Genomic DNA, 72,089 nt, shown 5'->3' with positions numbered 1-72,089 from the left:
CAAGGTGATGAAGAGGTGGCCTCCAAGAAATCTTTGGTGCTCCCTTGAAGAGTTGTAGCTTGATAAAGCTTGCTCCCAAAGTTGGAGAAGAAGAAGAAGAATGAGAATGAAAGAAGAAGAAGAAGGAAATGAAGGAAGAGAGCTAAAAACTCTAAGTTTTCAAGTGAAAATGCACTAGAGCTTCTCCAAAGGCTAGCTCATTCCCAAAAGGGAGGATAATGGGGGTTTTTATAGAGAGTTTTGGAGCCAAAACTCAAAATTCAAATTTTTTTGAATTTCATAACATTTTCATACGAATTTCAAATAATCTTGAATTATTTTCATTTTTTTAAAGAAATAGGTTTGAAATGAGCATGATTGGCCATTAGACCTGCAAATTCATTTTTGAGGTTTAGGCAGGGATAACGCTCCTTAATGATTGATTTTGAAGAAAAAATGGGGTTTGACAACACATGCAGTGCATTTCTGCGCTTGAGGGCATGTGTTATAAAAAGTGTATAAAATTGGTTTTTTTCGGTATAAAAGAGTGGTTGGCTTCGTTTCAAGCTTCAAAAACATATTTTGGTGCGAGGACGAAGCGTAAAACAAGGGAGAGGTCTATGCATGCTCACGGCGACACTTATAGCACCAAACTTTGTTATTTTGAACTCGATTTTGGATTTTGAGTTTTAAATGCTTGATTTGGATCTGAACTTGGGTTTTGGATCTAATTTGTTTTGAAAATTGGGTTTTGTGTTTTGGTAAAAGAGCATAGCATTTTGGAAAAAATTAGGGTGATTATAAGAATGCTAGTTGTGGTAAAGCAAATATAAAATAGATTTCATTGACAAAACCAAATCTCTTAGGAGAGATTCCTACCTAAGGCTTATCGTTTGGTCATAAATTAGAAAGATAGTTCTCCTTTTCTACTACAGGCCCTTACTAATAAGGGCTTTATGTTCATGGTTGGCTGTCAAACATATAGATACCTAATTGCTAGCCTTTTTAACATGCATAGTTACATGTAAAACACGTAGTTTTCCACCTCCCCATTAATAAATATCATACATTTCTCTGTCTTTTCTTTAATTTCATCTTCTTTCCTTTTTCTTGTTTAGTCTTTTTGCCTGTTGGGCATTTTCACAAACACTTAAAATTGCTCTTCCCTTGTTTGCTTTGCTTGCAACTTTCTCTGAGTGCAGACAAGAAGGAGGCGACTGTAGATGGCTATTGTTACAGGGATGGTTCACATGGCCATTACCCCCGCCGCTGCAGATTCTTTTGTGACTGCCAGTGCTGCTCGAAGGCAGAGTTTGCTACATACTTTAATCGGATAAATGTTTAAAAAAGAATACAAAATCCTAAAGAAACCAACAAAAGAAGAAGGCCCCCAATCTGCAAAATAGAGAGGTTAACATATGACAACAAAAATGGTTATACCATTGACAGAAATCCCACTTTGATCGGATAAAGTTTTGAATGAAAGGGGGGAAAATCAATAAATTTTTCATGATTTGTCATTTGAGCACCCAAACAAACGCGGTTGTCATCCAATAGAGAAAAAAGCAAGAGATTACTAGAAGGAAAAAAACACTCTTTACTACCAGGACGAGAAAGAGAGTTGCTCTGAAGGATCTTCTTTCAAAAAATGGCAGCCCTCACTTGACGGTTTTTTAGCCCTTGCAACAAGGGGACGATATGTTTCCCATGGCGACTCAAGCAGCTCCACCGAGCCAGCTGCAAGTTGGTGTTATGGCAGGGAAAGCAGAGTCAACAGATCAGCAGCAAGAGAGAGAGAGTATTACGAGAGTGAGACGACGAGTGCACAGGGGAGTGAGACAGCGAGCAACGATAAAGGGTTTTCAATGTGAGGGCATATAGCAAAAGAGTGTGAGGGTTTCGAGCGAAAACGGTTTCGACAAAAAGGATCACCTTGTTTGTGGAAAGGGAGGGCATATGACATAAGAACACAAAGATTTGTTCTCAAAGGATAGAAGGAGAACTATGTGTCCCCCATGGTTTTCTGTCTGGTGTTTGGTGGTGTCACACCTTTTTATTTTTAAGGACATTGTGTGTTTGGAACATAGTGTTACTCAAAGCAAACGCCCTCTAAGAGGTCATTTGATTGTTGTCCATCGGAACAAAACAAACAGGACATTCTGTTCATCACACTATTGTCATGTCCTTATGGACAATGATGTTTCTTGTCTACCGTTTGATGATTTTAAGAATATAACACTATGTTTCTCTTGTTCGACATTTGTTTCGCATATGTCTGCTCTATCTTTTCTGTCCATCCTGTTTGACATTTGTTTTCGTCCTGTCCGATCTATCTGTTCTGTCCAATGTTTTTGTCTTCCATGGTCAGTTCTGTCTGTCCTATCTAGTGTTTGTTTATGTTTTGTTCGAACTGTCTGTTCTATCTGGTGTTTGTGCCTTCTATAATCAATTTTGGCTATTATATTTGTTCTATCCGCTATATGATATCTTATTTTTTGAACATGTTATCTCCAAACAAGTATAAAATTCATAACAACATGTTATATGCAAATCAATACATTCAATTACATGATCCATAATATTATAGCACAATTAACTCTTGCAATAGATTCATATATATAACAAAAACAACACTACTGTAAAATGTTCAAACATTTATCAAACATCTATATAGTCATCAGTATCAAGTAAAACTACAAAATACAGATAGTCTAAAATGTTCAACTGTTGTAAGCCATATGTTGGAGTACATTGACATAAAAATATGGTTCCTATATAGTCATCTTCTATCCTTCACACTACTCTTTCCGTCAAAACCATGTAATACTTGAGAAGAGGTATCATCGTTTGGTTCCTACATTTCAGAAATGAAAAAGAAAACAAATAATTAGATTATCACCATAAAGTATTAAAATAATCAAGTATAACTAAAACAATGACATATAATATAATGAGAATGTTAGACAATGAGTATCTTACTTGAAACATAATCATTCCACATTGTTGAAGTACTCACAAAGTTCATTGTTGTTGTCACTTATTTGCGTTTGTTCATTATTTTCATCATCATTTATAATTTCACTTACTTCACTATCATTTATATCATCAAAATGAAATTATTTAGCATTTGGATTGTAGTTGATTATAAAATTATGAATAACACATGCTGCTTGTATAATTTTAACTTGAGTGGATATCGGATATGACACATGATTCTTCAAAATCCGAAACCTTGTCTTAGCAAACCAAACACTCTCTTCACAGTAGTGTGCAAAGATGAGTGTCTATAGTTGTACAATTCTTCTTTTGTCTCAATTTGCCTAGATCCAAACACATTAAATTGATAGATGGTACTGATATATTCTATACGGAGTTAATAATTCAACAATATTTGGGTAACCAACATCAGCAAGATAATATGTACCTATTTCATAATCAACAATACGTGTTTTGTCAGTCAAACAATTAAATTGATGATAGTAAATTTAAACCATTGATATTTATTTTCTTACCATGTGGAATTTCTAATAGATGAAGATTTTCTTCTAGTACACTATACAATACTGGAATGTGTATACCATCCATTGCTCCCAAAAAATCCTATTGATATGTAATATGTGTTAGTATTCTAAATGTTTTCAAAAAATAAAAATATTGACTATATCTATTGTGCATTGTGGTTGTTTACCTTAAAGTATGGAAAGAAACATAGATTTCCCCTAACTTGAGCTGGTGTAGTATCATCTCTATGTCTCACGTATTCATGTGCAACACAGAGAATCGCTTTCAAAACTAAGTTGAAGTATTTACAAATTGTTTGTCCTATGTGCTGAAAATCATATTGAGTTCGTCGATTTCGTTGATCATGTCCCAAAGTAACGAAAAACATCACTACTTGTTCTTCAATTTCGATTTCTCTTGCATCACACAATAACTCCCTACTTTTTAACAAACTGCATAATAATGCATATGTTCGTTGATCCACCCTCAATAGATCTAAACAATTTCTAGGGTGTCCATGCATATAGTCATGCACAAATTGGGCCTTTGCTAGTCAATTAGTGTGTACTAAATTTCTAGTAGGTCTACCTTGAGTTTTCAAGCGTTCCATCATCAATCATATAATAAAAATAACTGTGGATATTTCATCCATCCTAATAATAAATACACAAATTCATGAGAATAAATACTATTTAATTGTAAAAAATTGTGGAATAAAAAACAATTTCATGCATGAATTCATAACTATTTACAATATATAACAAATTATAAACAATAAAAAATACACTATTACAAATAATTATAATATATCACAAATTACAAATAGTTGCACACATCAAAGTAATGCATAATTACAAACCTCCATAACGATACTCAGTTACAAACATTACTTATCGTTTAGCCAATCTATATGTGCAACCAAGTAACCTGCAACTCACGTGGCATCATAAGAAAAGTGTTTGTTTTATCAAAACTAAAAAGTAAATCGACTTATCTGAAAAACAAATGATTAAGTATTTCTCCTTTTGCATGCATATCTCTTAAAATTGCTCCAGTCTTCAGCAAAATAGCTATAGGTTGGGTTTCCACAAGTTGTGATATGTACTGACAAATGGTTTCAAAAATATCATCATTCATGGTTGTGAAAGTTCTCGCTCTTTTGTTTCCCCTTGTACTGTTAGAGGTTTCTCCCTGAGTATGAGCATTACTATTTCTTGGTGAAGTAGGTAACTGAAAATCATTCACATCTTGTTCATCCACATTTATTTGTACATCATCTAGTGTCCTACTATCTATGTCACTCCTATTATCACCCAATGCAGTGGAAGATTTCCAAATTTCCATTGCATGCTCATAATACTTCCATGTTGTTGGCTATATATATTTTTTTCTATTTGGGTATTTTTGTATATACTCTTTTCACAAGTTATCATCTGCTTGTATAATTTTTTTATCTGGGTCCTACCCAAATCCTGAAGCAGTAAGCATCTCTTTCATCACTTGCAAGTCAGGTTTTGCTCTTTTCAGCTTGTTTCAAATTTTCTCTAATATAAACATTGGTCCATATGCTTCCATCATTTTTTGTTCAACGACCTTCATAACTGTTTTTTTTTAGTCCACAAGATGTGCACATTCTAGGAATCTTAGCTTGCTCTAACATCATGTCAAATAAAAACCACACTTGATCTTCATCTCACTGTAGTTTTCATGGTGGCTACTCATCTAAGTTTAACAAGTAGAAATACAAGAAGATCAAGTAATTTAGTTACATGAAATAAGTTTAAACAATTGACTTGTGGGAATAAAAAAATATACAACAACAGTATAAAAAGTGAAAGCAGAACATAACTCTTTATATATTGTAATAGATGATAAAGAACATGGAGGAAGACCGAATGATGAAATATTTGCAAGCAGTACAAACTACAATATAATTTTGTAGCTCAGGCTCAATTCAGGGTTGTTGATTGATTTTGTATGCATGGAAAATGGAATAAAAGTCATTAGCTGAAAGCTATGAACAATTCAGGTGCAGTCGAATCTTGTGTTAGATCCAGCCTTTACTGCACTTGAATTAATCAGATTCTATGTAATTTTACTTCATATTGGATTTAGATTCCATACCCGATCTATTTATATTACTAGAAATAATTTTGAAAAATTCTTGAACTATATCACGTCCTTCTAGGTGCCAACTCAAGTGAAACCCCATTTCCTTATCCAAGGGACCCACTCCATCTAGTGGATGCTCACTGGTGTCATCTTTGTCCCCACCATGAAAGAGAAAGTCAAGTTATTGGCAGATCAGCTTTATGTAAAGGTTGTTTTTACCCCCTTTTTTTTCCAGGTGGGTGTTCTTCTTTTGGTCCATTTTTCAATAACTTGTTTAACTAGCAAGCAGAGCTGTAGAACACAACATCAAATGCTTAACTAAAGATTATGTTATTATGAGCCAAGTCAAAGAATGGGATTATGATTTCTTCATAAATAAAAATCAATATGCTGTCAATAATTTTTTCAAGATGACAATCAGAAATCCATAAACAGCACGTAAAAATGCTTTTCTTTGTCACTCACATGCCTGCAGTAAAGCATGAAGAACACCTGAATAAAAGTTCTCTAACAAGAGATACTATAAATAAAAGAATCAATTCCCCACTGTACATCAGATTATCACATGTTAAAATGTTAATATAAGCTGCATATGCCAAAACTAATGCTTGAAATCCACATAACCTCCAAAAAAAAAAACCATTGGCTTTTGTTTAATGATTCTAAGAATAGATATTCCAATAAGACCAGGAAGCACTTGTCCTTCATGATTTTTTTCTTAACTTGAAGAACCATTTAGTTGTATTAGAGCAAATTTAGCAAATCGGTTCTCAGGCTTATCTACAGTGACTAAATAGACATTTTCATCAGATTTTGGAATATAAAACAAGGGTTTCAAATGTAAGATAGACAAGTTCTCAAGTATAAGCAAAAAAGAACAAAGCATAAAATTCTTGCCAGCAACTTATTTGCCAAGGCATCAAGGACCCATTTGTCTTGTCCAGCTTTTTCTGAGTCCAACTTAAAATTTCTTATAATCATATGTAATAAATCTATCGAGCAATATCAAAAGGCCTTTCATCTTCGCATGCATTTGGTTGTCTGACTCTTAAACCAATCTCCAAGGTAAGTATTCAAGTCATAGATTACAGGTTTCTATCTTAATGGAAAACTGTTTGCTTTCTATTAAAATGTTAAGATATCAACCAAAGTACAAAACAAAATTATTTTCCTAAGTACCAAGACAGACATTGCTTGCCTGTTAAATCAGTTGAAGTAAAAGAGCTAATGCTGCCAAAATTTGTTATACCGTCAAAGAACACCACAGAGATTGCCTACTCTAGCAAAATGTGAGAGTAGGACACAGCAAGAGCATTCCAATCTAACTATTTGCTTCTTGTAAGGTCATAATAGGATAAAAGAATATAGTTGAGGAGAACCAAAACTATAAAATATTTACATCAGAGATTCACAAGAAGCTAGAGACAATTGAAGGACAACAGACAATGCTCTTATTCTTTTTAGAAAGATAGGAGTGGATTTGTCCAATGCGAAGACAATTCACGTGGATGATAAACAACCAGTAAGTTATGGATGAAAGTTTTTGGCTCTCCAGAGCACACTAAGCATGTAATAGCAGATAGATTTTATCTACAAAGTAACATAGTCAAACACAAAATATTGCAGACATTCAGCAAAGGTTTATATGACAAAAAAGGACTTCCATGGTCAGATAAGCATGAAAACAAGTCCTGCCATCAAATGCGCCTAAAATTTATACACGGAAAAAATATGAAAACTTTCAGAAAATCTACAAAGCTAAATCTCTTTATTTGTCACTGTTCTTAATGTTCTATTGGTTCGATTTCAATTTTTTGCCTTGTCATAACCCAAGTAGTTCTGCCAAGTTTCTATTTCATTAGGTCAAGCATATCCCTAATAGACTGGCACCAAATTGTCTGTTCTCGACAAGCTTCATAATGGCCTTCTCTTCTGCTTCAGTGAACTCCCCATGTTTCAGGTCCGAGCACTGGTAGTTGGTTCAATAGAGTCTACAACTCTTTCCTAGACCTTTCTTGGAAAATGAAAAATGGCTAATTAGTATAAATAGCCATAACCCTTTATCATAAGGGATTGTAGCCATTCATGTAAACCCAAATTGTCGTTTCTCAATGCATGTCAACAACGTGTTTAGATTCATTTCTATTCATACATGAGCTAAATTTCTTGTAATTGAATTTTATATGACCATTTGGAGATCCGATCTTTCGAAGTCAATTTCAGCCAATCCAACAATGTTATATACCCAAGAAGGTAATTGCTCGCCCATGAATGTGTTTTTCTGCAGAAACGACATTTCTCAGGGATCTATCTCCTAGAGCACATCTGTTGGCAACAAGGACCTAACCTAAAACCATCCAAGCTCTATTGGTCAGCACACATTGAGCACCTCTAACCTTATCCATGCCAAAAACTTGCCTCCCTCTAACGTCCTGAACTTTGTGCAAACCTTTCATGACCATAAACAATTTACTGATGGGGAGGGCTCTGCCATCAGCACTAGACATGATGATCACTATCATGTCTGGTGCCAACTCTATTCCCTCCCTAGTTGGCTAATGAAAAATTTAGATAGGACTTTCGACACTGAGAAAATTTTTTGAGAATGAGAGTAGATGTGACTGTCATGGAAGCCTGCATAATCTGGCTCAAAACAACAGAGACGAAGCTCGAGCAGAGTGACAAGTACCAACTACAGTTTCAAGAGAAAGAGGGAGAGAAAGAGAAGGGATTACTCACTTCACTGCCACTACCAAAATCTTCAATCTCTCAGAAAGAGAAAGCTCCACGTCTTTCTTCCTTCTTCCAACTGAAGAGGCCGATGAACGGGAAAGACCAATGGGGGCAGATAAGTCCCTCAATGACTCCAGCGGGCCTGAAACCACAAGAAAGACATTGAAATCCCAAAAAGAGGAGTCGAAATAAGTCATCCTTGTCTTCGCTTTCACAGGACCTTTCTTTAATTTCAAGAGAAAAAGGAAAAGAGAAAGAGAAGGCAGAAAATGAGACAGGTTTGAACTTTGAAGAGGAAAAAGGGATCATTTCGGAGGTGGGGTTGCGTTTCGAAGTACGGGTAGGGAGAGGTGTCATTTCGCTTCCGGTTGTCCCCATCTGAATCTTTCATGCTCACATGAAAATGAAACTCCACCCCTTCTTTCCTGAATAAGGATAGCGAGCAGGAGAGGCCAAAACTAGATTAGCAGAAGTGGAAGTGTGAGGATGAAGAGAAAGGGGAGAAGGTGGAGATGCGGAAGAAGAGGAAGAAGCAGAGGAGCGATATTTTTCAGCAGACGGGAACAAAAGCATCTGACGGTCGCCCTCCCATGGAGACAAAGGAGAATGAGAGAAACAGAAAGGGCTAGGGCAGCTCGAGGGTGGAGAAGGAGAGAAAGACAACAGGGATGGGGGTGGAGATGGAGGAGAATGGCAGCTCGAGAGTGGAGACGGAGGAGAAGGAGAGAAAGACAACGGGGTTGGGGGCTCGGGGTCAGGGGTGGGAGACGTTGTTCTGTCTGTTCCAAGAGTTAGCTCGGAACAGAATGGAACAAAAATATAATCTATACTCTTGTCCAATCGTCCGTCGTGTCCAGCCTGTCCTATGGACAGTGTTTGATGAAAAAATCAACTAAACAGGACATGTGCATTCTATTCTACGTGTCATGTGGCCATTAAACGACCTCTAAGTGTCTAACTACAACTCCAACCTAACCAAAAGTTGTAAAAATTGCTACGATGTTCCTTTTGCGATAGATTCCCCTTTTTGAAGCCTTCATATAATGAAAGTGAAAGCCAATCAATCTTCTTACCACAATAAAGTTGAATTTCTATTATTTACTTGTCGATATATAATATGCATTTTTACTTCTCTAAACTTCACATTCTTAAAAGTCAGGCTCTTAAATGTGCATAATTGTGTATTCTCTTCTTTGGAAATTGAATCAAAGGATCAGTTCACCACAAAACGGCACCAGAAGCTCCCTACCTATCGCCACACCAGTTTTGACCTTATTATGTCCATGGAAGGTCGATGAAGGTTGGAATTTAGTTGTTCTTTTACTAAAAATTTTAACTTAATCTGTGACACTGAAACTATGTTGCTGAAGCTCGATCTTAGCGTTGAAAGTTTATATGTTTTTAAAGTTGTTGTTATGCTAAAACCATGTCTTTAACACAAGCTTATGATATGGTCTATGTATGTTTGATTTAGCATTATATATCTTCTTAATTTAGTCAAATTGGATTCTTGACACTGACTCCAAGTATATAAAATTGATAAAGGTGTTGGGTTCAATAATATGAGCAAGTTTAATATGATAGCCAAAACCATTGTTTTGTTTTTGTTTTTTTTCTTGGACATCTAAGAAGAGATCCACTTGTGCTGGCCAAAAGGGGATGGAAAGTGTGGGCTTGAACATTGATTGCTAGTCAACGGGTCCTAGGGCAGGAGATGAAAATCACTGTGGACCAAACAGTCTTACTTTGGGTTTGCCCATCAATCTCTAGAATGGATACTCGTATCAGTCCATGGCCAAAAGCATCAATGGAGTTTTTGTGGCACCGAACCAGTGCACAACAAATAGGGATAAGTTAGGTTTCACGAGGATTCAACTTGAAGTCCCTGTGATGTTCCACCCACGGCCATCAATCAAATTGGACTTGGGGGAAGGATGAGTCATTAAACAAGAAGTCGTTTACCAATCTCGGATCATCTACTGTGTAAGATGTGGTGCCCTTGCGCACCTTGTTGCTAATTGTAGACAGAAGGTAGAATGTAATGATAGTGCCTGCCCTGTGTAGTCTCCCTAGGACAAAGTAACCGTAAGGGTGAAACAAAGAGTTCCTACCAAAGGCAGATGGGGGGATGACATCTCTTCACATGCCCATAAAATAGTTCATGCCATGGGTAGGGGGCACAAGCAGCCAGTGGCGATCTCTCCCCAAGCCTCTAGCCAGATCAAAGGAATTGCTCAATGCAGGGCATTATAGAGTGACGAAACTGTGGTTGAACTAGGCAAGAAGAAACCTCTGCAAAAGAATCTTGTAGCTCAAGATTGGAAGTCCTACCCCCTCTCGGTTCCCAACCATCGCACCTCAGGTACTAACCCGATACCTCTGGCTACTAATCCTTTTCATAAGATCAGTGTTGTAAATGACAAGGAATGGATGCATGGTGTAGATTTTCCTCCAACCTTTTCATTTCTAGCAGGGGCTGAGAGGAACAGAGGAGTGTCGGTATGTGTGGAAAATACTTACCAGTCTCCAAATAGCCAGAACCAGGCTACGAGGGGGCAAGGGTGGCCACCTAACAAATCAAAGAACCCCTTGGTAATGAAAGGTGGAAGTCAACGAAAACTAGGGGTGGACAAAAGCCCATCAGTGGAGGAGCATGAAGGTTGGACACTGATTCGCCAGAAGAAAAGAAAGACAAAGGTAGGAAATGGAGATGAGACTCTGAATAGGGGGAAGGAGAAAGGGAACAAAGGGCTGGTGAATGTGGGAGTAAAGATGAAGGAAGCAGAGGGTCCCCAAGAGGGGGCAAGTTTGCAATGAAAATTGTGGTCTGGAATGTGCCGGAGGCTGCAAGGGCAGCGGCTCAGAGAGACATCATCTCCCTGCTCAATTATGTGAAGCCTAACGTCGTTTTTCTCCTTGACACTCTTGTTAAGGAGTCGATCATTGAAAGTATTGCTTTGCACACACGTTTTGAGGGTGTTGCCTCTAACCAACAGCAAGCTGATGGGATAGCCAGGATCGCTTGTTTCTAGCGTATAAGCAGACTATCTGCATTTTAGTGCCAAGCCTCTCGATGGTGGATCACTTTATCCTTCAAAATGAGGGGTTATAATAGATCGATGAAGGTATTTGGGGTTTATCTTTCAAACAATCCTACACTGAAAAGCAATTGCTATTGTCTCCTAAAGGAGGAAATAAACAAGAACTTGTGTCCTGTTATCATGATGGGAGACTGTAATGCAATGAGATCGCAGGGTGACAAAACTGGTAGGGCTCTGCATCCTCAATATTGTAGACTCTTCAATAAATTCATATATGATAGTAATTTGCAAGAGATAAAGACCTTGCCGAATGCCTTCACATGGTCTAATTGAAGACAAGGAGATGCGTGTATTCTTTGTAAAATTGATTGGTGTTTCATCAAGCACTACGGTGCCAATGACCTTCCGGTGGCATGTTTCCTTGAACATAGAGCTTGCCCACGATGATCACAAGGCTATGGTTATGGAGTTGAGAGATAGAAGATTTCAAGAGAGAAGGGAAAAAAGATTCAGATTTTTTAAGCCATGGCTCAACGATAGTAGGGGAGAGAGATTACCAATGAAGCTTGGGCCACGGTCCATTATGGATGCCCCATGCTAAGAGTTGTGGGTAAGTTGACAGCAGTCAAGAAGAGGCTCAATAGATGGAACAAAGAGGAGTTTGGCAGGATAGATGATATGGTGAAGTTCTTGTATGCCCAACTCGGGCAGGCCCAACTAGCTATCGATCAAAGCAACATGTCTGCCACAATGGAGGAATCTGTCCCTCCAAGAGCTAAACTGTGTCCTACTCTTAGAAGAAATTATGTGGAGAAATAAGTCTGATCCAAGCAGTTGTCAACAACCATATTAAGAAGAATAAGATTGAAATTATGGAAGTCAATGGACACAAGTATGAAACCATGGAAGAGATTATGGAGGGAGCAATCACTTTTTTTTATGCTTTCATGAACGAAGATGGTGCCACTGGGGATATTATGGAGGGTATTGCAGACAGTGAGATGGTTTCAGATGAGCAGAATGCTACCCTTCTTGCTCCAGTCACCATTGAAGAAGTCAAATAGGTAGTCTTTGGTTTAGATGAGGATAGCGCTGCAGGTCCTGATGGCTTTGTGAATGATTTTTATCGAATCATGTGGCCTACTATCCAGTACCACATCCACCAAGCTATTAGTAATTCTTTCTAATGTGGGAAGATAGTCAAAAGCATCAATCATACCAACTCAATGCTCATTCCCAAGTTTTGCGGGGCATCTTGAATTGAGGATTTCCACCCTATTGCTCTTTGTAACAGCCTCTACAAAATCATCTCTAAAGTAATGGTTAATTGTATGCAGAGTATCTTGAACCACATTGCTAGCCTCAACAAAAGAGCTTTTCTTAAGGGGAGAATAATTCATGATCAGGTGGCCTTGGCGAATGACTTGGTCGACTTTCTTCACAAACGGAAGAGTGAAGCGATTATGCTCAAGATGGACCTCTCAAAAGCCTATGATCGAGTTTCATGGAAATTCCTCAAGAATAGCATGCTAATGCTTGGTTTTCACCCTACATGGGTGACTCGTATCATGACATGTGCGTTGATGGTGACCTTCTCAATCCTACTTAATGGGGAAGAAGGTAGAATCTTTGAGTGGAGGAAGGGCCTTCGATAGAGAGGTCCTCTCTCCCCCTACCTATTCATAATAGTCATGGAATTTTTTTGCCGTGGCTTCCAAAATCGCACAAATAGGGGAATCATTAGGCTCCACAAAAAGTCATATTCCTTGCCTAATATTCACTCTCTTCTTTTTGCAGATGACGTTTTGCTTTTATGCAGAGCTCTACTTGCAGATCCCTATCTAGGACTGCCTCCTTCCTTGGCCAGCTAGAGAGTTGCGCAGACCTAAAGATCAATGGGAGGAAATCATCCATCTTCATGTTTGGAGTCAGCGATAGTAAAGCCAACGTACTGTCCTCTAACTTGGAATGGAAAATTGATAAGCTTCCTTTCAAGTATCTTGGTTTGCCTTTTTTTGTTGGCCAAATGAAGGAGGATCACTATGCTGATCTTATAGGTAGACTTGAAAGGAAAATGGTGGCGTGGCAAACTAACTTTCTCTCCTTTGCAGGGCGTTTGAGCCTAGTCAAACACAACCTTACGACTTCGGGTGTCTACTGGATGAAAGGGTTTAGAATGCCAAAAAAAAACTCTGATCACTATAAAAAGGAAAATGGCGCACTTTCTTTGGGCTTACAATAGCTCCTCTAGGGCCACCCATCTAGTTGCTTGGAAAGATTTTGTGTAAGCCTAAGGAGGAGGGTGGTGTTGGACTCTAGGCCCTTGTGGAGTGGAACGCAGCACTTATGGCAACTACATGCTGCAAAATTCTAGAGGGCCACTCCTTATCATCTTTGTGATTCGAATGTGGTATCTCAGAAATATCAGGAGCTTTTGGTCTACTAAGAAGCCATGGAAAGGCTCATGGGCATGGATCAGCCTTTTTTGGGGACGGATGCTGATAGAAAATCTCGTTTTTTGGAAAGCTGGCATTGAGAAAAAGATCAGATTTTGGGTGGATGATTGGAGTCATGGTATCCTTATACAAAGAGTTCAAGGAGAACTCTATGAGTAGGTTAGGCATGACTATCACCTCTCACTGATCTATAGAATTGAAGAGGCTTCACTTTCCTCCTTACTGAATGATATTAGGAATACCCATCTCTCAGACAGGGAAGACAAAATTGGTGTTTAAGATTAATGCTAACCATGAAATCACTAGCTCACTTGTTTGGAACATGGTGAGAAGCAAAGGTAATAAGGAGACTTGGAAGAAGCTGGTTTGGGATGCAAATGCCCCGGCGCGCGCCAACTGGTTTGTTTACCTAGCCTTCAAACATTGGCTCCTGACTACTGACCACTTGAAGCATCTGGGTCTGCCCTTAGTTAACAGATGCTTCCTTTATAAATCCGAGGAAGAGAGCAACCACCATATCTTAATTTCCTGTCAAGTGGCAAGAAATGTGTGGAGTTGGATAGTAAACAAGTTCAACCGAAGGAGATTTCCTTGGCGGAACATTAATGAGGAGCTCAAAAACTGGTACGAGATTAAGTTTCCACATAGATGGATAAGTAAATATTGGCATGTAATGTTCCATATTGTAGTATGGCAACTCTGGTGGACACGCAACCAAGCTGCCCATGATAATTGGCATCACCCATCCATTGCTAGCGTTAGGAATCAGATTTGGAAGATAGGACAAAGGGTGGCTGAGGCGATCTTTTGGCATGAGGAAGACTGGAAACTGACTCAAATATGGTGGTTCACTGATCTTTTCTGTAATAAGAGAGGAGAAATACATAAGGACGATCATACTCTTCAAGTTGTACACAGAAGATTCAATTTAAGGTTAATGGTGGCTGCAGTCTGGTGGGACAAGGATGCTGGAACTTACAAATCGGAAAGTAGAATGACTCACAGTGGGGGGGATGCTGCTGAAATGCAGCTGTTGGAGCTTTGGCTAGGTAAGATGATGAACAGTTCAAGAAGCCTCACGATCATATCTTCTAACAACTGCTGGAAACATAAATTATGAGCCATGATTGAAGGGTGCAGAGCCATTCCAGCCAAATGGGTCCTATTCAGAAAATGTTATGAAAGAATTAGTGTGGACAATCACCTCCCTTCAGTGGATGCAGGTCAGCAGCTCTTGTATTATGGTCAGCAAGATGGATGCGACGATGGCCCGGTAAATATTGCCTGTTTTGTTTGCCTAATGGCATTTGCATCTTATATATCCAATTCATTGTTGATTCTAGGTGCTTTTGAAAGTTGGTGTTGGGTGTACTTCTATCTGACTATGCAAAGAAATGCACCAAGAGACCTGCCCTAACTAGTATTAGGGATGTCTAGTGATTTGAGGTACGTTCTCCCACAACTGTTTTGTTTAATAGATTGGAAAGTTATGCATTAACATTTAAATTAAAAACCAGGACATATCTAAATCCAATTTTTAAGACTAGAAATCATGAAATCTAATCCCATAACAATCTTGGAATGAAAATTTTGATGCATTCAAATTTGAATGTTGTACATATGGTAGGTGTGCAGGTCCAAGCAGCATTGGCTTTTTATAACTAGTAAAACTTATAAATTCAGATATTTGAATTTGGTAAGAATCGAATGTCCTGCTCGGAGATTAATGTAACAACATTGGATGTCATTTTCCAGCGCTGAACCATATGTGATTATTTATGTGGATTTCAAAAAATTTTCCTTATCCAACCGATTGAGGTGGTTTTGTCAGCAATAATTACTGAGTGAGTGTTTGCTTCTAGTTATAAGATGCATGTCATGCCTCGAAAAAAGTGATGAATGACAAAAAAGAGGAGGTGACAAGGGCGAAGACCTGGTCACATTAACATCAAGCATGGCAAACCTCAAGTCAAATCAACAATTTTCAATACTATTGGGATTGTTCTCCTATATTTAGAGTCTCTATAGTCTTTTGCTTTGCTATGTACTTCCTTTGCTTATGCTTGTTCACTTGTAAGGGAGTACCCTCCCACCGGTCTAAGTGTCATGTTTGGGGATTCTGTGTTTTGGGTGGTCTGCATTTGAATCCTTGTATGCGGCTTCGGCCAACCCTATGTAAACAAGTTGAGATTATTCTCCTTTCTTACCTCTCTCGTGATGTACAAAGATTTTCAAGAGAAATACATTGTGAGATTTCTTTATTCACACTGCTTTCTTTATGCACTTTGCTTTTCAAAACGATCTTTGCGCCCATTTTCGATGGTTTGAAGACTGACGGTAAATAGGTTCTTGTCATTCCGCACGGACTGAAGTTGTCAGCCCGTGACAGGGATAACACATTTTATAATGGAACCTAGTAAGTAGTTAATGCATGCCACACAACCCGACTGGTTACACTACCCATCACTTGATAAAAGATGAAGTAGAGCCCCGTATAGTTGGACCCTGCCCACTATTGAGAATGGGCTCGTATGTGTGGGTCCATGGGCAGTTGTCTACAACTCTACACCTATCTATACAATTGGGGAACATCTTGTTCTCTAATTCCTGCATGTTCTAGGAAGAGGTAGAACACATTGGCCCATCCAGCGCTTCGAGCCTTATGCTAGGAGGAGAGAGTTGTGTGCGCCATTCGGTGCATGCAGGACATTTATGCCCAATGAAACAGGGTAGGAGTGAGGTGTTCTACTAATTATTGACCCTTTTTTATTTTCTTTTTTGTCCCTATAATTTTTTATTAATCAGGGGCATTTTGGTCATTAATTGTGCTGTGCAAAAAAAAATTGTGCACCAACCAGCACATATAAACAGCTCCGGATGCTAGGAGGTCATGTGTTTGGACCGAACATGCGTTCAATCAGCCCAAACTTGCAACTGCACCATCGAGTTATATTACCACGTTTCTGCATTAAAAGCTGCTTTCCTCATGCTTGCTTGGATTTCCTTATACGCTAGCCAAAAACATGTCTTCCATTGTATTTGTATAAGCAATTAGCGTTTTAATAGGATTGGTGAATCGGTGATAAACTAACTCGATTCCCGTGGCTGATTCAAGAGTCCCATGCGTGTTTTTAACTAGTCTTTTAAAATATGTTGAGAATTTTATTTAAATTAATTTTTATATATTTTGAAAAAAAATGATTTTGTAATAATATATATATATATATAAAGAGAGAGAGAGACAGACAGAGGAGAGACACAACACCCAACACCCATCCTTAAGCCACATTAAATATCCCGCAATACATACACTGAACTTGCCAATGTGCGTGCAACCGTTTATTGGCAAGAAAAAACAAAACTTAAGACTAGATTCCACTCTTACACGATCCAAAGCTCAAGATCTGGCGATCCACAATCTAAAAACGTACACACGCACTCACGCCGCCACGCGCACAGACATAAACACACACACACGTAAACACATTTTGGTTGGTTTGAACAACATACTCTTATCATTTTCCACCATTAACAACCAGGGAAAAATTTCCCCATGAACTCATTTCTAATCTGGCCAATGAGCCAAGCTGGGCTCGATGAAGCGAAGTCCAGCGCAATGTTCGAACCGGCCTTTGTCTGCTTCACAAGTGGCAGCACGAGATGCTAGTAATTGATTCTCAATATCCAAGGCGGAAATTCACGAGCCAGTTTTCCGTCCTTGACTTTAAGTCAAAGGGTAATTCGGGTAAATCATCACTGGAGATAAGATAAGAGTTCCCTGGGGGTTGCAGTTCGTCCAATTGGGATTCGCCATCTTGACACCTCATCCATTGCCGTTCGTTTTCTCCTTCAAAATTTATATTCTCTATTTTCTTTTTATTTCTCCTCATCTCTCGTTATAGCCAGAAAGTTAAAGGAGGAGGAAGAAGAAGAGAAACAAGGAAAGCGGCAATGGCGACGTCCGTGGCATCGACTCCGGCCATCGTCGGCCAATTCAAGGGAAGGATCGCTACCAGAGGTCTTCTTGCTCCCAAGGGCATCTCAGGGATTCCCCTCAGAGTCTTGCCGTCCAGGAGAACGTCTACCACCTTCACCGTCAGAGCCGTGCAGACCGACAAGGTAAGGTCTCTTGCTGCACAATGACAAGTCTGCCACTGACCTTTCCTGGACTGACGAGTTTGGCTCGACGGCAGTTTCCCGTCGGCCGAACTGGAATTCTGGTAATTCGGTGTCGGTTTCAGTAGAAGTGCCTGAATTATCCCGTTATAAATCTGATCACTCTTCCGGATCAAGAATATATCTGTAATGCGAAATTAAAGAACTAGGAACTGCTTCTTAACGTTGCCTATTCTGAGAATATCGGGTGCTTAGCCTGAGAGTGGTGTGATGAGCATTTCAGCTGGATATCTCGGCTCTGACTGTGATTTGACCTATATATATAACTTGAAATCCTCTCTTGAGCTCCATCCGATACATTACATGGATAGTCTGCTATCAGAGGCGAGAAGGATTTCTCCTTACGGGTTATCTATACACACACCCCACACGGCCACACATAGGTAGATGTGCACATGCACACATGCAGGTCCACACAAACAGAGGCAGGTGCCTAAAGAACAACATTAACTATTCTTTTTTTCCACTTCAACAGTCGAGAGCAAAGGTGAAATATAACACACACACACACACACACATATATATATATATATATATATGGAAAGAGAGAGAGACATTTTTTGGTCATCTAATATTAATTCACAACTTTTTTTTAAGATCCTTTTTGACTTTTGAGGTTTAACACTTAAGGATTTGGCACCTATGCATTTCTTTTATATTCATATACACGTCTGTGATGTACTAAATTGACACCAATTTATAGACAAAGAAAAGAGTTTTTTCTACTTGACGAGTTATTGTTTCACCGGTTGCAGCCATACCAAGTGATAGAGCCACTCAATGGCGATCCCTTCATCGGAAGTCTAGAGACTCCCATCACTTCCAGCCCTCTCATAGCCTGGTACCTCTCCAACCTGCCCGCCTACCGGACTGCCGTGAGCCCACTTCTCCGTGGGATTGAGGTCGGCCTAGCCCATGGCTACCTCCTGGTTGGACCCTTTGTCAAGACCGGTCCATTGAGAAACACTATCTATGCTGGATCTGCTGGGTCTTTGGCTGCTGGTGGGCTGGTTGTGATCCTTTCCATCTGCCTGACCATGTATGGAGTTGCATCATTCAATGACGGTGAGCCATCTACGGGGCCGACGCTCACCTTGACCGGAAGGAAGAAGGAAGCAGACAAGCTTTTTACTGCAGATGGCTGGGCTGCCTTCTCGGGTGGGTTCTTCTTTGGAGGCATCTCTGGTGTCATCTGGGCCTACTTCCTCCTCTATGTTCTTGACCTCCCCTACTACATCAAGTGAAGTTCTGAAGTCTCTTCTACTTTGTTGGGTGGGTGGGCTTTGGATGTTTCATGTGCCTGAGGGGATGGACATATTATGTTGGAAGTGTATATTAGCTGGATTAATGGACCTGTTTTGATGCTTCTTCCTGCAAATTCACATTTGATTTAGATGCACTGCAGATTCCTAAATTAAAATGTTCAATTGATGGTGCATACATCCACTTATCCAACTCATCATTTAATTCGTATTGGTAAGTAGAATTAGAAAATGAACTCCGACTTGCACATACAGGGAACCAGTGAAAGCCAGGAGAACATCTTGTTAGGGAATTAAGCTTAAGACTTTCAACTAGAAGGAAGTCCAGAGTTCAATATGAGGCCTGCGTAAACCAAGGATGTCTGAATGATCCTCCTTGCCCACCTTCACTGAAGAAAAAAGAGCTTCTTATCTCAAGAAGCAGCATCTGCATGTTAGTTGGGATGTAAGTGGTTAATGTTTGGTGATCCAGATTTTAAAGAAACTGAGCATTTCGTTTCTGGCTTATTGGATTTGAACTCTGGCATAAAAAAAAAAAAAAAAATACTCTGATATTGTCAAGTTGACTGCCCCCTTCACTACATATCTGAAGTTCAAGTAAATAGGTTTTGCTTTACTGGGATCGCCTAACTCGATTCAGATGCGATCAGATGATTTATGGACTAAAGGAAAGGTTCAGCAAACCTTCATGTCTCGATCCAGTGCCATATTTTAAGTCAATCGAGTTGCAAATGCACAGAACTCGCCAGAAAGATCCATCTATTCGGCTAGGAATTTGACGTGGACATATACTGTAACATATGCATGTACATGATTAGAATCTCCCCAACATAAACATCTATATCAGTACACAAGGTTCAGTGTCTTTCTCACAAACAAGCATGGAGAGGTATAGGTAGAGAAGAAATAGATTTATCCTAGTCTGAACAAGAATGAAAGTCCATCCTTTTTGGGTTCAAGGTTCGATCAAGGTCAAGCTTTTATAATTGTAATTAAAACCGATCCAAGTAGTTAAAATCCTGTGTTTAGATCTGGAATATAGCCGGATCGAGACAGCGATCCAGATTAGGACTGATTCCTATTCCTATCCAGTTAAGCAAATCCAACACTGGGTTTTACACATTCAAAACCAATTGTACTTTGAATCTGAATACATCATGCATGCTCCTCAATGCCTATAATTAAGCGAACCACAACTTATAGGATCTAGGAAATATAATTTATAGATTAAATAACGAAAGTATGTCCCACAATATATTTGCCCAAGAACCTTACAGTCATAACCTCATTAACAACAAAACTTTAGGCACAAATGCCAAAGGTTCCAGAATTTAGAGAAAAAAAAAAAAGAAGCATATAAAGCGGCTGGCAATGCAAACTGTCCTGATCCCAGTCAAAATTGGGCACTGCTAAGAGCAGTCCCCCACAAAAAAGGTTCTACGAGTGGAAAAGCTCATCTTAGCCCACCAGAGATTAGCGCCGGTTACACCTACAAAGAAAAAAGGGGCTATGAGATTCATATAGCCGACCTACCTGAATATGCAAAACCCTGACCGGGCCAGTTGCATCACCCTTCCCTTTTCCATATATTGCTTCTTGATCAGGAGTGCCTGGAAACTTGTCAACCAGTCAAAAGTTTGATATCTGGTGTCTTTAATTGGCATGATATCATAGGGATTTGTCTTAATGCAGCTTGCGTGTCACAAAAGAAAAAGGTAAAGCTGATACACAAACTATCAATTTTTACCAAGAAATGCAGATGTTGCTACGACCCATATTGCAAAGCATATTATTGTGAATCTCGTTCTTGAAAAATTCTTGTAGTAAGGAAAATTTTGCAACGTCTGGACAGCTTTCTCAAGAAATTTCCCAACAAGAAAATCTTGCAGCATGTGAAAAGCTTTTGAATTTCACAATGGCAGAGCCGCAAAGGCAGAATATAAAAGTATTCATAGACTAACATTGTTTTACAATCATGATTGCTGTAAGAATATGATAATTTTCAGAATATATGACATTTCAAAAGTCTGCGACAGTAGTTATCTTCTTTAAATTCCCTGGAGTTTTTATGCCTTGAGAAACAGTAAAAGCCTATGGACAAAAAAAAAAACAATTCTTGTGAAGGCATGAACAAATAAAGTAAAAAATCATGCTTTACCTCAAACTATGGTCACTTCCGGTGCAATGCCTCCATCAAAGAGAATTTGTTGAAACTTTGTCCTGCAACCCTGCAAAGATCAAGTTCAGATTTCCTTGTTAAAACCCAGGTAAGATGTGAACTGTCATGAGTGTTCTCCAATAAACAGTCTAAAAGAAAAATTTTGACGTTCAGTGGTTAAGGAATTAATGTCGGAGTCTATGATACACGGGTACCGGTACCGGTAACCGGTATGGGGCTGGGTACGGCTCCGGTACGCATTGACCGTACCGGAGGCCGTATCCATCCAAAATTGGACACGGTCAACATTGACCGAGTCCAATTTTGTCCATTTTTTTAAACGTTTATTTCATTTTAACGTTAAAAATCATTTTGACGTTAAAAAAAAAAAAAAGTAAAACGAAACCCTTTCGTTTCTGTCTTTACGACTCTTTACCTCTCGTCTCTCTCCGGCAACGAAGCAGCGGCGACAGGCGACGGCAGGGGCGGCGAACGCAGGGCGGAACGGCGACGGCAGCAGCGACGGAAGGAGGTGACTGTGACGTTTTTTTCATTTTTTGTTTTCATTTTCATCGGCTCCACCCCTGCTTTCACCGCCGGCGACGGGTTGTGTGTGCAGAAAACTCATCGCCTGAAAGTGAAAACCCAACACCCCTCCCTCTAGCTCGCCCTTTCTCTACCCGAGAGGGTTTCAAATCTCTCTCCCTCTCTAGCCGAGAGGCTAGCCGACGATTTATAGCCCAGCCGCTTCCTCATGTGTTTTGTGTGTTTATTTGTATGTGTCAATGTGATTTGCAGCTTTTTTGTGTGTTTTCATAATAAACTTGATCTTCTTCCTGGTAAGCCAGAGATCAGAGAATATGATAGAGGCCTCCTTTTCATTCTTCACTGTCTTAGAATATGAGGCCTTTTCATTCTTCACTGTCTTAGAATATTGTTGAATGTGGATTGCATTTGCCAGCAGGGCATGTGAATGAGTGTTGCACTCATGCCGTTGTACTGAATGAGTGCTGCATGTAGAGCCGTTGTACTGTGATATATCGTTTCATGAGAGGATTCATCTATTTAGAATGATCCCTGTTTTTATTGGTTATGTGTTGCAGTTGCAGCTCATTTGCTAGGTTCTGTTCAGACATAAGTTGTAATGGCTGATAAAGGAAAAGAAATACTGCCTCCTACAGGAAGTGGGAATCTAGAAAGCAGCAGTGATAGTGTTAATACCGCTATAGTAGAGAAGGATAATCCATCTCAGCCTCTTTGGCGCTATGTGAAGAAACTATCAAAAGGACCAGGTGGTGGTGGGAATGTAATGTTTTCTTGCAAATTTTGTGATATGATGTTCACGGGCTCTTATACACGTTGCAAGGCACATTTGTTGCATATTTCTAGCGTTGGAATTAGACCATGCCCAAAAGTTACCAACGAGGAGATCAAGATATTCAAAAAAGAACAAGATGCAGCTGAGACGAAGAAATCTTCATCCAGATCAAGTGTGTCTGTTCCTCTTTATGCTACTGAAGGAGGTGAAGATCCTTCAAAGAAAAGAAAAACATTAGCACAAGCATTCAATAATATGGGAAGGGCAGAGATGTATAGAAGGATCGGAAGGTTCTTTTTTGCAAGTTCACTTCCTTTTAATGTAGCCAGAAGTCCTTATTGGAAAGATGTTGTTACAGGTTTGGCTAATTGCAGTTTGAGTGGTTATGTACCCCCGAGTTCAGAGAAGTTAAGAACAGTAATTCTTGCAGAAGAGAAGGCAAACATTGAAAAATTATTAGAGAAGAAATTTTCGTGGATACAATATGGAGTATCCATTGTTTCTGACGGGTGGACTGATATACAAAGGCGGCCACTAATAAATTTTATTGCTTATTCGCTTGATGGACCAATCTTCTTGAAATGTGTTGATGCATCTGGGGAGTATAAAGATGCTGAGTATTTAAAAGGGCTATTTATAGAAGTCATCAAAGAAGTGGGTGAAGATAATGTTGTGCAACTTCTTACTGATAATACTCCAGTTTGCCAACGAGCAGGAATGAATTTGGCAAGTGATCCCAAGTATAGTCACATATTCTGGACTCCTTGTGTGGCACACAGTATAAATCTAGCACTTAAAAGTATTTGCAACCCATCAAAAGATGATCCAAATGCCAGTTTCTTGTGTTCATGGATTGAGGAGCTTGAGCATGATGTCAGAAACATCAGAAATTTTGTTGTAAACCACAACAATGCTCTTGCTATATTTAATAGGCATTCTGATTTGAAATTGTTGAAGGTAGCAGAGACTCGTTTTGCATCCATTATCGTAATGATAAAAAGAATAAAGCAGGTGAAACATGCATTAACACTTATGGTGACTGACAATGATTGGGAGTTTTATCAGAATGATGACAACGTGAAGGCTCAAGAAATTAAAAAATGCATTTTAGAAGATGAATGGTGGGATAAAGTTACATATTTTCTACAGTTTACAGAGCCTATTTGGCAGATGCTGAGAGAAGTTGATAAAGAAGGGCCCATGCTTCATAAAGTTTATAATATGTGGGATAACATGATTGAAAAAATTCAAAACATCATTTTTAGACATGAGAAGAAGAATGTTGCACTTGATGATTCTGAGTTTTTTGATCATGTGCATAGAATTTTAGTAAGAAGTTTGAACAAAAGCAATAACCTTTTGCATTGTATAGCACACTCTTTAAATCCCAAATATTATGGACAAACATGGTTGGCAGGAGGTACTGGTCGTGTTCCTCCTAATTGAGATCCAAAAATATCAAAAAATAGGGAGATATGTTTGGGAAGACTGTATTCTGATTTTCATCGGTTAAAGATAATAAATAATGAGTTTGCGAGCTTCTCTGGTGGAAGAAATGATTCAATACAAGCTGCAATGGCAAGAGATGAAGAAGATCCTGTTAATTGGTAGTTGTGTTTTGGAGCATCGACACCAAATCTCCAACAACTTGCGCTGAAGTTATTATCTCAACCTGCAACATCTTCATGTTGTGAAAGAAATTGGAGCACTTATTCTCAAATTCACAACATCAAGAGAAATAAGCTAACTAGTAAGCGAGCAGAAGATTTAGTTTATGTCCACTCCAACCTACGCTTACTTTCACGTACTTCAAATGATTATAGGTATTTCTTTCTTTTTGTATCTTTGATATGTATACATGATTTAATTTATGTCCACTCCAACCTCTTCATGTTGTAAAAGAAATTGTTGCAACTTTCAGTTCAGGATCATCCAAGTATTGGGATGTTAATCCAGAGGACATTGATGTGGAACTTGATGGAGAACATGATTTGCATGCTTTTAACATGGACCTTACAGAACCTGTTGCTCCTTCTAATCTTCATGATGCGACTGAGGAGAATCAAGAAAGCTGACATGTTTGTATAATTGTATGTTAATTACTTCCATACTATGTTTTGGACCATGATTTTATTCTATTTGCAATTTTTTGATATATATGTGTGAATATGTTATTTTGTTTGAAATTTTTTGATATATATATATATTTATATATATATATATATGCCCGTGTGTACGGCTGTACCTCCGTACCCAAATTTTTTGAAAATGGTCCGTACCCGTACCCTTATCCGTACCTATGTGACATAGTGTCGGACATACTAAACATGACACGCTAAGGCTACATAACTCATAGTCTAGTTCCAACATATCAGGATCTTTGACCACCTAGCAACCTATGGACTCTGTAACTGCAACAATGATGAAACTTTTAAAGTTTTACTTTTCAATCAATCAGCTCTCTATGTTTCCTTTCTTCAATGAAAGCACAAATGATGAAAGAAGCGGCCCCATGCAAATGAAAACTATTTCATTCTTGTAGCTGTATGTTACTACCATTGCCTCTCCTAAAAAGAAACCTATCCGGTTGACGTCAAAATTTCCAAGCCACCAAGCAGGCTTCTTCTGTTTGGCATCACACATGTCCAGCAGCTTCATAGGCAATTTTATGCTTCTCAACAATAACTATATGCACTTAACGAATGCTTAGAGACATTAATATGCAAAAAGGACTAAAGATGATAAAAAAAATGGAGTAATCACCGTAATGCAGGATATGATCAGTTACAACATCTATATACCAAGCAATTGATGTATGGTACTATTTGATCACAGGCATCCTACCCGTGCTGGCCTAAAAGTTAAAACCAACGTCAGCAAAACAACACCTATTTGCTCCAGTTACTAGCAGCTGCTGTTTTGAATATCAAGTGGGTCCAATGCATAAAAACAGGTTAAAGGTATTTCAACTACGTACAGGAGCTTAAACTAAAAATTCTTTACCTTGAGTTGATACCGCTGCATGCATTGATAAGGCTTTAGCAATATAACAAAGGTCTACCCCTACAGGAAGCTCAACATGATAATACTATTGGATATGATATAGGGCTAATTATATAATGATTGCATTTATGGGCATGTTTCCATTCATTGAATTTTAGGGTTGTAGTAATATGACTTGCCAGGCTGCAACATGAAAAATAGTAGAGCTTAGAAGACCACTGGCTTTGATGAGAGGCCTGAGGTAGGATTTTCTCATGGCACCTGTAGGGACTAAATTAAGAAAAAAAAAACTGGCATCAAAGAAACACTCCTTCTGTTAGGGACCGGGTATAGAATGGATCGGATCCTCATGGGATCAATCCAATAGTGCTCATAAATAAGGTCAAAGGGCCTTAGTTGAAGATCACCATGAATTTTGAGTGTTTTACCTTCTGGGAAGAGAAGACCCGAATCGGAGATTGGGGTGGGGTGTGTGTGTTATCAGGTTCCTCTTGTAAGGGATGATTGTGTTAGTAGTAGTGGCTAACAATGGTATCAGAGCCAAGCATGCTGTTTCCACATACGATCATTTATCGCCCTCTTCAACCATCTGACGAGATTCCAAACGATTACACACTTCTGCAGCTGGGATAGCAGGTATATGGCCCCAGCCCCGACTCTTGGAGCCCAAACCGTTCGAGTATGACAACTACATCGGCAACCTTGCAAGATTCAGATTATGGTTGCGGACGCAGTTATTCATCTTCTTGGGCAAGGACCGCTACCAAGAATTGTGCCGCCCAAAGGGAATTACCTTCTGGCCAATCTGGCCGAACGAACAGCCCTCCATTGTGGAGATGGGAGAAGAAGTTGAGAGATTGGACAATGATTGTTGGTGGTTAGCCATGAAAGCGGAAGGGGAGGGGAGTAGATTGCAGTTTCCAGGACCATGTTGGGCTCCCTGAAAGCCAGATATGGAGAAGGAGACAATGCTGCTGTTGGTTGACCGAGTCTTGAGGCTTTTGGAAGATTGCAAACAAAACTGGAAGAAGGAAGAGTGCAGCCAGACCACCAACCAATATTGCCTTGGACTTAAAAAGGGGGTAAAGAAGACGAGGCTCCAAACCTGGTGAAGGATGTAAATCAAGGAGAAGAGGCAGACGAGTCTTGGGAGAAAACAGGGAAGGTGGTGCGTGCCCATAGTATGCTGAATCGATATTTCCAGCTCGGAGACAGTGGGCCAGAGAAGCCTACTGTGTGGGCAGCCACGGAGAAGGTTGCTCTTCCGGTCGAAGATATCCTCCCATTCCGATCGTTCCTTGAGGAAACAACCATGGAAATCGTCGAGTACCTGATGGATGCTGAGGTCGTTTTTCCTATTCTAGGTTGCAACTTTCAGGTCCTTGAGCAGGTCTTCATAGAGAATCAAGGAGGTGACTGTAACTAGGCCAGACGTCTAAAGAATGAGGAGGCACTCAAGTCTTTCCTAGATAATAAGGATGCTCTCAGAGGAACTGCTTTGACTCTCGACGAATTGGGAGATTTTGATAGTGAAACTTTTCTTCTTGAAAAGCTTACAAAAGAACAACAGTCTTATCTCTATGTCTATCAGCTTCTAGGGCAAGTTAAATGCAGGCTTAAGGATCACAGTGGAGGTGCCGCTGCTTATATAAACCTTCTATTGCGAACAAACATGGGCACTTTTAAAGGAGTGTGCGGGTCGATGAATGCCTGGATGATTGTCGAGAAGCCAAGGAGGCTGTTCACACTATGGGGTTTAGTTGTCTCCTACCCAACTAACCAGTGTGTCTATGGAGATGACATATATGTGCCAATGTTAAAAAGCTGCAAGGTGGCAGGCAGCTGAGTGAGTGGAAGTCATGTGGAAGCTTCTAATGATGTTGCCAACCTAATGGGGACAGTTGCATATGAGAAACGAGCCAGGTCCTTTTGTGAACAAGGGGAATTAGAGATGCTTTTCCATGCTGAGTGTCTAAACTTCTCTCCAACAAGTTTAAGAAAAGTTGAACCTAAGGTTTGTTGTAGCTGCTACGGAAGCTTGAATGGGGAATTAATAGGCGTTGATGAGACAGCTACTGAAAGGAGACGGTAGTGTTAACGACAAGCAGGATTCGAGCAGGAATGAGGAGGGGCATTTAGGGGACCAAATGGTTACAGGCCTTGAATCTGTCAAGAAGGGAATGAGGCTGAAGGCGTTAATAAATCTGAAAAGGGGTAGTAGTAAAAGGAATGGTGCATTCGCTGTTATACGATCACAGGTCCTAAAGGAGTACTAAGCAAGCAGGTATAGGCTGGTAGATCACAGTTTGGGCATTCCCAAAACATTAAAGAGGTATATGCTGACAAGATTGTCACAAAGTTTCCCAAAGAAAGAATTGAAGAGATTGTTCAGCCTTCAGGAATGATGGACACTTTTCTCAATCTCGTGAGGGACACGTTATTTATGACCCATTTCCAGCCAGTCACAGCAAACTAGTCTAACATGCAATTACAGGTTAATTTCATGAATAGAGAAACATTGCTTGAAATTGCCAAAAAATTTAAGAACTATCCATGGCATTTTCTGGCAGAGATAAAAGTTGGACTCCAGAGGGTCAATCTTTTACCAAAGAGGTTCTTCTCATTACTGGAAGCGTAATTACACAATTAGAATTGAAAGAATGGAAGCAGCAGTGGTAGTTGTAGAGATGACAAAAGATCTTGCCATAGTACAAATTCATTCCAATGGGCTGTTCTATGGAGGACTACCCCTGCACAGAGTCCTGAGGAGAGCTGTAACACAAACACAGCTTCCAATCCCTATTCACCGTGACCAAAGAGACTGCACCACATAACTATTTGAGGCATGGGAAAAGAAACTTGACTCAGATGGACTTCATTGTTTGCAAGGTTCTCATCATCCTCTACCCGTCAAAAACAAATATTCAAGGAAGGAAGACAGGGTTGCTTGCCAGGAAAGGAGGAGAGGAAAGCAATCAAGAGATATAAATCATGGCATAAGGAACTAGCTCCGACACACGAATTTATCAACGAGGCCAAGGTTCATATGTTGATAGATGTATTGAAAATGACCATGAGAAAAACCCCAGCGACAGGCCCAAATCTGATGGGAAGAAGGGCCTGCTATCAACTTAATGGAAGCAGAGATTTTTCTGTTCTGTTGGGTGTTGTGGGGTTGCTGCAGGAGCTTATAAAGACATGCACCAAGTTAGGTGATTGGGAGTCTATGCAAATACAAAGGCCTGGAATACATCTCTTGGCTCACTAAAAGGCTCTTACAAGTCAGCAGTCTTTCCTTACACCTTGAGAACAAGGTGTTTTTCAAAGGGGGAGTATTGTTAGGCACCGGGTATATAATAGATCAGATCCTCACGGGTTTGATCCAGTAGTGCTTATAAATAAGGTCGAAGGACCTTAGTTGAGGATCACCAGTAATTTTGAGCGTTTTACCTTCTGGGAAGGGAAGACCCTAATCGGGGGGTGGGGAGTGCATGTGTTAGCGGGTTCCTCTTGTAAGGGGTGTTCGTGTTAGCAGTGGCTAACACCTTCATTATTGCCACTTGGGAGGGAGGTAAACAAGTCGGAACTGTACGTTAGTTCAGTTGTTCATACATAAGAACCAACCCAGTCTTCTAAGTAAATTTCCACCGCCTTCACTCTTGATGAATATTCTTCAAAGGTTCAACTCAATATACTGAAAATAATACGGCACATCACGGTCCCCAGACAGAGCAGGCTTAGACCAAATTGTTGTTTTGATGTGCAAGAACCAAGTCTCAAGAGATCGTAAAAATGGCACCTCTTAAATTCTTGATGGAAGATGAAAATGTTCAACCAAAAGCTATCAAAATTATATTTCTTCTAAAAAACTACCTCAAATTAAGTACAAATTAGAGTAAACAAGCAACCAAAGCGGCTTTGAAAGAATAAAAACCTCAACAAAGAAAACATGAACAAGAATAGCAGTCTTCAACATACCCATTTATTTGATTGCAGTAATTAGAAATTTGATTTGTTATGAGAAAGCTATCAAGACGTGAAGGTTCAGGAAGAGGCTTAAAGATTGGATTTGAAGGATCTTCCTCTGGCAATGGCTCCTCTCCAGCAGCCTTGCGAGCCATGTTCTCAGCCCTGTACAAGGGAAGAAATATTAAACAAAAAAAATACAAATGAACTAGGTCAAGTACGCAACAAGGTCATTCGATTCAGATATATGGTAGAGTCCAGAGCTCTCCCACTCTTCTCCTTCCTTCCCTCATTAATCTTATACAAGTAAAATGATAAATGAACTAGGACAAATACAGCATAGGATGAATTTATTTTAGCTATATTGTGGGATCAAACTTCTGTCATATTAACTGATTGTGAAAGAACTTCTGATGATGGTGTCTGTCATTACCTTCTTTTCTGTAGCCATGCCTGCTGCTGGGATTGCTGCCGTGAAAGATTACGATAATAAAATTGAAACTGAAAAGGAAGAGAAGGAATTAGGCATGCTCACCTCCACATGTTCAAAGAGCTAAGAAAAGGCAAAAAAAAAGCAAGAAAAACCTAAATTCTTACTTTCTGTTGTTCCATGGATAGATCATCCATGCATTCAATTAAAAATTCTAAGTTCCGCTCCATGAATGGGTTTGTGGATAAGGAAAGACGATCATAATCACACTGCAAGAAGACAAAAAAGATTAAATTTTTCAACCAAGGAGAGGGGGGTGGGTGTGAGGTGGCGTTTGGAAGCTGGCATGAGACTAGACCTGAGTGACAGGAGTATCAGGTTCCAGATCTGACATGAAAGCGCTTATTAGAGCAGAATTTGAAACCTTGATCTGAAATAAATTTGAAACCAACATACAAATTTTAGTAAGGTGAAAATGATTATGTTTGCCTGATAATATTCCAAAGATCAAACTGTAACAACTCTATCCAAAACTGACCCAGCTGGCTTGGTATGTAGATCCTAACCTGCCTCATAGTTGGCCTCAGTTTGCACAAAGAAAAGCTAAGAACCATGGTAACCAAATAATATGTCACACAGGTATATGAGCTCCTCAAATTTTCTCAAAACTGTTAATGTACAATTACTTTTATGTCCTTCAGACATGCAGCATTACAGTCCACTCCGTGTAAGGAACACATGTCCTTGCATGTTATACCTATGTTCAAGTGTTGAAATTAGCAACTCAATATTAATTATCAATTTGGTCCAAAATTGTCTTGAGTGCTTATTCTAGCATCTCTGTGTCCACCACATAGTTTCTTCAGCTTGTGCCCCAAAAACACTATGGACCATCGCAACCAATAGTGGAGGACATGGGTTTATAAATCCGTCAAGGGTTTTGAAAACCATAAGCACAGTATCAAACTATCTCCACTTTGAAATGTTACAATTAATCCCCCCTTAGGCACATGTTTCCATGTGCAAGACCTCAAGTCTAAACGTCGAACTTGGCCCCATAAAATTCCCAATCAAAACAAACACTAGGTATTGCAAATCCCACCCTGCTATGTAGCTAGTTTCTGTTTGTATCCAAAAATGCTATGAGCCAAGACAACTAACAGTGTGGAGAACATGTGAATAATGATCAATATAGTGCCAAACTATCCACATTTTGGCATGTTACGCAAACAATATCTTCTCGTGACTAATAGGCATAGAGAAGATTTACATACAAATTTTGAAAAAAGCACCATAACAAGTAATGAACTAAGATCAGGCCCCATACAGGTATTTCTTCAAAGACATCCACCCACGCCAATTTTTTCTCCCTCAGCCTATAAAAAGAATGCATCCATAAAATAGGTTAAAAGAATGAAATAAAACATGATAAAGTACACATTACGCATGCATACATATTGAACATGTACTATTGTCACAAAGCTCGCCATTTTTTCCACAATATCATGTTACAAGGGAAAACAAGTAAACAGGATAAAATGTGAAAATTCATGATAATTTGAAAATATCAACCAAAAAGTTTTTTTTTGTTTTTAACATGTTTTTATCTCAATATTTTCACATATATAAGAAAAAAATCTTTAATATATGGGTTTCTTTTAACATTTAACATCTATTTTCAAATTTTACCAATGTTTTTGCAATAAAGTTAATAGAAAGCTCAAAACTTTGTAATTTGTTATTATTTTTATATTTATTTATTTTTTTAAATTCCAAAAAATTCTTGAGATTTTCTGAGGTAAACAAAACTTTCCAATTAATACCTGCGAAAAACGTGACTGAGAAAGACTGAAAAATAGTATTTGTGACCATGATGTATACATATATGATTAGTGAAAGTAAAGAAAATGAATGTACTTCTCGCCAGTAAAATTGTTGCTGCGGTGTAGATCCATAAATGAATCTGTGAGCTTCAAGGCCTTAAGTGCGAGCACACCTTGACTAGATCTTGAAGGGTCATAAATGATGCAGACACATCGTCTGATGTTCTCCTGTAAATGGGCAATTGGGAACCATACATCAGTTGGAGAACCACCAAAATTCAAACATGGACCAACCTAATGTAACTGCTATTATGTAAAATACTATATGGTTCCCCTACGGATAGCTGTAAATGAAAAAATCTTGTCTAAATGTACAAAAAATGGTCCTGCATATGCTATGCATATCTCAAGGTCCTGTTAACAAATTAAAAGAACAGGTTTATGTTAATGTCATCATCTAGCACCTATAATCATGGTCCAGTATCCAAATAATATGTGTATCTAGGTCATCCAGACAATAACCAGAGGCTGTAATGAACAAGACTGAAACCAATCAGATTCTCTAGAAAAAGAGAAACAGTTGTATGTTATGACACTTCTATTCTATCACTGGTAGACCTAAACCAATTTCACACTTCCTCAATTTTTTCCTCCTATACAAGAACAATCAGGCTATGAAATGGAAAATATATTGCTGTCTTTTATGGTTGCAGCTGAAAACCAGCCTACAGTGGAAAGAGAAAATGTATACTTGAGGATAAACATCAAGTGAAATTTATTACTGAATAGAAGAAGTGAAAATAAAGAGGTGCAGTGGCACATCAATTCAAATTCTCCACATAAGCCACAGGACAGATGAACCAAACTTACCTGGTAATTCATGAAAGTTTCAATCAATTCTACAGTCTGGTAAGAACCCATATAGGTCGACTGATACCTGGTGAACATCGACAAGGAGATGAAATCATCAATGCTACAAGAATCAATGCTAATAATACAGCAGATTACCAACTATATATGCAAGTTCCTCATACCATCCAACGGTGTTGTTATCAACATTAACATCTCTCAAGCACCTCATCATCTCAAGCTGATAGCTAGCCCCATCTGCTTCAATTTCCTCATCATCTTCCCGGATCTAAGAATCAATTCATTCACAAAGGGTAAATGCAAAGCCAAGCCTGTGATGATTAAAGAGATATGTGCTGGTAAACCATTTGAAAGGTCAAGTAGAACTGAAGCACAAACCGGGAATGGGAAGCAGTTCGTAACTTCCAGAACGCTACCAACATCCAACCCCAAAAGTTGCCCAGTAACCAGAGCAGGCATAAACTCTTTACAGTGCTTAATTATCTTCAAGATAGCCTGTACAAGAATATCACAGATCAACAGAGGAATATCAAAGAAATTTTTGCAGATGTGTTAGTGGGGTGGTTAACTAGCAAGGAAACATATAAAGGCTTTGCTCCGTCACATCCTCATACAATTCAATGGTCATAAAAAAATCTTACTGTCCACCACTGTAGACCGCATATATGTCCGCAATGGAATGGATAATCTTCTTAAGGTGGTCCAAAATTATTTGAAAGAACCACCATTATCATATACATGTTGTAACGACCCAGCCCAAAACTGAATCAAGCACCTTGTCTGGTAGTTCCACACCCATCCTCTAGTCTCCTTCAAGTGAGCACTCAAACGAGCCATAGAGTAGGTTAGGACACAAAGTATAAATTGGACCTAAATATGCAAGTTCATCATTCTCTTCCAAATTTCTAGATAAATAATCATTTCTCGCTCATTCTATATACGGGGTGCTACAGTACAAACAGACATAAATACAATTTGTGCACCAAGAAACAGATAGGTAGTTAGCAATTCTACAATAAATTCCACAGCATGGTAAAAATTCAGAAACATTCCAATCACACGTGCATGCTTGGTGCTCCCTAAACTAACCATGAGAAGTTGAGAACCATAACATTCTAATGTTTTACCATTATAAAGCCAAATCAAGCTCATGAACATGTGAAATAAAAATAACTCCAGAAAAGAAACGAAGAAGAAAGAAAAGAGGCATGGGCAGGACAGAATTACCAAGCCTTCGATCTGGACAACTCTCAAAGGCGAGGAAACCTCCTCCGAGGACGCTACTTGGAGGAAGGACCGCATTGTAGCTGTGACCAAAACCAATGGAGAAGATTTTGCACGAAAATCAGAAAGCAGCGGGAACAATGAATCGAACACCACTAATGAAAAAAAAAAATACGACCCAATAACGGAACAATGAGTTGAACACTGCCAATGAAAACATCCAACAACAGACAAACAAGTTTCAACAACAAAGAGAGAGAGAGAGAGTACTAACGATTTGCCATGTTCTCCTAGAGCGAGAAAGAGCTCTACAACCGTAGGAGGTGGGGCTTGCTTCCGACGGATGCAGCACCGAGTCTCGCCGCGAGAGAGAGGGAGAGAGCGGAGAGCAGGGAGAGAGAGAGAGAGGTTTGGTCATTGGTGCCGGCAAGACTTTTTGATAAATATCACTTGAGGGCCAAATGTTTAGCTAATTTCTGAATTACGCCATGTTTATGTAAATCGGGAGAGGCAAATGCTTCAAAAGGAAGCGCGTTAATTCAAGTTTGCGTTGTTGACGGCCAGTTCTACTACTCGACAGATCAAACTAAAACATGGAAGTCTATGGTTTGATATAAATATATTTTAAAAACAATTTTTAGAATTTTGTCTAAAGTTTTTCAAAAAAAACACAAATCTTGGTTGAATTAGGCATCGCGAATATGATGCCCTTCTTAATCAAATTAATTCTTAAATCTTAGAGAACGGACAATTTGATACAATCATCATATATCCTTTTCTATATTGGAAGAAATAGTCAAGTATAGATCATCGATTTTCATATTAGAAAACGATTATCTTTCTAAGTTTTGTCTATGGGCAACAAGTTCCTTTCAACCAACTGTTTGACAAAGATTTAATTTACTGTTACGTTAGCTCCCATAATAAATGCATATAATATTTTATGCAACGGTTTTTCGTTTATCAACCGATCAATATGGATTTGCTTCACCATTATGTTCTCTTGTCTAAATCCCGAACTTAAATGTGTTGGTGCAATGAGTTGGGTTTGTGGCTCTTGTACAGACAACCACAGTTCAAATTCCATTGCTCTTTAAGAAACCAAACTTGCTCTAAGACTCAGGTGGCATGAGTTGTAAAATAAGTTTTTATTTTAATTTTCTTAAACATTCTAAAATAGTTATTAATTGCTTTTTTCAAAAGATTAAAAATGTCAGCGTGTTTTTTTTTTGGGGGTTGGGACACCAAATGGAAAGCAATAGTGAACAAAGATCGCCTGAAGCTATACAAAGATGCTACCATAGTCCATAGTCGTTGTAAAAAACAAAAATTATGGATGCCAACGGATTAGACTCCGATTGGATATCCAATTGAAGTACTTCGAAAAAGTTGGATATGGAGAAACTAACACCTGATTAAGAAATTAGGATTTAGACTTAAAAAATGATATCTGATCGTAATTAGATTGGATTTAGACTTAAAAATTATATCTGATCGGATTTGAATTCAGTTTTAAGTAAAATAATCAATCAAATTTATATTCAGTTGTAAATAAATATTTTATGTCTAGTATGCATATATTTTGAGAGTTAGTTCTTAACATATCATAATGTGGTTCAGATTCAATTGTGTATTTAAAAGTGGAATTCAGATTTGGACCATATTCAAATTGTGAATTTGAAATCAGATTCAACTATACTGCAAACTTTTAATCATTCGTATTTGAATTAAATTCAAATCCATACATGTAATATCCGATTGGATGGTAAAGGGTAGATAAGCATATGACGTTTGATGCCAAATCTTTGTCTTTGTCCTTTTTGTTTTCCCTGTCAGAGTAAACGAGTACTTCGGAAAATCAACAGCACATAATATTAATAGGGGAAGTCTGCGACTCTTCATATCATCAACAAAAATGTAGAACTACAAGGCATTCTTTTGACAATAACAATGAAAGCATGTGTCTAAATAGAAATCCATCGAACCGTACAACAGGTGAAGGTCCTCTATAAAATGCCGACAAAGGTTAGGGTTTAACAGAACGGTCCTTTATGGGAACGCTGTCGAGGGAGACCCCCGGTGAGCCCTCGACGGTTCCTCTCGATCCTTCGTGATCGAGGAGGACCAACAATGGAAACCGGGCGTTTCAGAGAGCCATCGCTCTGCTTCAGTGAGCAAATGTGTTCGCTAAGACGCCTACACCTCTCTTTGCTCTCTCTCTCTCTCTCTCTCTCTCTCTCCCTCTCTCGGCGGCTCCTTTCTCTCTCGCTATCTGTGTGTGTGTGTGTGTGTGCAGTATTTGGTGGGATAACAACTGCTGTATACCATCGACAATTTTGCTTCATTTGGTTGCAAAACTCACATTTATTCCATATTGGAGCAATGCCCATCTTGTTCTTTGTTGTTGTTATTATTTATAAGTTCTTCATTATGTGTTTGAAAGAAAGCGATAGCTTGCAATCTTTTCAATTGGACAAGGCGTAAGCCTTGTGAACGAAATCTTCTAGTATAGTTCTCTGGGGCTATGTCAAGCTAGAGGGGGGTTATCTGAAAGTGGTAAACGTTTCTGCATTACTTGGCGAGCCTTTTATAATTAACCTTGCTTAGACTTTATACTTTCTCTTTGACGTGTAATTGCTACCTGAATCTTGTTTTTTCCAATTTCAACACATTGGTCTAGTTATTGTGGACCGTTCAACACATTGGTCTAGTTACTGTGGACCGTGATGTTGGACATTGGAGTTTTTAAGCATGTTTAGGTCTGCATCCCCTGTGGAGTTCATCATCTCCACCGGCACCTTGCTTCTTGAAAAGGGACATTTTTCAGCTGTTTTTCCTAAAATTATTTTCCTTCCAAATTCTGTGCAGACTTCAGCCATAGCTCCTTTATACATTGTTACCATAGATTTTGAACCTCTAGCCTAGGTATGCTTAGGTACATTTGTAATAAGATGGAAGGTTTTGGTTTAGCTAAAAGAGGCCCACTGAAGGTAAAACTCGTCCTGTCAGATTGCTGAAGTGAGGTAATCCACTTAAGAAGTTTCTGGACAGCTTCATCTTCATTGCTTGCTCATACTAATTCATGTTTGCAATTTTACTGTAGCTTTTTACCTGTATTTGCTGGGACATGTGATCATTATGCTTAGATCAAACCCTGTGACGTTCTATGTTTTCATTTTTCAACTAATTGACCTTTTATCATATACACGGCATTTCATGAAAAAAATTGGTCTTGTGAGTATGTGGACTTCATGTCCGAGAAAATTGAATCGAAATTAATCATCTTGCTAATATGGGGATGTATCAAACATTGAAAATGGAAGTGTATGTACTTGAAAAAATCAAGATCTAGTTCCTGGATAAAGGGCGTATGTATGTGGACGCACGTTTCTTGCTGTATAATGTAACTGATTTTGCTTTCTAGTGACTCTGAGCAGGTGTGACGTCATTTCTGCAGAAATTGGTGAATGATTCTTGTGGCTAAGCTGTGGATAGCTGAAGGGACTTGGAGAACCTCTAAATTATTAAACTGCAAATTTCGTTATTTTCTCTTCTTATTTTATTATGGAAAACTCATTGCATTGTTGTGTCTTTTATGCAGTTCAATTATAGTCCCTGTCTACAGATCACCATTCAATCTTTTGACATCAGGCAAAGAACCAAAGTCAATGTGAAATTCAGGACATGTGAATCAGTAATCTGTGTTTATTGTAGCATGTATTTATCCATTGAAACAAAAAGTGGGACAGAGTATCTTCAAAGCCATGTTGTAAACACTGCTCATTCTACAAACATGCCCGTCAAGTATTTTGATGGGCTGGTTTCTAACTTAGTTTTTTGTGAATAATAATAGGTCACACTCACACCACGATAATTTACGAGCCTCGATCAGCTATATATCCGGGATGGAATCTCTCCCTCTCTCTCTTAGTTTTTGTGAGTAATAATGGGTCACTCAGACCACGATAATTCTACGAGGCTCGATCAGCTATATATCCGGGATGGAATCTCTCACTCTCTCTCATTTTCTTTCTCATTACAGTCTTTCAACATTTTCTACGCTGATGTAGAAGCTTCATTTGGTATTCTCGATCAACCTTTCTTTTTGATAAAAGAATGGCCACAGCGATCGTTTCTCTCTCTCTAATGACTTTAACATGTTTAGCACCAACTTCATGTGCCTCCACTTTAGCAACTTTCCTTCGTCAAGGAGCATATCTTCTTCCTTGATAAATTTGCAGGCCTCCTGATTGATTATCAATTCTTCCCTTGTATATGAAGCTTTTGTACTTGTCTCAACTAAGAGGCAAAGGTACCAAGTTGTGATGATGGTTGCCATGGTTATCACTTTTATATCCCTCAGGTTTCCTGATGTTTGTGACAGGACCGATCTTGATAAGATTTTAAGTTTGTTAGTGATTGTAAGATGATAGTCTTTCATTTACCCGGCTTTGTTAGGACCTCTGCAACTTGGTCTCTGGTGGAGGCATATTTAATAGGCAGAATTTTTTATCAAGTTTTAAACACGTTCTTATCCATGTCCTGAATGTGATGCCATATTTCACATTCCAAAATTATCTTACAATAATATTTGCTTTCTGACTTGGGATATGTCAAGTTTTTGAAGGAGAGATCAAACCGTTCACATTTTAGTACATGTTTGGCATTTTGGATATGAACAAAAAATTCAAGTCAGATGTGGTACGAAGGAGCTGTAGTCAAACTCCATGGCTTCCATCCACTTTATTTTTTAAGAGTTTCTGAAAGTCTATAAGTTTAGATCTTCGAAAGGAGTAGAGATTAAGCTTTAGGTAAAGAAGGTTTGCTAGAAAAACAGGTTTGAGAACCATCGAGCTTAGGATTTGGTTTAATCATTCATCAAACTTGTCATTTGTAATCATAGGATGAAACCGAGAAAAAGTGGGCTACGACGGGTGGTCAATCTGATTTGGATCAGTTTGGATTTGGTTTTTTATCTCATACTGAGCTATAAGTATAGTCGGCTCAGGCTCATCATCTTGACAGATGACAAAGTTGGAAAACCTGAATGGGCCAACTAGGTAGGGATGAACATGAGCCGATTTTGAGCTGAGCTGGCTAGCTCGAACTCAGCTTGGGTGCTTAAAGGCTCAACTCAAGCTCAAGTTTATTAGTTTGAGATCAACTATCTTGAGTTTAAGATGGCTTGAACTTGGTTCAGCTAGGCTTCAGTTGATATCTGGTTTGGTTTAGTCGAGCCATTTAAGATGGTGAAAACGACCAGTCTTGACCCTTGCAAGCTGCAAGGCAGCCCTACTACCGCTATCTTTTCTCTTTTTGTGTTAATATAATGAAATGCCTTTCATATTTTCTGTTTTCACGAGTTTAGTTGAGCTTAATTGTGCGGGCTCTGGCCATTTTCTTAAATGAGTTCATTTTTAAACTCGAACTTGACTCATTTATAAACGAGTCAGCCTCGAGTTGAGTTTAACCATGCTAGTTTGAGTGAAGCCCAATTTGGATTAACTCATTGAATACCCTTACTATTGGGCGGTCAGTCACAGGCTTAAATCTCTTAGTGGAATCAGCCCCTTGTGAAAGCTGATACATGTGTAGACCATGGGAACCGAGATTGCCTTGATTGTACAAGATGGGTAGTTTGAGAGAAATTTTCATTTTTGACTTGCCAAATTCATGCTTTAATAATCTTAATATTGACAAAAACCTAGGAAAATACTTTGCTCATATTCAAAATTTAACTTATATTTTGTGTATGCATGGTGGCACGGATATCACTGACATCCAAAATTTTACAAATTAATTATGTGCCTGTTAAAAAATGATTGTTATAAGGGATAAATCCAACTGGCAACTACCTTTGTAAGCACGCATTAACAGGGTATACTATGTTGCTTCTAAAAGCATGTATCCAATATGTTTTTGGAACATATGTTTTAGCTTTCAAAGACAAGCCACTTTCAGCAAAATGTCTATAGCTCTTTAAACCATCCCGTTTTGATTAGGAGTAGAAGCACGTGAAATCCAAATGCCAACACATTATCAACAAGAAAGACAAGTAAAGCTTGCAATTTTCAGCTCCAGTTTGAATATAAACATTGCATTTTATTATTTTTGAGATTTTCTGCTAGAAATTTGAAAGATTTAAAATTTTGATTGGCACCCCCTTGATTTACCTTTCAGCAATTAAATCCAAATACGTTTAAAAGAAACCCACAAATATTGCATAATAGAAGCCATTTACAATCAAGATATATGAGGCTGTTTGGCTGAGTGTTTCATGAATTTATCTCAAACATTGGAGCAGATTCATGAAAGACTATAACTAGATCTCCATGAATCTGTCTTAATCATTAGGGCAGATTAATGGAATACCCACAAAGTGTTCCATTTGCCAAAGACCCCTATAGGAGCAAGTTGCAACACATCAAAACTTGTGGTCTATTGAGATGCTACTTTGTGGTTTTTTTCTTCTCTTTACAAGTCTCTTATTCCACTGATCCATTGAGTTCTTTTGGTTGCAGAAAATCTTCTGGTCGTCCTTGTCAAACACATCAGTTTTAAATGGGTTCTTATTGCTTATTCCTTAGCAAATGACTTTTCATGTTATCTGGTTGTTGACATAACAAATGTTGTGTAATTCAAACCAGACATTGTTATCTCTAAAAAATCTATGCATTGAAAGTAAGGTAAGCATGATAAGCTTTAGGACTAGATCTTTTATCTTCGGGAAGATTGGTGTAGGAACGACAATATTTGTTCAAGCTTTCGCAAGACTGGCAACAAAATTTCTCTCTTGTTTTGTTTCAATTTTGATAATTATTTCCTTTCAAGACCTCTTAAATTGTCTCATCTACCAAAGTCTGTCTATGAAGCAATATTGGTTGTTAGTTTCAAATGGCTGCTCCTTGTGCAATTTGAAATTCTACGTCTTCCATTAGTAAGAAATGATGTAGTGGGGCATGCAAATCTCAACACTTTTCTTAAGAAGTAAATCATTCTTTAGGCAACTCAATACTTTTCTTAAGAGGTAAAACATTCTCTAGGCAATCCTTTAGGGGTCCTTTGGAAACAGCAATAATAATGTCCCACGCATCTACCATAAGAATTAGCTAGATTCATTGGACACTTTAAAAAGTGTTCAATGAATCTGTCCTACTTTTGGAGGCAAATACATGGAACAGTAACCCAAACAACACCTTAGGTGGCTTGTGGATAGCACCTCAAAACTGGGTTTAGGAGGTAAAACCTTGTTTTGTTAAAACAAGTTTTTGGAGCGTCTAAGTGTCATCAGAACTGGATTTTAGAACAAAGCCAGTTTTAATAGAACCAGGTTTTGCAAAAGGGAGTGAGAAAGCTCATCCCCCTCAAGTTATTCACAAAAGCTAGGTTTTGGGTGTGTCACCTAAACAAATAAACCAAGTTTTTGAAACTCATTAATAAACTTGATTTTTGCAAACTTCACAAAACTGGGTTAAATGAGGGCGTCAGCCAAACATCCCCTTAAGGGTTTAAAGAACCAAATCATCTTCATCGACAGGTTTTGAAGCAACAGTCAACTCATGAAATATAGCCTTAGTTTTGCTTATGTATAAATCCGTTGAAGTTGACCTCTATGCCTAACCTAAAGACATTAAAACAAATATAATCTAAAAAATAAATATGCTAAACTAAGCAAGAATTAAACTAGACTAAATATGTTAGAAGCAAAAATATAACTAAACTGCCAAAAGCAAAACTAAACTAAACATGTAAAAGAAAAAAACTAAACTACAATAAGAAAAGAAAGAAGAGGGAAAAAGAAATTACCTAAAGCTAGCACCATGGATGAACCTGCTACTACGACCCCTCCACTAGGTCTGGTTGGGAGTAGGTTGAGTGCTAATACATCCCAAACCAAGACTTAAACCAAAACTCTTAAAAAAAAAATTAACTTGTTTTGAGCTAGACCTCTTTTTTGATTATCCAATTGAAATTTTCCTAACTTTTTGGGCTTCTCAAGGAATAGCTGAAAGTGTATGGTGGGGGGGGGGGGGGTGGGTGTGGGTGGATGTTGGCAAACCACCTTGAGATTTTTGATCTAGGACTAAATTTTTGGTACTCTCTCTCCTCCACAACACTGTTGAGGCAGCTTATGTCTTGATAGCGATTACAAACATTGATGATGAATTAACAGTGGGAGTAAATGAGGCATGCCAAGTAGACAGTGATAGACCTTATGATGAAAACAATAAGGGACCTTTTGTTGATGTTGAGATGATAGACATAGGGCAAAAGTTAGTGCTGAAGGTTGCTATTGAATGTATACCACATGTAAGAATGGAGTTTGACAGGGATGTTCAAGCATATAAGTTTTACAATAAGTATGTAAGATTAGATGGTTTTGATACAATTATACAAGACTCCAAACGAAAAAAAGCATTCAAAATTGACAGCAGCTTTCTTGCAAGAAGAATGGTTCAAGAAACAAGAAGGTGTTGAGGAAAATGAACATGTAATAACAATATGTGGATGCAAGGCATGAATGTTCATAGAATTTGATTCAAAGAAAAATAAGTGGCACATATGTAACATACAATATCTACACAATCATTATTTACATTTACCATCAAAAGTAAATTTTTATAAGAAAACAAAAAAGATGAGAACTCTTGACAAAAAGGTTGTAGAAACAATATTTGAACATGGGTTGAGGCCATCATAAGTTATGAATGTATTGCACACAGAGGCAGGAGGAATGGAGCAAGTTACTTTTAGTAAATAGCAACTATATGAGCACCTTTAAAAATTGAAGACAAATACTATGGTAAAGTCTGTCACATTATGATGAATTATTTCAAAGGGCATATAATAATCCAATTTCTATTACGCCATTCAAGTTTATGGATGGGGAATGTACCTAACTATTTTTGGGTAGATGTAGTTGTTTGTACAAATTATCTATATTTTGGAGATGTGGTATTCTTTGATACCACATATAATAAAAACATATCTCATATGTTGTGCACACACTTTACAGGAGTAATCACCATAAGCAAAGAATTATTTTGGTTGTGCATTGCTTGTTGATGAGAAAAGAGAAACATTCAAGTGGATTTTTCAGGAATGGTTATATGCAATGAGTGGTCAAGCACTAGTTTCAATTTTAACTGATCAAGATCTAGCAATGGGGAGTGCAGTGAAAAAAGTATTTTCAAATATAGTTCATAGGTGTTGCAACTGACACGTATTAACAAAAGTATCAACATATGTGGGCAATTTGTACAAACAAAATAGTCACTTTAAAAAATTGTGGGATACATGGTTTCTAAAGTCAGAGACAATAAAAGAAATTGAAGAAAGATGGAAGGAAATGACAAGTTCATATCTCAGTTGGAGATGATTAACTGGGCCACAAATTTATGGAAATAAAAAAAGAAAAATATGGGCTAAACCATACTCCAATAACGTTCATGGCTGAAGTGTCTACAACCCAATGTAGTTTGAGTATAAACAATTATTTTAAGAATTGGGTCAATCAAAATACACATCTAAGTGAGTTTGTTGTGAAATATCAAGAAGCAACAGATAGACAGCGACACATCGAAAATGAGTTAGATTTCAAGATGAATAATGCTATTGAACCCATTAGAACACCATGTCCTATTGAAGATAATTTATGGGGGACTTTTGCTCAAAAGATATTTAAAAAATATTTCCTAAAAGAACTGATGGCAGTTATGGGTTACACAACATTGCTTACCCAAGATGAAGATCAGGTGAAAGTATATAGTATTAAGTAAGTGATAAGAAACCATGGAGCATTCCAGATTAGTATGGAGTACACAATTTGATATGATCAAATAAGTCAACTTTTGTCAAGTTGTCAATGCAAATTATGGGAATTGATGGTGGTTGTGTGTTATCATATGCTCGCAATATATCTTGCAAAAGTATACAACTTGCCAGAAACTTATGTACTCAAAAGATGGACTAGATATGGAAAGAAAGATGTTCTAATGAGTCTTTCAACTCATCAAACACAGATAGTTGAGATGGCTTCCTTACTAATAAGCAAGAATATGCTTATGGCAAAGGCAACTTTGTGCATTAATGAACGGTTATCAAATATCAAATATGTTGAGCTTGCATGCATCCGAACGACTTGATCAATTGTTAGAAGTGCTGGGAGATCTAAAGTTTAGTAAGTCAGTCACCAATGTTGATGAAGTAGGGCAGGTCAGTGAAAGTGTTGCGATACTCAAAAGCAAAAAATGAACTAGTTGATTGTCTCACAAATCTTGCACAAGCTTGTTGCTAAAAAAAGCTCAAAACGAATTGTTTCAGACATCACCCAAAGCAAAATGTATAGAAAATTCCACACTTATGGTAGACAAGTGCATAACTCATGCATGTGTATGTACTTGTTAGATTCATTTTACATATATGAGATCTAAGTAGGAATACTTCCAATGATAGTAAAGTTGTAAAGCTAAGGATATGCCATGCATATAGAAGAACAGGTCTTGACTAGAGAAAGTATCCTAAATTAGGACAAGCAAGTGATATAATTTATGTCGCATGTGAAAATGGTTTCTTCGTATATCCCATAAATGAAATCTTTGTTTTCTATAGGATGCACCTCTACAGGGAGTGAAAAGTGTTGACCATACTATTGACGCTTCGTGTTAGGAGGCAATAGTTTAGATACACAAATGTCTCACCATTCTATACAGTGACTCTTTGTAACAACTCATGTCATGATACCATGTATTTTCCTATTAAGATTGTATAGAGCCTTAACGAGTGATTATGAATATTGCTCACTCTAGTAGCAAATATTGTTCTAAAAAATCTTATTTGATATGTAAGCGGCATGGGTGTAAACAACCATCTCTCAATTTGTGGTTCCTTTTCATTTCGCTTCATGTGAATTTTCTTAATACTCAAGTTGGTTGATTTTGGTTAAGATAATGATGTGCACTATGTGGGTGTCTTGTTTACATGATCAGTTGCTTGATGATAAGTGCCCATTGCAGTTGCTTTTCAAAGCCTATTTCCCACTCTCTTTTCATGTTAGGGTTGAAAGTTTCTATTAGTTACATGATGATAAGTGCCCATTACACGAGCTTCATGTGAGTGTGTTTTTTACATGTTCAAGATCATTCTCTTTAAGCTTCATGTGTCACAGATGGCCGTTTATACCGGTGAAGCGTTTCACCGGAATAGCCTCCACTGGTGATCTGCCTTTGTAGATTTTTTTTCTCCAAGTTCATGGTGTTGAAGGCTGGGTTCAATAAAATGAAAGTCACTTTGTTTATTCCTTTTCAATTTTTGAAGGCCATCTTCTAGATCATGGGTTTCAAATACTCATAAAATCTGATATATATATCTATATGTTGATTCACTGACTCCAAATATGAGAGTGTGAAGCCATACCTCTCAACCATGATGTATATCAAAAAATTTTGATGTATATCATGTAACTATTCAAGAATAAGCAAATGGCGATGACATCAAAAAAGTTGGAAGACTGTTTACATTTAGACCAAGACGTTGGTTGCAACTTTATCATTACTATATTGAAAACCAAGAATGCAGAGCTTGGGTCCAACCCGTATCACTACATATTATATTATAAATATTTTATTATCTTGAAAACATTATCTCATATCTATGTTTAGTCTCATAGATCCATCTGTTATCTCATTATCTCATAATTTTTTTGTTATCTAATAAACATTTTCTCATAATTATGTTTAGTGTTATCTCGTACATCTATTTGTTATCTCATTATCTCATAAATCTTTTATTATCTCATGCACACTATCTCATACATATTTGTTATTTCATGCCTATTTGTATCTCATACTTAAGCATATGCAATGTTTAGGCATGAAAGTAAATACGCATATCAATAATATAGTCCACATCTGGCGTACACTTAATATATACACGAAGCAAAGTACAGAACTTGCTCTTGGTTAATCAGGTGACTATAACAGGAAAATGTTTGGATTAATCTATGTGGCTAGTCGGTGCTGCCTTTGTTGCAAGGATGAGGAGGACATCACTCACTTGCTTTGGAAATGCCCAGTTACGAAGGAAGTCCATGACATTTACCATGAGTGGTGGTTAGAACTTAATCCAAGATTGGGGACCTAATTATGGGACCAAATGAGATCAGACAAGCAAAATGTGCTAGATGACTATGGAGGACCTGGCTGTTTATATCGTAACGACACATCTGGCTGGCTCGAAACGATGTAAACTTTTTTGGGAAAGGTGTTGGATATAAACAACTTATGTTATGGTATACTATTTGATGTATCTACGGCTTCTTGTAGGTTTCAACATCTTGTTGGACCCAACTTGAGTAACGTTGATTTAATCCTTCTGCTCTCCCCCTCCCTTCCTCTTTCTTTCTCTCTTAGACATCCAGTCAACTTTCCTCCTATCTTCACTCTTCTTCATTACAAAAAAAAAATAGATATGTGTCCGTTTTAGGTCTATTTTTAATTTTATAAGAAAGTAGAAAGAGAATTGTCAATCAGATTCTATGAACTTGAGAGAAACTTCAAAATGGCTTCTTTGACAGTCTATCGCCCAAAATTATTACAGAAACTGGGTACACTCCGATGCATAAAGTAGCTCCAACTATATCGAGATCCAATGATGAAGGTGAAGGTTTTTAAGGGCACTTGGGCTTGCCTTCCTGGGTCTTCCAGTTGTTGTAGCAAGGGCACTCTTCCTTGTGGCCATAGGTGCCGGAAGGCACACAGAGGCACTTCAAGCAGCACTTGTTGCAGAAGAAGAGGCATGGCTTCTTGTGGGAGGTCGCCGAGCACCTGTACTCGCACTTCGCCGGGCACTCTGCACCAGTGTCCAACTCAACCCCATCAAATTGATAGCAAATGTGCACCCATCAGCTAAAGAAGAACAAATGTGAGGGTGCGTTTCCGATGACACCCTAAAAATGGCTTTTGGAGGTAAAATAACAATGTAGCGTCTTTGGGTGATGGTCAAAACTGGGTTTATGAAAAACCCAAGGCGGTGCTTTCAAATGGTAGTGAATATCTTGAACCCCTATGGATTTTGTTTTACAAAACAGTGTTGTTCGGAGTATGTTAGCTAAACACACACAAACCAAGATTCAGAAAATGAGAAAAAAAAAACAAAGTTTGATGCAAAACTTTATTTTTACATAATGACTTGTTTTATTGTGTCATTGTCATCCAAACGGTGCATAAAACTTCATAGGTAGCTTGCTTGACTGGACTATAGTTTTAATCACGTTAATCACTACCCTGAATCCAATAAGATTATTGATGCATTTCATATGATTTTGTGTGCATCAGTGGTGGAATAAGAAAAAATTTCTAGAGAGGCACTGATTCACAAGTTTTCATACTTGAAGGGGCACTTACATGTATAACAAAGTAAATATTAATGATTTTAATGTAAAAATGAAAGAAAATTGACAAGCTGGTATGGGCAACTGCCCACACCGGCCTATATCTCGCTCTGCCACTGGTTTGCATTGGTAATGGCTTAGTTGACTAAATCATATTTAAAAAAAAAAAAAACCATCTTTTTGGCCCATTAATTTTGATGCATTGTGAGCTTTATTGATTTAATATCTTTTTCTAATGTATACCTTCGGGGCGCAGAGATCCTTCACCGCCATTCTGAAAAACAAAATGACGTGAAAATATTAAAAAAAATTAGTAGCATGGATCATCAATACATTGGAGGGAAGGACAAAAATCTTACCGGATTGAAGATGGGTGACTGCGGCGCGGATATTTCGACCTGAAAACACAAGGTAAGCCAACCAAATAGCATGAGTGCATCAAAGCAAAATGATCATGCGCACACACACATGCATGCGTGCATGCAATGCAGGATCTACCAGAACACGTTTGGCTCCGGGCAGCATTTCCCCGGTTGTTACCAATATTTGCTAGCATTGGCATTGTATTGCTACCAAAGCAATGCCTGAAGAAGTTAGTGGTGACCCATTTCAAATGTCGGCCAATATGAGGCCTGTATTAGTTGAATCGGCTTATACCGGCCAAGTAGAGACTCATATATTTTGATATTTTAATAAAATAAACATATATATATATATATATATATATGTATTGCTTTTACATATACATATATATACATATATATATGTATAAATACATACATATATACATATATATAAATGTAAAAGCAATACATATATATATATATATATGTTTATTTTATTCAAATATCAAAAAATATGAGTCTCTACTTGGCCGTCATAAGCCGATTATATACATATATATAAATGTATACATATACAAATATACATATATACATATATATATATATATATAAATACATACATATATACATATATACAAATGTAAAAGCAATACATATATATATATATGTATATAAGTTAAAGCCTCCAAGTCAAGAAAGGGCTGCAATCTTTTTCTTCTTAAACAACATTAAGAAAAAAAAAAACGCCTACTAGAAAGGAACTCTTCCCCTAAACAAAAGCGTAACAAAACTCATACAGAAGCCCTGTAAGAATAATAACCAGTAGCAACAAAAATAACAACAATAATAATGATAATAATAACAACAACTGCAATATAATAATAAAAAACAACTTACAATAGTTGCCTTAGTGAGTTGTAAAGAGAGGAGGGAGAGCAGCAGCAAGGCCAAGGCAAGCTCAATCGCTCGAGCCATTTTCCTCTAAAGACAGATTGATTTGCTCTAGGGTAGAAGAAATGGCTCAGTGAAGAATGGGTTCAAAATGGGCAATTTATAGGGAGAGGGAGGCCGCATAGGTGAAGCCACAAAAAGGGTAAAACTCAACGTGTTAGCGAAGAAGCAGCTTCCTCTGAATCATTTTAACAAAAAATCAGAAAAAGTAAAAAGTTGAGGCGTTTCAATTGCCACTAGCACACCACTTTCTGAAAAGCAAAGCTTTCAATAAATTAGGGTTTGGCTTTGGGGGAAGAAGCCATATTGCGTACAAATATTGGCATATTGTTAATGTATATTTCAAATAATAGCATTGTTGTTGTGGAATAATGCTCTAAAGAATAGGTGGTGGTGGTAGAAGAAAATTCAAGATAATTTAAGAAGAAAGTTTTGTATATCTTTTGGTTTTTGATTTTTTTCTTTTATTTGACATCAAGTGTTGTGCGAAATTAGAAATCCAATAGAAGCATAGATTAAAATATTGGTATTTGGAAAACAAAGATCAATGAAATCAGCTGATGGCATTTCTAAAATAAAAAATTTTATTGAACAAATTTTCAAAATGTCTATTATTATTTATTGATAAAAGGTAAACTCAAAGCACTTAACTACTGTCAGGAGCTATGCCTCTACTGAGCTTTTGAGAATTTTACCACTTACTGTTTCAAAAATTTCAGTTTCGGCCCTGTAAACTTTAAACTAAAATTTTTGAAAATTATATATAATGGCCCCCCTTCAAGAAAAGCTTAGTAACTCCGCTATTTAGAGGCTAAGTCCAAATCACAAAATTTTGCAACCTGAATTTCTCAAAGGTGCTTTGGTAATGTATGAAAGATGGGACTTCTCCGCCTTTTTTTAATTTTCAAAACAAAAGGCGCATGTACTTCAAGGGTTCTTTGAATATGATCTTTGATATTTGAAACAAGAGAAAATCAATGCCTTCATGGACATAGCATTGCTCGTTGGGTTGACAGGCGCTTTAATAGTGTGCCATTAGTGCAAAATCGTGGGTGTTACTCTTCTTGACTGTATAAGATGGCAGAGTGAACCATTAGTGAACAAGTGTACTAGAGATCCACTTAAGTTTCCACGCGACCTTGGAATGTAGGGACATGTGGAACGAGGGAAGGTTTTCGTCCTTATGAAAAAAACAAGCATACAGTGTTTCATGTTTATTAAAAGAAAAAGTCTACAAAATTATTTTTAAAATTGTCAGTTATAGTAAAAAATAAGATTTTATCTTCCAAAAATGAGCTACGCCTAATATTGTGAATTCACGCGCCCAAGTTGCTGCACCGATTAAAGGTTATGAAAATCATATGCTAACTAGTTTATAAAATCATATAAACTCATTATTTTTTGATATGGTTGATGATGGTGCACTAATATTGTTAGAGGCTAATACAAATTAATGAACTTGATATTTCTGCAAGGGTATTTAAGTCTTTTTCTATCACTAACACCCCGTAACTTAAATAATCAGGAAGCTAGTGTTGATTTTGGAGGCAAGACAAAGAAAAAAAACCCAGAAAACAACAGCGAGCTTGTCTGGGTGGTGTAGTTGGTTATCACGCTAGTCTCACACACTAGAGGTCCCCGGTTCCAACCTGGGCTCAGACACGTTTCGGTCTAACTCTTGTTTCTTTTTCGTTCTTTCTTTTCCTTTTTTCTCGGGCACTTTTCCTTTTCCTTTCTTTGTACTCGCCATTAACTAGCAGCATAACCGAGTTCAATCGAGTAGGGTATATGGCCTTAGTGCAGCAGAAATTGTAATATTACATTATTATTGCGGATTCTACATGAAAATCATGACGCTAATCTCAATCCAATTACCACCAGATCTAACACTATTTATTTCAAATTAAACATAACGAATTGATATTTGATCAGACAGTGGAACTGAATCTGAACCTCTAGATCAATTTTAAGTTTAATTGGTGATGTTGGGCTGTTATCTTACATTTAACAATTGAAGATTGGTACATTATGAATCATCTCAGTGGTGATCTTCCATTGCGAAAACCAATTTATGTCAGGACAAGATGGGTGGGGAATGGCCTTGGGAGTAAAGAACGAGCAACAAAGTCTCTTAGGAAGCGGGGCTTTTTCCTTTTTCCCCAAGTAAATACAAAAAAAAAAAAAAACTTGTTTTGGCGATTTTTCAGTAGTAACGCATACTAAGTAAACTATCCGCATCAATTCCAAATCAAAAATTTTTAAAAATGGAAAAATTTTGGTCAATTGAGTGTAAAATCTGGATACCATATAACTTAATCCTGTAAACTGTAAATATTACCATCATTAATGTTATTTTTTTTTACCCATACACAATCTGTATTGCCCTATTTTTTTATTCTTATACTAAAACATTAATTTAAACAAATATTTAAAATATCAAATCTGAAAAGAGAATATATGCGCTGCTTCTTTTCCTTTGCAATGGGAACAATACAAGGACTAGTAGCCAATGAATAATGATTCAATAACAACTACGTTACGTTATACGTTAGCTGAGTGAAAGGATTACAACCCATCATTTAGAAAAGACCTAAAGTGGCATCTCTTCCTTGTTTTACTGTAGCCCTCAGGTCTAGGGCTACATTGGTAGTTGGTAAGGAGACGGTGTACCCTCATCTTGGCACTGCTATGCATCATCTTGGCACTCATTGTCTTGAGTTGCGTGGGGACTGTGGTGGAAAACGCCATACTAGTTAACTAAAGTGTTGTCGATCCTACTTCTCACAGTCCAGTGGAGCAGTACTCATGGAAATGGAACCAACAACACTAGTTCTATATTCACTAGTACTGGAAATTCTTTTCTCTGTTTGAAACATAACAATCAAATTATTATTGGGCTTCTTTTACCTTCTCCAATATCACACTCTCTACGTCTCTCGATTTTTAAAATGTTTTCCCTCTTTCTCTCTCAATTGTTGATTGGATTTTTTTTTTCTCTTCATGATCATTGGGCAAGAGAGAAGAAAACTAGATTTACATCACGTAACGACCACATTACTGGAAAAACTAAAAGATTTTTATGAGACAAAATCTGTGGTTGGTCATGCAAAGGTAGGTGCATGTTTATTGAAATTAAAAAAATCCATAGCTCTCTTTTGTTTGACAGTTTCACATAGACAAAACTTAATGATTCCACATCTCTCATTTGTTAAACCATTTCATATTGATGGAGATAATGAGTGCACAAGTCCCCTTTGGTTAATCTTTTTTTTTTTTTCGTATGAATAGATACCAATAGTTCGAGTGACAAAGCTACGTGTTGGCTGGTGTGGGCCATTGCCTACACCAGCACATCAAAAATCTTATTACTATATCGTAAGATCATATTACTATGACTCAAAAAGTTTATATTATAAACTGGTGTGCCTTTGAACTAAAAAATCCTAGCTCTACCACTGAATAGATTCAATCATCCACACCACTCTCTCTTGTTTGACCATTTGATACACATGAGTTCAGTTTGACAGCTTTGCTACCTGTTCTTTATCGCATTTCACCTGCGGTGGTAAAATCGAATCCATAAGTACTCTTCATTTTTTTCCCTCCTTTTTTGGACTTTTTAGTAAAAATTAACAGTTTCTTGAAATTGACCCCTGCATTGTGGTTATACCATAATGTATTATCTTCCACGTACTTTTTCCTTTTTTTTTTTCATTAATGTGTATGGTAAGCACCCCCCACGTGTTGACTAACCTTTCTCTCCCGCTCCATTTTACTATGGTGATTTGTATAATTAAAATATTACAAAATGGGTGTCTAACATTTGAACGACGAATAAATTACAACTCAACTTTTAAAAATTAAGAAATATACACCAACCTTTAATAAAAATTCTCAAAAACCACTTATGACTAGAAATATCAAAATATTCCTTACAATCCACGTTGAAACAAACAGTCTTACATGATATGGTTTGAAGGTAAAACATGTAGGGTTTTGTCAATTCTCTCAGCATCAATATATATAGTTTTATTTTGTAAAGCAGAGCTCAAAAAACCAAAAAACGCAAAAATACAACCAAAGAGTCGAGATGACGGTGGTAGCTAGTGTGTTAAAATCAACATAAATTAGCTGATTCAAATCAATTTGATTGAAAACCAACTAAATTCATTTGATGGCCAATTCAAGAGTGCTATACACCAATTTCGGTATTTCTTAAAAAATTTTAAGGGTTTTCTTAGTTTAACTATCTTTTGTATTTTTCATTTATTTGTTCAAGAATAATATTTTTTAAATATTTATTTGTAGGAAATTGCATTTGATGTAAAGCCCCCAAGGTCGAACCCATACCTCACCAAGGTTCTTACTTGCTTTAGGACCTGGATAGACCTATGATATGTTCTTTAACTTGAGTGTCATACTTGCCATCATTTGCAGTCCAGATGAATAACATACTAGATCGTGGTGATAAATTGCTTCTTGCGACCCTAATGTTAGCACCAAATTTTTTGAGTAATAATATTCTCGTAACTTCCAATCTACTTTCTTTGCAAGACAATATTCACGTAATTTCCAATAACTTGAAACAAATTCTCTAACATAATTTTCATATGCTATGGTTAAAATAAAAAAGGATGATTTTTTTTAGACAGAAATATAAAGAATATGATTGTCACTCATATAAATTTGTGAGTTAAAAGGTTTTCTATAGCGGCGAAAGAGAAACCTATGAAATTCACAATTATGAGACAGGCCCCATAATGGTGAAAATTATGATTCGGATTTAGATCGGATATCCAACCGAGCAGCTTTAAATGTGTTGGATATGGTGAAAATTTTAACATTTAATGATTAAATTGAATGGGGTTTTGTTACCCAATCAGCATTAATATAGCCAATTAATTTTTTTTTATATTCAACATATATAGATACTTTTTGAAAGTCACTTCTTAATAATATCATAATGTGCTTTATAGGACCTACCATTTAAACAAGCAGTACTAGATTTCTTAGAACCTCGGATCTTAGATCTTAGGTAAGAATCTCAATGTTTTGGATTCAGATTAAATATCAAATCAAGCTGCTTTCAACAAATTCGATATGGCAAAAAATTTTAACATCCAGTTAACAAATAGGGTCGCCTTTAGCTTTCAAGATAATCAGATTTGGATTTAGATGTACTCCTACTTGTGGCCATAGGTGCTGTTGGACACACCCAGGCACTTAATTACTTCAAGCGGTTGCAGAAGAAAAGGCATGACTTCTTCTGTGACCATAAATGAAACAAAAAACCAAATGTGGGGGCATTTGGATGACACCCCAAAAGAATGTTTTGGAGGCAAAAAAATCATTTTAAGGTGCATTTGAGTGATACCTAAAACTGAATTTGTGAAAAACCTCGGTTTTAACAAATTGGTTGAGGGTTGTCAATGGGCTGGGTACCCAATGGGTAGTTGGGTACCTAGCCAGCGATGGGCCGGGCTTGGGCTAGTTCTTTGACTGCTGGACCGACTGATTAAAAAATTTTCAAGCTAGGCTGACCTGAGTCAGTATTGGGGACTCGACTTGGTGTGTGTGTGTGTATATATATATATATATACTAGGACTCATCTTTCTACATTCTTTTATTTATTTTTTCTCTCTCTCCTTATATATTCATGTGTGTGTGTGTGTATTGGCAATTAGCTCACTGAGAAACTTTTGATGCATCATCGATGACTCCTATAAGAACTCTTCATGTGTTGTAGATGACACTCTTAGAAACTCTTGGCACGTTGCGAAGGTTGTGTTTGATAGCATTAGACTTTAAATCTTATGCCACATAAAAAGTTGTGTTTTGGAATATCCTTAGTTTACGGATCTGAGTAGCAAATCCATGCTACGTGTTGAGAAACATAAATTTAAAGTCGGGGGGTGGTCAACTGGGTACCCAATATCATAATGATATATTAAAGGTTTGTAAGATATTAAAATATGAAATACTAATGGCTTTAAATATGAGTGGATGTCCAGCTCGGTACCCGATGAGTATGAAGCACTGTCACAAAAATGCGTCTTATTGAAAAAAGACGCGTATAATACACCAAAACAGAATCAGCCATATTAAATGTGAAAAAAATGCCAGAAAATAAAAAACGTAAAAAAAAAACGAGTATCATACGCGTTTTTTTTGCGTTTTTTCATATTTTTTATGATTTTTATTTTTTATAATTTTTAGGATTTATTAAACCGTTTTAATTTTTTAAAAAATTTACCGAGATTCTTCCATTTTATTTCGGAGATATACAACTTTACCGTATTATACCTGAGAAATTCCTCACCATACAATACCCGTATATGTTTTTTTGTAACAATAGTATAAAGTTGACGGTCGGACCCGACCTCATAAATAAGTGAACCGGACTTGAGCTGCCGGCGATGGTTTCGGGCCAGCCCAAGCCTAACTTTTCGAAGCCTTGGGCCGGCCCAGGCTGGGCCGGCCCAGGCTGGGCTGGCCATGCCCCCAAAATTGGTTCTTTCGAAATGAATAGAATAACTTCAACCCCTCGCTAATTGTTTTCACAAAATGTCGTTTTGGACGTATCACCCAACACATAAAAAAATTAATTAAAACACTAGGTTTTTAAATACCATTTCCTAAGCAAATTATCCTCCAGCAAACAAAACAACCACTTCAAACTGCCACCTTTTTACAGTATTCCATCATAATCTCTTTATGTACAAAGTAGCATCTATTCCCCATAATCAATTGTAATGCATATAAGATCTATCTCGGGGAAAATAGACATAACAGACTGCCAAAAAGGAGGATATTGATACAAACCCTAAGAGAAATATCCAGGCTCCTAACGTCTTGAGACAAATGAAACAGAAATAACCAATTCTTCAAATTCACAAACCTTCAGACACTTCAGTGTTTAGTCGGATCATTCGTTCTTGAGCTTCAAGTTCACAAAAAAGAAAAGGATTTTGCCTGGATATCATGAATCCCCACAACAAAAAAGAAAGACGTCAACTTCGAGATAATTTCTCCTACTTGCCCCCAGAGATCTTGATGGCATTGCAACATGATCATCAGATGAACATATCTTCCACATTATGGAGAGAGAGAGGGACAGAGAGAAGGAGAGCGAGAGATCAGGGTTTCCCACCAACCTCGGTTTATTGATGCGGGCATTGCAAGCAAATTTGATTGTCATGTTTCACAAACCAGTAACAAAGAACAAGATTTCTAGTAAAAAATTATGGAAAACGATGCTCCCAGCAATAAACCGAAGTTGGTCGGAAACCCTAATCTCTCAGTCTCCCTCCAGTTCTGTCTCCATTTGACCGGGAGATGGAAGATGTGTTGACGCTGAGATCTTGTTGCGATGTCATCAACATCTGTGCGGAAAAATAGGAGAAATTAGCTTGAATGTGATCCATTCTTTCCTGTTATGGAGATTCAGGAGAAAATTTGTGTTTAGCCTCCTTTAGGGGAATCCAGAATGAAAGAATCGGCATTTCCAAGAGAAATCCTTTCTTTTGTTTGCTGTTGAACCTCCAGGACGAATGATCAGACTGAACACTGAGTTGTTTGAAGGGTTTGCTAAATTTTGATGAAGGATTGGTTCTTTTCTGTTTCATTTTGCCGACGAAGGTTAGGAGCCATAGAGTTTTCTAAGAATTTGTTGTATCAATATCCTTCTTTTTGGCAGTTAGTTATGTCTATGCTCACTGAGATAGCTCTTATATACAATTCTGGGGAATAGATGTGACTTTGTGTATAAAGAGATTGGAATGGAATACTGTAGAAATGTGAGTTCGAAGTGGTTATTTTGTTTGCTGGAGGAGGATTTTACTTAAGTAGGAGTGGGAAACATATTGAATTCCCTTGATTATTTTTTTAGAGCCGTCAGACACTGCCTTAATTACAGATCCAGTTACTTTGCATTTGGAAGAAATAAAATATATTTATATATAGGAAGCATGGATTTTTTTTCCTTTAAATGAAATCCTCCCGGCTTTCACAGCATACCCCAAATGCATCAGGTGATGTGTTCAATCGCATCCACCCGCCTCACAGCATACCCCCATGCATCATGCAGGGTGTTCAATCATACCCACTTGATGCAACGTATCCTGCAGCCTGGAGGTCCGGATGACCCGAAGATTTCACCTCATTTCATTATATATATATATATATATATATATATATATATATATATATATATATGATGTATGATGTGTTCAATAGCATCCACCCGCCTCACAGCATACCCCCATGCATCATGCAGGGTGTTCAATCATACCCACTTGATGCAACGTATCCTGTGGCCTGGAGGTCCGGATGACCGGAAGATTTCACCTCATTTCATTATATATATATATATATATATATGGATTCTTCAGCCAACCCGATGCTCTAAGAACGAAAAGAAAAAAACTTAGTATAACAAAAATAATGTATATATAGACCTCCTCAAAAATAATAACACGAACAATATAATAACAGCAACAGCAGCAGCAACATCTACAATAATAATAAACAACTTAGTGTGTGAGTTGGAGAGAGGGGAAGGAGCCCAGCCGCAAGGCCAAGGCTAGATCGCTCACTCGGGCCACTTTTCTCTAAATACTGTCTTTCTCTACAGTTATAAGAAATGGTTTGATGAAGAATTCGTTCTAAATGGCCAATTTATAGACAGGGAGAGGCCAGTGGAGGTGGGGCAGAAAATCTCAACGTGGGTTAAAGAAGTGAAACCCAACAGTTCATTTTAAGTAAAATTTTGAAATTAAATTTTGTTTTTTGGAATTTTGGTAAAGTAGAATCATGCCTCTTCTGGAAAACTGGTGAATGAGGTTTAAGATATGTTCTCCTTATTAGTAACTTAGGAGTTAAGAAAGGATGGAAAAAATCAGTGTGCATTGATGGAGATTTGTCACTAGCACAACACTCTGTGGAAAGCAAATCCTGCAATAAATTTAAGATATTTTCTTCTTATGGGGCGGAGTGGTTGGAGCCATAGTGGATACTAATATTGGCATATTATTAACGCAGATGGGAGATAAGTTGGGAGATGGGTCTTTCCTGATGCTTTTACCAGAGGTAACCAAAACAAAGGTTGAATTTATACGTTATTATAGTAAAGTATTTCGACATAAACATGATACTATATGTATGGGCGACTTGACTTTGAAATAGGTCTGTTTAGGGAAACATGACACGTAGACTAAGTCTGAAAATATGCATGAATTGGAAAACCTAATTAGACCCTCAGACTTTTAGACACGCAAAGTATCTTTGGAAACCCTTTTATCTTTAGGTCTATGCACACATGCAGCCTACATGTACATGATGCATGATTTAAAAAAGTGAAGACATGAATACTGGTTTTGAAATGAGTTTAAAACGTAATTTGACCAAGATGGTAGATGAAACAAGAGTTATAAATCCATCCACGAGTCGAGGTTTGGGCGAGGTAGAACCTGTCTTGGCCCTGACTCACCCTAACTCGCCCTGACTTGGCAGGATTCAACTGATTTGGTGACAGTAAAAATCATTACGGTTATTCGAATACTCGACTGAGTCATTGGGTCAATGAGTCAATGCACTGACCCAGTGACCTGGCCATCTACCAATCCAGTTTAAGTCATGGGTTTACCAACTATGATCTAAGCTATGCTTATCATATTTCATCTACTTTTGAATCCGTTTACCTAGACAACTGAGTCTATAATTAGAACTAACTCACCATGCATCTGTTGGAATCCGGTTTAATTTTGGGCATTGCGTATAGTTTTAGTCGTGTACATGTTTGACCATTGTAAGGTGCATATGGTCTATTCATGCCATTGGTTGATCTTATGAGATACATTATTGTTGGCTTGCTTGTTTGCCTATGTGTTTTCTATATAAATATCTATTTACTACTTAAAAAATTATTTCTTTCTACATCAATAATAGCATGCATCATATAATTAATAATACAATCATACATGCACACACTTTCACTAAGACCCAGGTCGCCTTCCTACAAGAAACTAAAAATGCTTAATTCAACCTGGAGGCTTGGAATGGAGAGGTTCATTTTCTCTCAGTCTCTTCAAGAAACATACATAGTTTCTCAAACCAAGGCCTGAAGGCTTGAGATTTTTAAAACTTGATTTCAAACTCTAGATATCTCCTTAGTTCTAAATTCGTTTTTTGGTAAACAAGTCCAACTCTAGATATCTCCTTAGTTTTTTCTGAAATTTTCTGAAAAAAAATTCTGCCCAGTGTATCCGAAAATTGAGTTCTAGAAATTGACAATCCCATTTTTGGAAAAAGACACTACTGAGTGACTTGGAAAATGGGAGTAAAATTAACTCAAAACAGACTGTCATTCATATCTTAGAGTGGTCATTATCTTGTCCCCATGCGCTCTTCTTTTGGACCATGATAGGCCTTAATGCAAGTTCTGTGAACCCTTAGAAGTCGTTTGATTGCTGTTCACTAGGACAGGACAGACAGAATGTCTTGTCCATTACACTACTGTCATGTCCTCATAGACAATGATGTTCTTTGTTCACCATTTGATGATTTTAGAAACAAAACACTATGTTCCTCTTATCGGGCGTTTGTTTCGTATATGTCTGTTCTGTCTATCCTGTCTTGTGTTTGTTTCTGTTGTATCTAATCTATCCGTTTTGTTCGATCTTTGTGTCTTCCATGGTCAGTTTTATTTGTTTTGTCTGGTGTTTGTTTATGTTTTGTTTGAACTGTCTATTCTATTTGAATTATTGTAAAATGTTTAAACATCTATATAGTCACCATTATCAAGTAAAAGTGCAAAATACAAATAGTCTAAAATGTTCAACTGTTGTAAGCCATATATTGGAGTACTGTTGAAACAGTTCTACAGGAGGCTCGTTATGGCAATACTATTCATGGTGTTTCCATGATTAGTTCGATAGTGTTACTTATATTAAAAGTTGCCCGCCATGGATTGCCATTAATTTTTCCTTCCATGATTTCTTGCTTTGTAACTGTTGTATTCACTCACGTTAAATAGTGGTTGTAGAGTGAAACAATTGTATACAGAAAATATACAATACGAGCTCTCCCTTCTTTCTTGTGGATGTTGGCAGACATGCAGAACCACATATATTCTTTGCTCTCTCATTCCTCTCCCTAATCTTTATGGTATCAGAGCCAGGTTCCTAAGGAAAGGGAGTATTCAATGTCGTCCACTGCTTAACAACATTTGCTGTTTTCAAAAGGCTCCGTTGATCGGAGGTGTTTCCGGCAAAATGACATTTATTTCATTGCGGGAGGCTCAGCAGAAATCAGAGTATATCCTTGTGATCGATTTGGGGGAAAGCCCCAATTTCTGGTGAAGGAGAATCCTGAACACCGCTGGATTACTCTGTTCTACTATAAACAGAGACTGTGATTTTTAGCAATATTCAGACAGAAGCACACTCTTCCTGGAGGCTCCATTGGGGCTGATTTTTGGGGCGTCCCTTCCCCTTCATCTTGTCGACCTTCAGTCCAAATTTCAGGGCAAACGGAGGTTTGAGTGATTTTTTATGAATTTTTTAGTGAGAGCATATTCTGTTCTACTATAAATAGAGACTGCGATTTCCAGCAATATTCAGAAAGGGGCGCATTCTTCCTGGACCCTCCGTTGGGGCTGATTTTTGGGGCGTCCCTTTTCCTTCATCTTGTCGACCTTTAATCCAAATTTCAGGGCCAACAGATGTCTGGGTGATTTTCTACGAATTTTTTAGTGTCACTATATCCTGCAAGACGTGCGAATGCAAATTCAGGAGGAAGCAGAGTTCTGTCCTTTCCATCTAATTCCAGGTTCGTGCTATATTGAAGATTCCTCTCATCAGGTTATCATGGCAGACAGTCACAAGGAGCAGGGGATTGGCCTCAGCAACAGTTGCAGGACAGCGTCAATCCTGCACTCAAAATCACCATTGAATCCTTAAATGGGTTTAATTATATTACATCGGCAAAATCTGTTAAACTTTTCCTAAGCAGAAAGTCTAAACTCGGTCACGTGACCGGCAGCAAACCAAAGCCTGCTGAGAATGATCCGAAATTTGCTGAATGGGAATCAAACGACCACACTGTCATGTCGTGGCTCTTGAATTCCGTGGAGAAAAAAATTGCTCGTGGATTTTTTTTTTGTTGAAACTGCCAAAGATGTGTGGGAGGCAGCTCGTGATCTCTACAGCCAGCACTACAATGTTGCTCGACATTTTCAATTAGCGCAAGAAACCAGCAAGCTTAAACAAGGGGATATGACCTTCACAGAATATATTGGACAACTTCGCGCCTTATGGGATGAATGGGAATCATATACCCCTGTAGCGACTGACGTTGTTACTCTCCAGAAAAATCAAGAGGAAGAAATTTTTTTTCAGATGTTGGCTGGACTGAAACCTGAATATGAATCGCTGCGCAGTCAAGTTCTCATGTCACCGGAAGTTCCCAAACTCAGCACCATCTGCTCCATCATTATGCGTGAGGAAACCCGGCATCAAATCATGAATCCTTTCAACCGACCTGAGGAGGACTCCCAAGCAGCAATGGTCTCCAAACAAAAGAATGTGAGTATGCCTTCTGGTTCTGGTTTTTTAAATTCCAAAGGAAAAAAGAAACTGTCTTGTACCTATTGCAAGAAAGAAAATCACATCAGAGAGAAATGTTGGAAGATAAACAAAAAATCGAATGATGAAGGACGACACAAGGCTGCTCATGCTTTTCACGATGATCAGAAAGATACTCCGGTGACCATGGAAAAGCTGACCCAACTTTTACAGAATTTTGTCAAACAAAATTCAGCCACCTGGCCACTAACGAAAGGGGCGACGATGCAGGGATGTGCAGTTTTTTGTCTTGTTTAGATGAGAATACTTGGATAATCAATTCTGGTGCCTCAGACAATATGGCTGGTTCCAAAAAAATTTTAGTTGACATTGAAGGTGTTTCTTATATAAAACCTGTTACTATAGCTAATGGGGGCAAGGTTAGCATCATAGGAAAGGGAGTTACATAATTTTTTGAGAAGAAGGGTCCTATTGATGTTTTATATATGCCTGATTTGGCTTCCAATCTCATGTCCGTCAGTAAGATAACCAAGACTTACAACTGTAATGTGATTTTCTCCCCCTCAAAGGTTGTGTTTCAGGATCGGATCACCGGGAAGACGATTGGTAAAGGGGACGAATTTCGCGCTTTCTATTACTTTAATTGGAGAAATAAGGCACTTGCTGCCACTACAAACAAGGCTGAAGGACAAAAATGACATTTGAGGTTGGGGCATCTATCAAATTATGTTTTAAATTCCTTGAAGCCTGGAATACTCTTTGATTGCAATACTTGTGAGGTGTGCCGGGATGCCAAGTTAACCCGACCACCATTTTCTTCCTCTGAAAGTACTACTGTCAGTTTTTGAGATTGTTCACTCAGACGTTTGGGGACCCGTCCCTCTTAATTCATATAATGGTTTTAAGTACTACTTATCTTTCATTGATGATTATTCTCGCGTGGGTTGAATATATTTCTTAAAAACCAAGGACGAGGTGTTTTCTAAATTTCAAATATTTTACAACATGGTAGTCACTCAGTTTGGGACAAAAATTAAAACCTTACGGACGGACAATGGGACTGAATATATAAACAAGAATTTTGAGTCCTTTGTCAACAAGGTTGGTATACACCACCAGACTACATGTAGAGAAACACCTCAACAGAATGGAGTTTCTCAAAGAAGAAATAGGCATTTACTTGAAGTGACCCGTGCGTTGCTTTTCCAAAACAATGTTCCAGAACGTTTTTGGAGTGAAGCAATTTTAGCAGCCAACTATATTATAAACAGGCAACCAAGACGCTATCTTGAAAATAGATCCCCCATTGAAGTTCTTAAAGGAACAAAACACACTATTGAACATCTTAGAAAGTTTGGATGCATTGTTTATGTTTGGAAATCTCCCAAACATCGAAACAAGTTACAGCCTTGTGCCATAAAATGTGTGTCTCTCGGATATTCCCCTACCAAGAAAGGGTATAGATGCTTTGATGTTGCTTCAAGGAAAATGTATATCTCTTGCATTGTTAGATTTGATGAGTCGCAAGCATATTTTCAAAATCGTCCTCAGGGGGAGACACAAGTTCATCCTCAAAAGGAGAAAATAAACTCAAAATTTCAGTCTCTCCCTCTTCCTAATGTTTTTCCTATGGCTGACGTTGAGAATCATAAAGTTTCTATTCAAGTCCAAAATAATAAAGATACCACTCCTATCATTGAAAGAGTTGATAGTGACTCACGACAAATCGCTTCAACTGAAACATAGCCAAAAAAACACCCTACGGCAATCGAAAAGGATTCAACAACATCATTCCCGGAAAGTTACTGCAATTGAGACACAACAAGGGAACATTCTTCGGTGCTCGGAAAGACTTCACCAACAGCCCGAACGATACAAAGATTTTGCTATGAGCAGTATGGCTAAATATCCGATAGAAGCCTGCATTGATTATGGTGCTTTCTCTCAAACTCAGACAGCCTTTTTTATGCAGTTAAACAAAGCATCTGAACTAGGGACATTTGAAGAGGCTGTTCAAGATCCTTGTTGGAAAAACGCCATAAGGGATGAACTAGATGCTCTAACAAAAAATGACACATCGGAACTCGTCTCTCTTCCTCACAGTAAAAAACCTGTTAGTTGCAAATGGGGTTTTAAACTGAAATTTCATAGTGATGGAACTCTTAACAGACATAAAGCTTGTCTTGTTGCTCGCGGCTTCTCTCAAACAAAAGGGATTGACTATACAGAAACGTTTGCTCCAATAGCAAAGATGACAACTCTTCGTACCCTAATATCTATTGTCTGCAATTATGAGTGGGATTTATTTCAGCTTGACGTAAAGAACGCTTTTCTTCAAGGTGATTTACAGGAAGAAGTCTACATGAAAATTCCTCAAGGCCTCAATTATGAAAACCAGAAAAATCTTGTTTGTAAATTGAAAAAGTCTATCTATGGACTCAAACAATCCCCGTGAGCTTGGTATTCAAAGCTCAGTTCTGCCTTGATCGATTTTGGATACAAACGTAGTGTTTCAGACAACTCTTTGTTCATTTATCATTACCAAAATAAAACTATTTTGGTTCTTGTTTATGTAGATGATATTTTCATCACAGGCAATTCCAAGAATATAGTTGAGAAGACCAAACAATATCTCCATCAAAAGTTCAAGATAAAAGATCTAGGAAGTTTGAAATACTTCCTAAGAATAGAGGTAAGTCACTCCAAGAAAGGTTTATATTTATCCCAACGAAAATATGCTCTTGATCTATTGAAGGAAACAGGGAAACTTGGAGCGAAGCCAGCAGTCACACCAATAGAGGTAAATCACAAACTTGACAAGATAGATTGTGAATAACCAGTACAAGATGCAAAACAATATTAACATATTGTTGAAAAATTGATATATTTGACTGTTTCAAGGCCTGACATTACCTATGCAGTTAGTGAAGTAAGCAAATATATGCATGCTCCCCAACGAGCTCATTTCTCTTCTATTGATAGAATTTTAAGGTACTTAAAAGAAGTTCCAGGATGTGGTATTTGGATGAAGCAAAACGAAAATATCAATATAGAAGGTTTCTTAGATGCTAACTGGGCTGGAAGTGTATCAGACAGAAAGTCAACTACAAGGTTTTGTATTATGGTTGGGGGCAATTTGGTCTCATGGAAGAGTACAAAACAGAAAGTGATTTCAAGATCCAGCGTCGAAGCTGAATATAGAGCAATGACAAACATTACATGTGAACTCATTTGGCTCAAAGCGATGCTAAAGGAAAAAGGCTTTGAACAACCTCGTCCTATGAAGTTGTATTGTGATAATCAAGCTGCAATACATAGCCGCAAACTCATTGTTTCATGAAAGGACAAAGCATATTGAAATTGATTGTCACTTTATACGCGACAAGGTTCAAAACAAAGAAATCATCACTCCTTTTGTCAGAAGTGAGGAGCAATATGCTAATATCTTCACTAAAGCAGTCACAAGAGAACAACTTAGAAGCACTATGATCAAGTTGGGAGTCGTTAACATACACTCCCAACTTGAGGGTGAGTGTTGAAACGGTTCTACAGGAGGCTCGTTATGGCAATACTATTCATGGTGTTTCCATGATTAGTTGGATAGTATTACCTATATTAAAAGTTGCCCACCATGGATTGCCGTTAATTTTTCCTTCCATGATTTCTTGCTTTTTAACTGTTGTATTCACTCACGTTAAATAGTGGTTGTAGAGTGAAATAATTGTATACAGAAAATATACAATACGAGCTCTCCCTTGCTTCTCGTGGACGTAGGCATACATGTCGAACCACGTATATTCTTTGCTCTCTCATTCCTCTCCCTAATCTTTAAGTACATTGACACAAAAATAGATATAGAAGTTTAGATTATAACTACTATAAATATAAAAATAACTATGACAACTCGCTAGACAACTAGTATTTTTTCCTACACACTACTCTTCCCATTGAATGTAATACTTGAGAAGAGGTATCACTATGGATATTTCATCCATCTTGATAATAAATACAGTAATTCATGAGAATAAATATTATTTAGTTGCAAAGAATTGTGAAATAAAAAACAATTGCAAGCATGAATTCATAACCATTTACAATATATTGCAAATTATAAATAATTTAAAACATAAAAAATACACTATCACAAACAATTAGAATATATCACAAATTACGAACAGTTACACATCAAAAGTAACACATAATTACAAACCTCCATAACAACTCAGTTACAAACATTACCTGTCATTTAGCCAATCTGCATGTGCAACCAATTAAGCTGCAACTCCAATGGCATCATAAGAAAAACATTTGTTTTACCAAAACTGAACAGTAAATCGACTGATCTTAAAAATAAATGATTATCTATTTCTCCTTTTACATGCATATCTCTTAAAATTGCTCAACTCTTCTGCAAAACAGCTACAAGTTGAGTTTCCACAAGTTGTCGTATGTACTCACCAATGGTTTCGAAAGTATCATCATTTATGGTTGTGAAGGTTCTCGCTTTTTTGTTTCCCCTCGTGCTGTTAGAGGTATCTCCCTGAGTATGAGCATCACTATCCATTGGTGAAGTAGGTAATTGAAAATCATTTTCATCTTGTTTATCCACATTTATTTGTACATCATTTAGTATCCTACTATCTACACCACTCCTATTGTCACCCAATCTATTGGAAGATCCCCAAATTTCCATTACATGCTCATAATACTTTCATATTGTTGACAATTTATATTTTTTTCAATTTGCGTACTTTTTATATACTCTTTCCACACATTATCATCTGCTTGTATAATTTTTTTATCTGGGTCTCACCCTAATCTTGATGTATTAAGCATCCCTTTCATCATTTGTAAGTTAAGTTTTGCTCTTTTCAGCTTGTTTCGAATCTTCTCTAACGTAAACATTGGTCCATAAGCTTCCATCATTTTTTGCTCAACCACCTTCATAGTTATTTTTTTTAGCCCACTTGATGTCTGCATTTTTAGGAAACTTAACTTGCTCTAACATCATGTTAAATAAAAACTGCACTTGATCTTCATTCCACTGTAGTTTGTCATGGTGGCTACTCATCTAAGTTTAACAAATAGAAGTACAAGAAGATCAAACAATTTAGTTAAATGAAATAAGTTTAAACAATTGACTTGTTGTGTGAATAAACAAATATACAACAATAATACAAAAAGCCAAAGCTAAACATAACTCTTCATGTATTGTAATAGATGATAAAGAACAAGGAGGAAGTCTGAATGATGAAATATTTGCAGAAATGGGAAATAGTATGAAAAAACAAAATTATGTACAACATTTACTCAAAACGTGTGATGTTCTCCTTTGCAAGTCACTTTGGCTAGCAAACAACTAAAATGTACATGTCCACAACAAGTGCTAACATATTGTTCCTTGCACCAACTTAGACCAAAACATAGTGTACAATGTATTTCTATGAAGTAAATAAGGGCCCGTTTGATGCCCTAAGGAGGCCTGTAATGGATATCAATTATTATTTTTGTGCCTTTTAAGTTAAAGTTCAATGCCCTAAGACTAGCCATGTTGATGGAACCATGGCCACAAATGTCCTATTATTGGTTGGACCAATTAAATATACTATAATTGTCATTTACTCTTGATTTCTAGCATCTATTTTTGCCATAACTTTTATATTTTTTTTACTGCATTTAAAATTAAAAAATAACCCCCTCTCTCTCTCTCATCATAAAAGTCACTATGATGTGGCCATGAAGCTATATAGAATAGAAGGAGAAGTAAAACTCTACAGTTCTAGTGTCCTATAAGGAGTCAATATTCAATGTATATGAAATGTTGCTGTAGATTAAAACGAGGGCATGACCTCAGGTGTTCCCCTATTCCAGTCATGGCATTCTTGGCTTCTTAATATTGGCAAACAAGTTCTCAAGTAAAGAATATGCCTATTCTTTAGTGGCCCCTTATACTCAAACAAGGCACGTTATAGCAACCAATATTTCTCTTCAGGTAGCTATTCTGAACTAATTGCAAGAAAATATACCGATTGAAGTTAATCATCAATGCTGATTTCCATTACACTATCATAATCCTGCCCTTCCTTTTATGGCTTCCTCCCCGTATGGAACATTGCTACACCTGGCCCTTGTAGTAGCAGTTACCGATAGTTCCATCCCCACCTCTTTTAAATTTCATCCTTACACATAACTCAAGGTGGATTACTGTTAATTCCTTATTTGGTGACTCTACTGCAGATCTTACTCCAAGTTTGATTCGTATATACAGGAAACCTAAACACTAGAGGACATTGCAATGAATTCTGGATATATAATCAGTATTGTTATTGCCTGTGGGAGCCGGCCATACTAAAAATCAGTACAATAATGTAGTGAACTTCTTAAATATGTAACAGAACTAACAGTAGAGCAATGTCTACGTCTGACAGAGATTTAATTGATCAATGGGATCGCTCGTAATAGGCCATAGTGGAAAGAAGTGAAAACCGAGACAGAATGCTGGAGGAGAAAAGCTGAGTTATAAAAGAATCAAAAGCTTGCTGTTTTTTCCTCTTTTTCTCCCACTTGAAAGCTGACCACCATTAATTCTTTAGGTAAAAGAGGCGTATGATTCATATGCCAACAAGTTCGTATGCCAAATTAGTGAAAGAACAACCAAAACGGTCGATCACAAGACTCGCGTTGAAAAAACAAGGCCACTGTACATATTTTTCAATAGGTTGAGTCCTGTTTTTGTGGCAGGTTAACTGTATTAAAACTGGTTCACTACAAATTTCATTTTCACAATTCATCGCTATTTTGAAGCACATCCCATTAGGCTTTAAATGGTTTTGATTAGTAAACCCAAATTAATTAAAGTCATGGTTACACTTATAAAATAACATTTTTATATGGGGAAAGGCAGTTAGAAAGCTGGCTTTGGAAATCCACTACCTTACTTTTTCCGTTCAGCTCGTAATCCATTCTTTAAAATGCCCAGTGGATTATTCATCCCTACGTTTTAAGTAATTGAGTATCACCTGAATACAAAAAGAAAGGTAGTGGATTTCCAAGCCAGCCTTTAAGTGTCTTTTCCCACATCACATCGTGCTTACTGAAAAATGTTATGAACCAGCTAACTTATTTAAATCAGGTTTAACAACATCCATTTAAGGGGATGTGCCTCAAAATACAGATAAGTTATCCAAGTGAAATTTGTCCTGAACCAGCTTTGTCTAAAGTCAACCAACCCCAAAGAATAGCAAACAGACTTAACCTATTGAAAAATATGTTCAGCGGCTGTGCTTTTTCAAGGCAAGTCTTTGTGGCCCTCTTAGTTGTTTCTTTCACTAATTTGGTATATGAGATTGTTGGCATATAGATCATATGCTTTCTTTACCTAAAAAGTTAATGGTGGTGAGCATTATTCGACTTGTGAACGATCAGCAAATGAAAAATCCTTGGAGGGGGAGGAAAAGAAGATAATGCAGCAAGCTTTTGATTCTATTATGACTTTTCTTTTCTTCTTCGGCTTCCCGTTTAGGTTTGCACTCCTTCACCTATCTGGTTGATCACATTAAATCCCTTGGACATAGACTGTACTCTACCATTAGTTCTGTTAAATATCCACAATGTTCATTAATTAAGTTATTATACTTGGCTTTTAGTATGGTTGGCCCCTCATAGAAACAATATAACTAATTATATATCCCTAATTCATTGCAATCTCCTACTGGTTAGGTTTTATGCTATATAGGAATTGGGTAGGAGTGAGATCTGTGGTAGAGTTACCATGTTAGGATCTTAACATGGTAATCCACCTTATGGGGTAGGGATGGACTCTAAAAATGGTGGGGATGGAAATTTCAATAGCTGGTCTATAAGGTGGTGTTTGGATAAAGTAATACTACGAAAGTGTCACATGTATTTAACCCAAAAATTAGACTGATTCATGAAACTATGAGTCTTAGTGGTCCATTAATCTACCTTAATTTTGGGATAGATTCATGATGCACTCCCAACTGATGGTGAGATCAGCGCATGGTCAAACTAAGCCTGCGACAGCTATGAGGAGTCACCATGCCTTCTTTTGATTTTTGTTTAAACTTAGGTAGTTTCAAAAGAATAAAGGGAAGATTGGAGGTATTTTAGGAAATTAAATGTTTTTGATATTTGAAATAAAACCAATGTCATTTTGAGAATGAAAATAAAGGGCAACCTATGGAATTTCCATGATGCATTAATTTTAGCACTCGATGAGATCTGAAATGAAATTTTGTATTTGGATTACTAGTTTTGGTTCTGTATTTTGGGTTTTGGTTCTGAATGTGATTATTTAGATCTGGATGGAATTTGGGATCCAAAACAGATAGTTTGGATCTGGAAGTGATGGTTTGGGCCCAGATAGATGCGACAATGATGCTTTGCATCGAAATGGAACTGAAAGTGGTATATTGAATCAAAATGGATCTGAAAGTGACATTTTGGATCTGAACGGATCCAAACGTGTTATTTTGGATCTGTATGGATCCAAAAGTGATATCTTGGATGCAAATTGATCCTAAAGTAATGGACTGGATATGGATGGACCCGGATGGATCCGATAGTGTTACTTTTGATCTGAGTGAATCCAAAAGTGATAGTTTAGATCAAAATGGATCTAAAAGTAATATTTTAGATCTGGATGGAGCCAAAAGTATTAGTTTGGATCCGGATTGTATCTGAAAGTAATAGTTTTGGATCCAAATGGATCGGAAGGTGACAGTTTGGATCTGGTTGGATCCAAAAGTGATAGTTTGGATCCAAACTGGTTTCAAAAGTTGGATTTGGAACTGAACGGGATCTAGAAAATATATTGAGATCTGAAGTTTTTGAAATAGATATAGAAGTGAAATTTGGGCCTTATTTTGAACCTGAAGTGAATCTACAGTTTGGATTTTGATAAAAAATGGATATTGAGGCAGAGATTTGGAATCTAGTTTGAATATGAAAGCTGAATTTTGGATGTTGGATTCTAATCCTCGGGATGTGGAGGTTGAGTCACGGTTTGAACTAGACTTTGGACTTCGGTAGATTAAAGAATGACAATATATGGATAAAACTAAAAAAATGATGTTCTTTATGGTGTGGCAAAAAATTATAGTTCGTCTGTGAAAATTTCGGGTGTCCAGATAACGTAGTTTGTTTCTTCTTGTGGTTAACAAATGTGATGTTCGGATTATCGATTTGATAATGCTTTCAAATATATGAAGTAAATACCTTTTCATTTTTCTTTTCTTCATCTAGGATATGAGTTGTGATACAATTAGTAGGTAATATATTTTCACATAGTGCTGAAAAAGTGATTCCACAAGTATCCGGAATAGTATGAGCAGGTGGTTTATTCCTTCTTATCCACTAAGATCTTAAGCGGAATATAGAAACATATTTAAAATTTGAGAATTATAAAAATGTGACGCTTCTTTACATCAGAGTTTGTCTTTGTTCGATAGTCAAATATGGCACGCTATGTGTATATGAAGGTGTATAGAATCTAGTTATTGTGAACAGACGACTTAGGAGGCCATGGAACCTAATGGTGAACCTATACCTGCCTGCTCATGTCCGGACTTACATTAGTTGAAATGGTGTGTCAAATGAAGACCATTTTCTCCCTTAAGAGCCTTTACGAGTTAGGCCTTTCCCTGGCTGATTCAATTTCACTGAATCCATTTTGAGTTCATCTTTTCATTACTTGAACTCTTTTCCACATTAAAAACTTGCTTTGATGATTGCACCCTAGTTAGATCACGTCATATCTTGCATTTTCATATAATGGATAATCCTAAATTCATGAAATTCACAATTTGTTTCCATATTTGTTGCTTAGTTTCTGAATTAATGTGAGATGATAGGCTGAAAATCTCAATTCTTTCTAGTTGAATAGACTTTTGAAAAGGGAAGCCGTGACAAAAACTACGTCGTCTTGACTCTAAAAGAATGCAGCAGCCATGGTTGGAGGCAAGATGGCAGAGGATGGAAAGCATCTGTAAGTCGAACGAGTCTGGTCAGTGGCTTTCTCCAAGCTATAAGGTTCTTGCTACTGCCAATAACAGTAACAAGGCCATGAACTCTGGGTGAACAAATGATGATCACAGGTATGCTTCCAGCACAAGAGTTGCAAATGAGCTTGGATATGCAAGGCCTCAGCTGCACATATAGCAGTCGGAGGTTGTAGTTGTCACCATGACCATAATTTTAAAACATGGTATATGGGGCTACGCATTCAGCAATGATAAAGTTGCAAAATATGTAATTTACATGGTATATGGGGTAATGCCATTTCTTGCGATGGCAACTTTTGAGGATGGAATTGGATGTGTTTAAATGTTAATTTACCAAATACTTTTCCCTATTCAGTTTTACAGAGAAAGCACCAATTGTTGTTCACAGATGCGTGACGTAAGTGTAACATCTAATGAATGCTTAGCGCTTATAATTTGCTGGACATAAAAAATTATGTAGAAAGACACCATAAGAATAGGTAGATGGGAAGTCTTTTCTGACATATCAGCTTAGATAAACCTGTCATAGTTCTGAGCGTCGGTTATTTGTCTCCATATGCAGGAAGTCCTTATGTAACCTTTTATTTTTTCTCTTGGCTTACACTACTTTTTTTCTTATCGGAGTTGAATAGGGCACTCAAGAAAGGGGTTATTCCAACAAATCTGAACTAGAGATTTACCATCACTCTATGAGTCCAGTAGAATGGGACAAGGAATCTGATTGGGCCTCTACTCAGTCTTGCTTGCT

At 37.5% G+C, this 72,089-nt stretch overlaps 3 protein-coding genes and 1 non-coding gene across 4 annotated transcripts; 2 read left to right on the top strand and 2 right to left on the bottom strand.

Annotated features, from left to right (window-relative positions):
- Positions 1-17,706: 17,706 nt before the first annotated feature.
- Positions 17,707-19,376, top strand: LOC116249576 (photosystem I reaction center subunit XI, chloroplastic). Its single transcript, XM_031622712.2, has 2 exons — positions 17,707-17,941; positions 18,754-19,376. The coding sequence occupies exons 1-2, from the start codon at positions 17,774-17,776 to the stop codon at positions 19,240-19,242; spliced, it is 657 nt and encodes a 218-aa protein (XP_031478572.1). The 5' UTR covers positions 17,707-17,773; the 3' UTR covers positions 19,243-19,376.
- Positions 19,377-20,467: 1,091 nt separating this feature from the next.
- LOC116251323 (eukaryotic translation initiation factor 3 subunit H-like) lies at positions 20,468-34,483 on the bottom strand. The gene is made up of 13 exons (XM_031625523.2): positions 34,327-34,483; positions 34,056-34,135; positions 33,207-33,323; positions 32,993-33,096; positions 32,829-32,895; positions 32,053-32,186; positions 31,463-31,511; positions 30,494-30,565; positions 30,303-30,404; positions 30,139-30,206; positions 29,718-29,870; positions 21,419-21,488; positions 20,468-20,749 (listed from the first exon to the last, which is right to left on the bottom strand). Exons 1-12 carry the CDS (start codon positions 34,334-34,336, stop codon positions 21,431-21,433), a joined length of 1,014 nt encoding a protein of 337 aa, XP_031481383.1. The 5' UTR covers positions 34,337-34,483; the 3' UTR covers positions 20,468-20,749; positions 21,419-21,430.
- A 12,236-nt stretch (positions 34,484-46,719) lies between these two features.
- LOC116250032 (gibberellin-regulated protein 12-like) lies at positions 46,720-47,967 on the bottom strand. The gene is made up of 4 exons (XM_031623360.1): positions 47,941-47,967; positions 47,802-47,840; positions 47,686-47,716; positions 46,720-46,901 (listed from the first exon to the last, which is right to left on the bottom strand). The coding sequence occupies exons 1-4, from the start codon at positions 47,965-47,967 to the stop codon at positions 46,720-46,722; spliced, it is 279 nt and encodes a 92-aa protein (XP_031479220.1).
- A 2,358-nt stretch (positions 47,968-50,325) lies between these two features.
- Positions 50,326-50,399, top strand: TRNAV-CAC (transfer RNA valine (anticodon CAC)). Its single transcript has one exon. It is a non-coding gene; the product is annotated as a tRNA-Val (tRNA).
- The last annotated feature ends 21,690 nt before the right edge of the window (positions 50,400-72,089 follow it).

The sequence above is a fragment of the Nymphaea colorata genome, chromosome 3 (assembly GCF_008831285.2).
Source record: "Nymphaea colorata isolate Beijing-Zhang1983 chromosome 3, ASM883128v2, whole genome shotgun sequence".
NCBI classification, from domain to species: Eukaryota; Viridiplantae; Streptophyta; class Magnoliopsida; order Nymphaeales; family Nymphaeaceae; genus Nymphaea; species Nymphaea colorata.
The sequence above is the reverse complement of the archived record's forward strand: the minus strand, read 5'-3'. Positions and strand labels throughout refer to the sequence as shown.

Excerpts from the sequence above, each read along its gene's own strand:
- LOC116249576 (XM_031622712.2), top strand. The coding sequence starts at position 17,774 with ATGGCGACGTCCGTGGCATCGACTCCGGCCATCGTCGGCCAATTCAAG. Across the intron at positions 17,942-18,753 it reads GAGCCGTGCAGACCGACAAG|CCATACCAAGTGATAGAGCC; the intron begins GTAAGGTCTCTT and ends CACCGGTTGCAG.
- LOC116251323 (XM_031625523.2), bottom strand. Across the intron at positions 30,566-31,462 it reads ATGTCTTTGAAGAAATACCT|ATCAAGGTTTCAAATTCTGC; the intron begins GTATGGGGCCTG and ends AATTTATTTCAG. Across the intron at positions 30,207-30,302 it reads TATCCATGGAACAACAGAAA|TTTCAATTTTATTATCGTAA; the intron begins GTAAGAATTTAG and ends CTTCCTTTTCAG.
- LOC116250032 (XM_031623360.1), bottom strand. The coding sequence starts at position 47,967 with ATGCTGCCCGGAGCCAAACGTGTTCTG. Across the intron at positions 47,841-47,940 it reads CCGGAGCCAAACGTGTTCTG|GTCGAAATATCCGCGCCGCA; the intron begins GTAGATCCTGCA and ends TTGTGTTTTCAG. Across the intron at positions 46,902-47,685 it reads AGGATCTCTGCGCCCCGAAG|AGTGCCCGGCGAAGTGCGAG; the intron begins GTATACATTAGA and ends ACACTGGTGCAG.